Here is a 72,089-nt window from a genome sequence, read left to right on the forward strand (position 1 = left end):
CACTGGTTTCACCGAGACACTTTCAGGTCGAGTCGGCCACGTGTACCTACAATACCAGGAAATGGTTGTTCCTGGACTTGAACCCATGTCTCTATCCTCTGTTCTCTTTCATCTCCTTCTAACTAGCTGTATGTATTTAGCCACATTCATTGACTAAGTGCTCCCTGAAGACCACAAGTATCATTCCTCTGGGCCTGTTGTCGGCAGAAAAGTAAACATGTTGCTTTGCTCACCACCATGTTTGAAGGACATCAGCGTGATCACCTCCGATAGGACGGAGGGACAAATGAAAAGGAACACCAATTTCTAGACAGGAGCAGTTGGGAGCTAAGAGTGCATTGTGGAGTGACGTGTTTATTTGAGTGTCCCAACTTAACTCTTTAGGTGGTTATTAGATCTTCACATTCATGAACATCATAAAACCCACTGATTTCAAAGGCCCAGATGCTTATTATTACAGCAACTCAGTTGTTGAGGTGAGAGACAATGAGAAGTATGTTGCTGCACCACTAAATCTATGGCTGGGAACTGCTGAAACAAAACAAAAAGAATTCACTGTGGCCAGATAGGGCTATTTTCTGCTGACTGTCTCTGGGGACTCAAACAGAATCCATTTGTTTGATTGGTTCTTTTTCAGTTTCACTCGTGTAGGGTACTTGTCCACACACCTTCGGCTTGTAGTTTGTCTGTGTCCTTGGATCTCAAGTGAGTCTCCTGTAAGTAAGCACGTATGTGTCTTGAGTTTTCATCCCTTCTTTTAACCCTGTGTCTTTTGTTTGCAGCACTCAGTGCCTGACCTTTTATTCTGATGAATCAGAGCTGTGCACTTATTGCACTTAAAGAAGTTTTTTTATCATTAATCTACACTCACGTGAAGAACATTATGTTTACTAGGCTCCCCCCTTAACCAAGTCCCCCCGAAAAACCTCTTCACTCGCTGTCGATCAGCGTAGTTGGATGCTGTAGACCCCTTCACCATGTCCCCCTCCACAGACCCAGTTACATTCGCTGTCCATCAGTGAGTAGTAAGATGCTATATGTTGTCTACTAGTCTTCTCTGTGTTGTACAGTACTCCCCATGCACACCCGACCCCACGCATTATACATGCTAATCCTAATGCCCACATTCTTTCTCCCCACACTTATCCCTACCTTCAGACCCACCATGCCCAGTCCTTTTCCCTTTGGTAACTTTTAGTCAACTCTCGATTTCTGTGAGTCTGCTGCTGTTTTTTTCCTACAGTTTTTCTTTATTGTTATACTCCACACATGAGTGAAATCACTTGGTACTTGTCTTTCTCCGCCTGACCTATTTCTCTGAACATACTACTGTCTAGCTCAATCCACGTCATTGCAAATGGTAGTATTTGTTTTCTTCTTAAGGCTGCTAACTGCACTTTTTAAACTGGATTTCTTTCTTCCTTTTTGTTTGTAGTTTAGCTATGTTATTCACCATTCAACTCCTGGTTATGAACAATAGCTTGGTGTCAATTGAGATGTATCTGTATCTATCTATCTAATGGTCTGTCTATCTATGTATTTATGTATCTATGTATCTATCTATCTACCTATCTTCCTATCATCTATCTATGATGTCTATCATCTCTCAATCTATTTACCTATCTATCTATCTTTCATCTGTCGTCTGTCTCGCTATCTATCTATGAATCAATCATCATTTGTCTGCCCATCTATCCTTATGTGCAGAACTGTTATCAACACAGCGTAAGTCTCTTCACTACGTTATGCTTCCAGAAATATTGCAAGGTAACTAAGCCATAAGGAGAGCACTGTGTTCACCGATGCACTTTCAGGTAGAGTCAGCCACGTGTGCTTAAAAAACCAGTAAGTGGAGGTGGAAGGACTTGAATCCGTATCTCTGTCCCCAGTCCTCTTATACTTCCTGCTCGCTTGGTGACATTATTTAGCCACTTACAGTGAGTAAGTGATCCCTGAAGACCACAAGTATCCTTCGTCTGGGCCTGTTGTCGACAGAAACGTGTACTTGGTTCTTTGCACACCACCATGTTAGAGGAACATCGGGGTGATCACTGCTTATAGGTGGAGGGCCAAATATAAAGGAACACCTATTTATGGACAGGAGCAGATGGGAACAAAGAGTGTGTTGTGGAGTGAAGTGTTTATTTGAGGGTCCAAACTTCCCTCTTTAGGTGGTTATTACTACTTTACATTCGTGAACATCCTAAAAAGCTATGATTTTAAAAGCCAAGATGCATATTATTACAGCAATTCATTTGTTGAGGTGAGAGGAAATGAGAAGGAAGTTGCTGCACCACGAAATCTATGCCTGAGCACTGCTGAAACCAAACAAAAAGAATTCACGGTGGCTAGATAGGGCTATTTTCTACTGACTCTCTCTGGGGACGCAAACAGAATCCATTTGTTTGTTTGTTTCTCAGTTTCACTTGTGTAGGGTACCTGACCCCGCCCATTCACCTTGTAGTTTGTCTGTGCCTTTAGATCTCAAGTGAGTGTCCAGTAAGGGAACACGTAAGTGGTCTTGAGGTTTCATCAGGTCTTCTAACCCTGTGTCTTTTGATTGGAGCACTCAAAGCCTGTACTTTCATTCTGATATTTGAGAGCTGTGCTCTTACTGCACTTTGAAATTTTTTTGTTCTCATTAATATACAATCATATGCAGAACATTATGTTTTGCAGTCTACCCACTTCACCAAGTCCCCCCAAAATCCCAGTTTAAGTCAATGTCCGTCAGCATGTACTATGATGCTGTAGAATCACTACATGTCTTCTCTGTGTTGTACAGCCCTACGCATGACTCCCCACCCTACACATTACACATGCTAATCCCAATGCCCCCATTCTTTTCCCACCCTTATTACTCCCTTCCCACAAACCCTACCCAGTCCCTTTCTCTTTGGTAACTGTTAGTCCACTCTCGGGTTCTGTGTGTCTGCTGCTGTCTTTTCCTTCAGTTTTTCTTTGTTATCATACTCCACACATGAGTGAATTCATTTGGTACATGTATTTCTCCGCCTGGCCTATTGACTGAGCATAATACCCTCTAGCTCCATCCACGTTATTACAAATGATAGGATTTGTTTTCTTCTTATGGCTGCTTACTGCACTTTTTAAACTGGATTTCACTCTTCTTTTTCTTTGTAGATTCGCTATGTGCTATCACCATTGCTCTCCTGGTTATGAGCAATAGCTCTTGTTAATCGATATGTACCTATATCTATCTATCTGTCTGTCTATCTATTTATCAATCAATCAATCATCTTTTTGTCTGCCCATCTGTCCTTGTGTACAGAACAGTTAAACATATATCCTAAATCTCTTTCCTACACTACGCTTCCAAAAATCCTGCAAAGGATCTAGGCTGTAGAGAGAGCACTGGTTTCACCGAGACACTTTCAGGTCGAGTCGGCCACGTGTACCTACAATACCAGGAAATGGTTGTTCCTGGACTTGAACCCATGTCTCTATCCTCTGTCCTCTTTCATCTCCTTCTAACTTGCTGTCGGTATTTAGCCACATTCATTGACTAAGTGCTCCCTGAAGACCACAAGTATCATTCCTCTGGGCCTGTTGTCGGCAGAAAAGTAAACATGTTGCTTTGCTCACCACCATGTTTGAAGGACATCAGCGTGATCACCTCCGATAGGACGGAGGGACAAATGAAAAGGAACACCAATTTCTAGACAGGAGCAGTTGGGAGCTAAGAGTGCATTGTGGAGTGACGTGTTTATTTGAGTGTCCCAACTTCCCTCTTTAGGTGGTTATTAGATCTTCACATTCGTGAACATCATAAAACCCACTGATTTCAAAGGCCCAGATGCTTATTATTACAGCAACTCAGTTGTTGAGGTGAGAGACAATGAGAAGTATGTTGCTGCACCACTAAATCTATGGCTGGGAACTGCTGAAACAAAACAAAAAGAATTCACTGTGGCCAGATAGGGCTATTTTCTGCTGACTGTCTCTGGGGACTCAAACAGAATCCATTTGTTTGATTGGTTGTTTTTCAGTTTCACTCGTGTAGGGTACTTGTCCACACACCTTCGGCTTGTAGTTTGTCTGTGTCCTTGGATCTCAAGTGAGTCTCCTGTAAGTAAGCACGTATGTGTCTTGAGTTTTCATCCCTTCTTTTAACCCTGTGTCTTTTGTTTGCAGCACTCAGTGCCTGACCTTTTATTCTGATGAATCAGAGCTGTGCACTTATTGCACTTAAAGAAGTTTTTTTATCATTAATCTACACTCACGTGAAGAACATTATGTTTACTAGGCTCCCCCCTTAACCAAGTCCCCCCGAAAAACCTCTTCACTCGCTGTCGATCAGCGTAGTTGGATGCTGTAGACCCCTTCACCATGTCCCCCTCCACAGACCCAGTTACATTCGCTGTCCATCAGTGAGTAGTAAGATGCTATATGATGTCTACTAGTCTTCTCTGTGTTGTACAGTACTCCCCATGCACACCCGACCCCACGCATTATACATGCTAATCCTAATGCCCACATTCTTTCTCCCCACACTTATCCCTACCTTCAGACCCACCATGCCCAGTCCTTTTCCCTTTGGTAACTTTTAGTCAACTCTCGATTTCTGTGAGTCTGCTGCTGTTTTTTTCCTACAGTTTTTCTTTATTGTTATACTCCACACATGAGTGAAATCACTTGGTACTTGTCTTTCTCCGCCTGACCTATTTCTCTGAACATACTACTGTCTAGCTCAATCCACGTCATTGCAAATGGTAGTATTTGTTTTCTTCTTAAGGCTGCTAACTGCACTTTTTAAACTGGATTTCTTTCTTCCTTTTTGTTTGTAGTTTAGCTATGTTATTCACCATTCAACTCCTGGTTATGAACAATAGCTTGGTGTCAATTGAGATGTATCTGTATCTATCTATCTAATGGTCTGTCTATCTATGTATTTATGTATCTATGTATCTATCTATCTACCTATCTTCCTATCATCTATCTATGATGTCTATCATCTCTCAATCTATTTACCTATCTATCTATCTTTCATCTGTCGTCTGTCTCGCTATCTATCTATGAATCAATCATCATTTGTCTGCCCATCTATCCTTATGTGCAGAACTGTTATCAACACAGCGTAAGTCTCTTCACTACGTTATGCTTCCAGAAATATTGCAAGGTAACTAAGCCATAAGGAGAGCACTGTGTTCACCGATGCACTTTCAGGTAGAGTCAGCCACGTGTGCTTAAAAAACCAGTAAGTGGAGGTGGAAGGACTTGAATCCGTATCTCTGTCCCCAGTCCTCTTATACTTCCTGCTCGCTTGGTGACATTATTTAGCCACTTACAGTGAGTAAGTGATCCCTGAAGACCACAAGTATCCTTCGTCTGGGCCTGTTGTCGACAGAAACGTGTACTTGGTTCTTTGCACACCACCATGTTAGAGGAACATCGGGGTGATCACTGCTTATAGGTGGAGGGCCAAATATAAAGGAACACCTATTTATGGACAGGAGCAGATGGGAACAAAGAGTGTGTTGTGGAGTGAAGTGTTTATTTGAGGGTCCAAACTTCCCTCTTTAGGTGGTTATTACTACTTTACATTCATGAACATCCTAAAAAGCTATGATTTTAAAAGCCAAGATGCATATTATTACAGCAATTCATTTGTTGAGGTGAGAGGAAATGAGAAGGAAGTTGCTGCACCACGAAATCTATGCCTGAGCACTGCTGAAACCAAACAAAAAGAATTCACGGTGGCTAGATAGGGCTATTTTCTACTGACTCTCTCTGGGGACGCAAACAGAATCCATTTGTTTGTTTGTTTCTCAGTTTCACTTGTGTAGGGTACCTGACCCCGCCCATTCACCTTGTAGTTTGTCTGTGCCTTTAGATCTCAAGTGAGTGTCCAGTAAGGGAACACGTAAGTGGTCTTGAGGTTTCATCAGGTCTTCTAACCCTGTGTCTTTTGATTGGAGCACTCAAAGCCTGTACTTTCATTCTGATATTTGAGAGCTGTGCTCTTACTGCACTTTGAAATTTTTTTGTTCTCATTAATATACAATCATATGCAGAACATTATGTTTTGCAGTCTACCCACTTCACCAAGTCCCCCCAAAATCCCAGTTTAAGTCAATGTCCGTCAGCATGTACTATGATGCTGTAGAATCACTACATGTCTTCTCTGTGTTGTACAGCCCTACGCATGACTCCCCACCCTACACATTACACATGCTAATCCCAATGCCCCCATTCTTTTCCCACCCTTATTACTCCCTTCCCACAAACCCTACCCAGTCCCTTTCTCTTTGGTAACTGTTAGTCCACTCTCGGGTTCTGTGTGTCTGCTGCTGTCTTTTCCTTCAGTTTTTCTTTGTTATCATACTCCACACATGAGTGAATTCATTTGGTACATGTATTTCTCCGCCTGGCCTATTGACTGAGCATAATACCCTCTAGCTCCATCCACGTTATTACAAATGATAGGATTTGTTTTCTTCTTATGGCTGCTTACTGCACTTTTTAAACTGGATTTCACTCTTCTTTTTCTTTGTAGATTCGCTATGTGCTATCACCATTGCTCTCCTGGTTATGAGCAATAGCTCTTGTTAATCGATATGTACCTATATCTATCTATCTGTCTGTCTATCTATTTATCAATCAATCAATCATCTTTTTGTCTGCCCATCTGTCCTTGTGTACAGAACAGTTAACCATATATCCTAAATCTCTTTCCTACACTACGCTTCCAAAAATCCTGCAAAGGATCTAGGCTGTAGAGAGAGCACTGGTTTCACCGAGACACTTTCAGGTCGAGTCGGCCACGTGTACCTACAATACCAGGAAATGGTTGTTCCTGGACTTGAACCCATGTCTCTATCCTCTGTTCTCTTTCATCTCCTTCTAACTAGCTGTATGTATTTAGCCACATTCATTGACTAAGTGCTCCCTGAAGACCACAAGTATCATTCCTCTGGGCCTGTTGTCGGCAGAAAAGTAAACATGTTGCTTTGCTCACCACCATGTTTGAAGGACATCAGCGTGATCACCTCCGATAGGACGGAGGGACAAATGAAAAGGAACACCAATTTCTAGACAGGAGCAGTTGGGAGCTACGAGTGCATTGTGGAGTGACGTGTTTATTTGAGTGTCCCAACTTCCCTCTTTAGGTGGTTATTAGATCTTCACATTCGTGAACATCATAAAACCCACTGATTTCAAAGGCCCAGATGCTTATTATTACAGCAACTCAGTTGTTGAGGTGAGAGACAATGAGAAGTATGTTGCTGCACCACTAAATCTATGGCTGGGAACTGCTGAAACAAAACAAAAAGAATTCACTGTGGCCAGATAGGGCTATTTTCTGCTGACTGTCTCTGGGGACTCAAACAGAATCCATTTGTTTGATTGGTTGTTTTTCAGTTTCACTCGTGTAGGGTACTTGTCCACACACCTTCGGCTTGTAGTTTGTCTGTGTCCTTGGATCTCAAGTGAGTCTCCTGTAAGTAAGCACGTATGTGTCTTGAGTTTTCATCCCTTCTTTTAACCCTGTGTCTTTTGTTTGCAGCACTCAGTGCCTGACCTTTTATTCTGATGAATCAGAGCTGTGCACTTATTGCACTTAAAGAAGTTTTTTTATCATTAATCTACACTCACGTGAAGAACATTATGTTTACTAGGCTCCCCCCTTAACCAAGTCCCCCCGAAAAACCTCTTCACTCGCTGTCGATCAGCGTAGTTGGATGCTGTAGACCCCTTCACCATGTCCCCCTCCACAGACCCAGTTACATTCGCTGTCCATCAGTGAGTAGTAAGATGCTATATGATGTCTACTAGTCTTCTCTGTGTTGTACAGTACTCCCCATGCACACCCGACCCCACGCATTATACATGCTAATCCTAATGCCCACATTCTTTCTCCCCACACTTATCCCTACCTTCAGACCCACCATGCCCAGTCCTTTTCCCTTTGGTAACTTTTAGTCAACTCTCGATTTCTGTGAGTCTGCTGCTGTTTTTTTCCTACAGTTTTTCTTTATTGTTATACTCCACACATGAGTGAAATCACTTGGTACTTGTCTTTCTCCGCCTGACCTATTTCTCTGAACATACTACTGTCTAGCTCAATCCACGTCATTGCAAATGGTAGTATTTGTTTTCTTCTTAAGGCTGCTTACTGCACTTTTTAAACTGGATTTCTTTCTTCCTTTTTGTTTGTAGTTTAGCTATGTTATTCACCATTCAACTCCTGGTTATGAACAATAGCTTGGTGTCAATTGAGATGTATCTGTATCTATCTATCTAATGGTATGTCTATCTATGTATTTATGTATCTATGTATCTATCTATCTACCTATCTTCCTATCATCTATCTATGATGTCTATCATCTCTCAATCTATTTACCTATCTATCTATCTTTCATCTGTCGTCTGTCTCGCTATCTATCTATGAATCAATCATCATTTGTCTGCCCATCTATCCTTATGTGCAGAACTGTTATCAACACAGCGTAAGTCTCTTCACTACGTTATGCTTCCAGAAATATTGCAAGGTAACTAAGCCATAAGGAGAGCACTGTGTTCACCAATGCACTTTCAGGTAGAGTCAGCCACGTGTGCTTAAAAAACCAGTAAGTGGAGGTGAAAGGACTTGAATCCGTATCTCTGTCCCCAGTCCTCTTATACTTCCTGCTCGCTTGGTGACATTATTTAGCCACTTACAGTGAGTAAGTGATCCCTGAAGACCACAGGTATCCTTCGTCTGGGCCTGTTGTCGACAGAAACGTGTACTTGTTTCTTTGCACACCACCATGTTAGAGGAACATCGGGGTGATCACTGCTTATAGGTTGAGGGCCAAATATAAAGGAACACCTATTTATGGACAGGAGCAGATGGGAACAAAGAGTGTGTTGTGGAGTGAAGTGTTTATTTGAGGGTCCAAACTTCCCTCTTTAGGTGGTTATTACTACTTTACATTCGTGAACATCCTAAAAAGCTATGATTTTAAAAGCCAAGATGCATATTATTACAGCAATTCATTTGTTGAGGTGAGAGGAAATGAGAAGGAAGTTGCTGTACCACGAAATCTATGCCTGAGAACTGCTGAAACCAAACAAAAAGAATTCACGGTGGCTAGATAGGGCTATTTTCTACTGACTCTCTCTGGGGACGCAAACAGAATCCATTTGTTTGTTTGTTTCTCAGTTTCACTTGTGTAGGGTCCCTGACCCCGCCCATTCACCTTGTAGTTTGTCTGTGCCTTTAGATCTCAAGTGAGTGTCCTGTAAGGGAACACGTAAGTGGTCTTGAGGTTTCATCAGGTCTTCTAACCCTGTGTCTTTTGATTGGAGCACTCAAAGCCTGTACTTTCATTCTGATATTTGAGAGCTGTGCTCTTACTGCACTTTGAAATTTTTTTGTTCTCATTAATATACAATCATATGCAGAACATTATGTTTTGCAGTCTACCCATTTCACCAAGTCCCCCCAAAATCCCAGTTTAAGTCGATGTCCGTCAGCATGTACTATGATGCTGTAGAATCACTACATGTCTTCTCTGTGTTGTACAGCCCTACGCATGACTCCCCACCCTACACATTACACATGCTAATCCCAATGCCCCCATTCTTTTCCCACCCTTATTACTCCCTTCCCACAAACCCTACCCAGTCCCTTTCTCTTTGGTAACTGTTAGTCCACTCTCGGGTTCTGTGTGTCTGCTGCTGTCTTTTCCTTCAGTTTTTCTTTGTTATCATACTCCACACATGAGTGAATTCATTTGGTACATGTATTTCTCCGCCTGGCCTATTGACTGAGCATAATACCCTCTAGCTCCATCCACGTTATTACAAATGATAGGATTTGTTTTCTTCTTATGGCTGCTTACTGCACTTTTTAAACTGGATTTCACTCTTCTTTTTGTTTGTAGATTCGCTATGTGCTATCACCATTGCTCTCCTGGTTATGAGCAATAGCTCTTGTTAATCGATATGTACCTATATCTATCTATCTGTCTGTCTATCTATTTATCAATAAATCAATCAACTTTTTGTCTGCCCATCTGTCCTTGTGTACAGAACAGTTAACCATATATCCTAAATCTCTTTCCTACACTACGCTTCCAAAAATCCTGCAAAGGATCTAGGCTGTAGAGAGAGCACTGGTTTCACCGAGACACTTTCAGGTCGAGTCGGCCACGTGTACCTACAATACCAGGAAATGGTTGTTCCTGGACTTGAACCCATGTCTCTATCCTCTGTTCTCTTTCATCTCCTTCTTACTTGCTGTATGTATTTAGCCACATTCATTGACTAAGTGCTCCCTGAAGACCACAAGTATCATTCCTCTGGGCCTGTTGTCGGCAGAAAAGTAAACATGTTGCTTTGCTCACCACCATGTTTGAAGGACATCAGCGTGATCACCTCCGATAGGACGGAGGGACAAATGAAAAGGAACACCAATTTCTAGACAGGAGCAGTTGGGAGCTAAGAGTGCATTGTGGAGTGACGTGTTTATTTGAGTGTCCCAACTTCCCTCTTTAGGTGGTTATTAGATCTTCACATTCGTGAACATCATAAAACCCACTGATTTCAAAGGCCCAGATGGTTATTATTACAGCAACTCAGTTGTTGAGGTGAGAGACAATGAGAAGTATGTTGCTGCACCACTAAATCTATGGCTGGGAACTGCTGAAACAAAACAAAAAGAATTCACTGTGGCCAGATAGGGCTATTTTCTGCTGACTGTCTCTGGGGACTCAAACAGAATCCATTTGTTTGATTGGTTGTTTTTCAGTTTCACTCGTGTAGGGTACTTGTCCACACACCTTCGGCTTGTAGTTTGTCTGTGTCCTTGGATCTCAAGTGAGTCTCCTGTAAGTAAGCACGTATGTGTCTTGAGTTTTCATCCCTTCTTTTAACCCTGTGTCTTTTGTTTGCAGCACTCAGTGCCTGACCTTTTATTCTGAAGAATCAGAGCTGTGCACTTATTGCACTTAAAGAATTTTTTTTATCATTAATCTACACTCACGTGAAGAACATTATGTTTACTAGGCTCCCCCCTTAACCAAGTCCCCCCGAAAAACCTCTTCACTCGCTGTCGATCAGCGTAGTTGGATGCTGTAGACCCCTTCACCATGTGAAGACCCCTCCACAGACCCAGTTACATTCGCTGTCCATCAGTGAGTAGTAAGATGCTATATGATGTCTCCTAGTCTTCTCTGTGTTGTACAGTACTCCCCATGCACACCCGACCCCACGCATTATACATGCTAATCCTAATGCCCACATTCTTTCTCCCCACACTTATCCCTACCTTCAGACCCACCATGCCCAGTCCTTTTCCCTTTGGTAACTTTTAGTCAACTCTCGATTTCTGTGAGTCTGCTGCTGTTTTTTTCCTACAGTTTTTCTTTATTGTTATACTCCACACATGAGTGAAATCACTTGGTACTTGTCTTTCTCCGCCTGACCTATTTCTCTGAACATACTACTGTCTAGCTCAATCCACGTCATTGCAAATGGTAGTATTTGTTTTCTTCTTAAGGCTGCTTACTGCACTTTTTAAACTGGATTTCTTTCTTCCTTTTTGTTTGTAGTTTAGCTATGTTATTCACCATTCAACTCCTGGTTATGAACAATAGCTTGGTGTCAATTGAGATGTATCTGTATCTATCTATCTAATGGTCTGTCTATCTATGTATTTATGTATCTATGTATCTATCTATCTACCTATCTTCCTATCATCTATCTATGATGTCTATCATCTCTCAATCTATTTACCTATCTATCTATCTTTCATCTGTCGTCTGTCTTGCTATCTATCTATGAATCAATCATCATTTGTCTGCCCATCTATCCTTATGTGCAGAACTGTTATCAACACAGCGTAAGTCTCTTCACTACGTTATGCTTCCAGAAATATTGCAAGGTAACTAAGCCATAAGGAGAGCACTGTGTTCACTGATGCACTTTCAGGTAGAGTCAGCCACGTGTGCTTAAAAAACCAGTAAGTGGAGGTGAAAGGACTTGAATCCGTATCTCTGTCCCCAGTCCTCTTATACTTCCTGCTCGCTTGGTGACATTATTTAGCCACTTACAGTGAGTAAGTGATCCCTGAAGACCACAAGTATCCTTCGTCTGGGCCTGTTGTCGACAGAAACGTGTACTTGGTTCTTTGCACACCACCATGTTAGAGGAACATCGGGGTGATCACTGCTTATAGGTGGAGGGCCAAATATAAAGGAACACCTATTTATGGACAGGAGCAGATGGGAACAAAGAGTGTGTTGTGGAGTGAAGTGTTTATTTGAGGGTCCAAACTTCCCTCTTTAGGTGGTTATTACTACTTTACATTCGTGAACATCCTAAAAAGCTATGATTTTAAAAGCCAAGATGCATATTATGACAGCAATTCATTTGTTGAGGTGAGAGGAAATGAGAAGGAAGTTGCTGCACCACGAAATCTATGCCTGAGCACTGCTGAAACCAAACAAAAAGAATTCACGGTGGCTAGATAGGGCTATTTTCTACTGACTCTCTCTGGGGACGCAAACAGAATCCATTTGTTTGTTTGTTTCTCAGTTTCACTTGTGTAGGGTACCTGACCCCGCCCATTCACCTTGTAGTTTGTCTGTGCCTTTAGATCTCAAGTGAGTGTCCAGTAAGGGAACACGTAAGTGGTCTTGAGGTTTCATCAGGTCTTCTAACCCTGTGTCTTTTGATTGGAGCACTCAAAGCCTGTACTTTCATTCTGATATTTGAGAGCTGTGCTCTTACTGCACTTTGAAATTTTTTTGTTCTCATTAATATACAATCATATGCAGAACATTATGTTTTGCAGTCTACCCACTTCACCAAGTCCCCCCAAAATCCCAGTTTAAGTCGATGTCCGTCAGCATGTACTATGATGCTGTAGAATCACTACATGTCTTCTCTGTGTTGTACAGCCCTACGCATGACTCCCCACCCTACACATTACACATGCTAATCCCAATGCCCCCATTCTTTTCCCACCCTTATTACTCCCTTCCCACAAACCCTACCCAGTCCCTTTCTCTTTGGTAACTGTTAGTCCACTCTCGGGTTCTGTGTGTCTGCTGCTGTCTTTTCCTTCAGTTTTTCTTTGTTATCATACTCCACACATGAGTGAATTCATTTGGTACATGTATTTCTCCGCCTGGCCTATTGACTGAGCATAATACCCTCTAGCTCCATCCACGTTATTACAAATGATAGGATTTGTTTTCTTCTTATGGCTGCTTACTGCACTTTTTAAACTGGATTTCACTCTTCTTTTTGTTTGTAGATTCGCTATGTGCTATCACCATTGCTCTCCTGGTTATGAGCAATAGCTCTTGTTAATCGATATGTACCTATATCTATCTATCTGTCTGTCTATCTATTTATCAATCAATCAATCATCTTTTTGTCTGCCCATCTGTCCTTGTGTACAGAACAGTTAACCATATATCCTAAATCTCTTTCCTACACTACGCTTCCAAAAATCCTGCAAAGGATCTAGGCTGTAGAGAGAGCACTGGTTTCACCGAGACACTTTCAGGTCGAGTCGGCCACGTGTACCTACAATACCAGGAAATGGTTGTTCCTGGACTTGAACCCATGTCTCTATCCTCTGTTCTCTTTCATCTCCTTCTAACTTGCTGTCTGTATTTAGCCACATTCATTGATTAAGTGCTCCCTGAAGACCACAAGTATCATTCCTCTGGGCCTGTTGTCGGCAGAAAAGTAAACATGTTGCTTTGCTCACCACCATGTTTGAAGGACATCAGCGTGATCACCTCCGATAGGACGGAGGGACAAATGAAAAGGAACACCAATTTCTAGACAGGAGCAGTTGGGAGCTACGAGTGCATTGTGGAGTGACGTGTTTATTTGAGTGTAACAACTTCCCTCTTTAGGTGGTTATTAGATCTTCACATTCGTGAACATCATAAAACCCACTGATTTCAAAGGCCCAGATGCTTATTATTACAGCAACTCAGTTGTTGAGGTGAGAGACAATGAGAAGTATGTTGCTGCACCACTAAATCTATGGCTGGGAACTGCTGAAACAAAACAAAAAGAATTCACTGTGGCCAGATAGGGCTATTTTCTGCTGACTGTCTCTGGGGACTCAAACAGAATCCATTTGTTTGATTGGTTGTTTTTCAGTTTCACTCGTGTAGGGTACTTGTCCACACACCTTCGGCTTGTAGTTTGTCTGTGTCCTTGGATCTCAAGTGAGTCTCCTGTAAGTAAGCACGTATGTGTCTTGAGTTTTCATCCCTTCTTTTAACCCTGTGTCTTTTGTTTGCAGCACTCAGTGCCTGACCTTTTATTCTGAAGAATCAGAGCTGTGCACTTATTGCACTTAAAGAATTTTTTTTATCATTAATCTACACTCACGTGAAGAACATTATGTTTACTAGGCTCCCCCCATAACCAAGTCCCCCCGAAAAACCTATTCACTCGCTGTCGATCAGCGTAGTTGGATGCTGTAGACCCCTTCACCATGTCCCCCTCCACAGACCCAGTTACATTCGCTGTCCATCAGTGAGTAGTAAGATGCTATATGATGTCTCCTAGTCTTCTCTGTGTTGTACAGTACTCCCCATGCACACCCGACCCCACGCATTATACATGCTAATCCTAATGCCCACATTCTTTCTCCCCACACTTATCCCTACCTTCAGACCCACCATGCCCAGTCCTTTTCCCTTTGGTAACTTTTAGTCAACTCTCGATTTCTGTGAGTCTGCTGCTGTTTTTTTCCTACAGTTTTTCTTTATTGTTATACTCCACACATGAGTGAAATCACTTGGTACTTGTCTTTCTCCGCCTGACCTATTTCTCTGAACATACTACTGTCTAGCTCAATCCACGTCATTGCAAATGGTAGTATTTGTTTTCTTCTTAAGGCTGCTTACTGCACTTTTTAAACTGGATTTCTTTCTTCCTTTTTGTTTGTAGTTTAGCTATGTTATTCACCATTCAACTCCTGGTTATGAACAATAGCTTGGTGTCAATTGAGTTCTATCTGTATCTATCTATCTAATGGTCTGTCTATCTATGTATTTATGTATCTATGTATCTATCTATCTACCTATCTTCCTATCATCTATCTATGTTGTCTATCATCTCTCAATCTATTTACCTATCTATCTATCTTTCATCTGTCGTCTGTCTCGCTATCTATCTATGAATCAATCATCATTTGTCTGCCCATCTATCCTTATGTGCAGAACTGTTATCAACACAGCGTAAGTCTCTTCACTACGTTATGCTTCCAGAAATATTGCAAGGTAACTAAGCCATAAGGAGAGCACTGTGTTCACCGATGCACTTTCAGGTAGAGTCAGCCACGTGTGCTTAAAAAACCAGTAAGTGGAGGTGAAAGGACTTGAATCCGTATCTCTGTCCCCAGTCCTCTTATACTTCCTGCTCGCTTGGTGACATTATTTAGCCACTTACAGTGAGTAAGTGATCCCTGAAGACCACAAGTATCCTTCGTCTGGGCCTGTTGTCGACAGAAACGTGTACTTGGTTCTTTGCACACCACCATGTTAGAGGAACATCGGGGTGATCACTGCTTATAGGTGGAGGGCCAAATATAAAGGAACACCTATTTATGGACAGGAGCAGATGGGAACAAAGAGTGTGTTGTGGAGTGAAGTGTTTATTTGAGGGTCCAAACTTCCCTCTTTAGGTGGTTATTACTACTTTACATTCGTGAACATCCTAAAAAGCTATGATTTTAAAAGCCAAGATGCATATTATGACAGCAATTCATTTGTTGAGGTGAGAGGAAATGAGAAGGAAGTTGCTGCACCACGAAATCTATGCCTGAGCACTGCTGAAACCAAACAAAAAGAATTCACGGTGGCTAGATAGGGCTATTTTCTACTGACTCTCTCTGGGGACGCAAACAGAATCCATTTGTTTGTTTGTTTCTCAGTTTCACTTGTGTAGGGTACCTGACCCCGCCCATTCACCTTGTAGTTTGTCTGTGCCTTTAGATCTCAAGTGAGTGTCCAGTAAGGGAACACGTAAGTGGTCTTGAGGTTTCATCAGGTCTTCTAACCCTGTGTCTTTTGATTGGAGCACTCAAAGCCTGTACTTTCATTCTGATATTTGAGAGCTGTGCTCTTACTGCACTTTGAAATTTTTTTGTTCTCATTAATATACAATCATATGCAGAACATTATGTTTTGCAGTCTACCCACTTCACCAAGTCCCCCCAAAATCCCAGTTTAAGTCGATGTCCGTCAGCATGTACTATGATGCTGTAGAATCACTACATGTCTTCTCTGTGTTGTACAGCCCTACGCATGACTCCCCACCCTACACATTACACATGCTAATCCCAATGCCCCCATTCTTTTCCCACCCTTATTACTCCCTTCCCACAAACCCTACCCAGTCCCTTTCTCTTTGGTAACTGTTAGTCCACTCTCGGGTTCTGTGTGTCTGCTGCTGTCTTTTCCTTCAGTTTTTCTTTGTTATCATACTCCACACATGAGTGAATTCATTTGGTACATGTATTTCTCCGCCTGGCCTATTGACTGAGCATAATACCCTCTAGCTCCATCCACGTTATTACAAATGATAGGATTTGTTTTCTTCTTATGGCTGCTTACTGCACTTTTTAAACTGGATTTCACTCTTCTTTTTGTTTGTAGATTCGCTATGTGCTATCACCATTGCTCTCCTGGTTATGAGCAATAGCTCTTGTTAATCGATATGTACCTATATCTATCTATCTGTCTGTCTATCTATTTATCAATCAATCAATCATCTTTTTGTCTGCCCATCTGTCCTTGTGTACAGAACAGTTAACCATATATCCTAAATCTCTTTCCTACACTACGCTTCCAAAAATCCTGCAAAGGATCTAGGCTGTAGAGAGAGCACTGGTTTCACCGAGACACTTTCAGGTCGAGTCGGCCACGTGTACCTACAATACCAGGAAATGGTTGTTCCTGGACTTGAACCCATGTCTCTATCCTGTGTCCTCTTTCATCTCCTTCTAACTTGCTGTCTGTATTTAGCCACATTCATTGACTAAGTGCTCCCTGAAGACCACAAGTATCATTCCTCTGGGCCTGTTGTCGGCAGAAAAGTAAACATGTTGCTTTGCTCACCACCATGTTTGAAGGACATCAGCGTGATCACCTCCGATAGGACGGAGGGACAAATGAAAAGGAACACCAATTTCTAGACAGGAGAAGTTGGGAGCTAAGAGTGCATTGTGGAGTGACGTGTTTATTTGAGTGTCCCAACTTCCCTCTTTAGGTGGTTATTAGATCTTCACATTCGTGAACATCATAAAACCCACTGATTTCAAAGGCCCAGATGCTTATTATTACAGCAACTCAGTTGTTGAGGTGAGAGACAATGAGAAGTATGTTGCTGCACCACTAAATCTATGGCTGGGAACTGCTGAAACAAAAGAAAAAGAATTCACTGTGGCCAGATAGGGCTATTTTCTGCTGACTGTCTCTGGGGACTCAAACAGAATCCATTTGTTTGATTGGTTGTTTTTCAGTTTCACTCGTGTAGGGTACTTGTCCACACACCTTCGGCTTGTAGTTTGTCTGTGTCCTTGGATCTCAAGTGAGTCTCCTGTAAGTAAGCACGTATGTGTCTTGAGTTTTCATCCCTTCTTTTAACCCTGTGTCTTTTGTTTGCAGCACTCAGTGCCTGACCTTTTATTCTGATGAATCAGAGCTGTGCACTTATTGCACTTAAAGAATTTTTTTTATCATTAATCTACACTCACGTGAAGAACATTATGTTTACTAGGCTCCCCCCATAACCAAGACCCCCCGAAAAACCTCTTCACTCGCTGTCGATCAGCGTAGTTGGATGCTGTAGACCCCTTCACCATGTCCCCCTCCACAGACCCAGTTACATTCGCTGTCCATCAGTGAGTAGTAAGATGCTATATGATGTCTACTAGTCTTCTCTGTGTTGTACAATACTCCCCATGCACACCCGACCCCACGCATTATACATGCTAATCCTAATGCCCACATTCTTTCTCCCCACACTTATCCCTACCTTCAGACCCACCATGCCCAGTCCTTTTCCCTTTGGTAACTTTTAGTCAACTCTCGATTTCTGTGAGTCTGCTGCTGTTTTTTTCCTACAGTTTTTCTTTATTGTTATACTCCACACATGAGTGAAATCACTTGGTACTTGTCTTTCTCCGCCTGACCTATTTCTCTGAACATACTACTGTCTAGCTCAATCCACGTCATTGCAAATGGTAGTATTTGTTTTCTTCTTAAGGCTGCTTACTGCACTTTTTAAACTGGATTTCTTTCTTCCTTTTTGTTTGTAGTTTAGCTATGTTATTCACCATTCAACTCCTGGTTATGAACAATAGCTTGGTGTCAATTGAGATGTATCTGTATCTATCTATCTAATGGTCTGTCTATCTATGTATTTATGTATCTATGTATCTATCTATCTACCTATCTTCCTATCATCTATCTATGTTGTCTATCATCTCTCAATCTATTTACCTATCTATCTATCTTTCATCTGTCGTCTGTCTCGCTATCTATCTATGAATCAATCATCATTTGTCTGCCCATCTATCCTTATGTGCAGAACTGTTATCAACACAGCGTAAGTCTCTTCACTACGTTATGCTTCCAGAAATATTGCAAGGTAACTAAGCCATAAGGAGAGCACTGTGTTCACCGATGCACTTTCAGGTAGAGTCAGCCACGTGTGCTTAAAAAACCAGTAAGTGGAGGTGAAAGGACTTGAATCCGTATCTCTGTCCCCAGTCCTCTTATACTTCCTGCTCGCTTGGTGACATTATTTAGCCACTTAGAGTGAGTAAGTGATCCCTGAAGACCACAGGTATCCTTCGTCTGGGCCTGTTGTCGACAGAAACGTGTACTTGGTTCTTTGCACACCACCATGTTAGAGGAACATCGGGGTGATCACTGCTTATAGGTGGAGGGCCAAATATAAAGGAACACCTATTTATGGACAGGAGCAGATGGGAACAAAGAGTGTGTTGTGGAGTGAAGTGTTTATTTGAGGGTCCAAACTTCCCTCTTTAGGTGGTTATTACTACTTTACATTCGTGAACATCCTAAAAAGCTATGATTTTAAAAGCCAAGATGCATATTATTACAGCAATTCATTTGTTGAGGTGAGAGGAAATGAGAAGGAAGTTGCTGCACCACGAAATCTATGCCTGAGCACTGCTGAAACCAAACAAAAAGAATTCACGGTGGCTAGATAGGGCTATTTTCTACTGACTCTCTCTGGGGACGCAAACAGAATCCATTTGTTTGTTTGTTTCTCAGTTTCACTTGTGTAGGGTACCTGACCCCGCCCATTCACCTTGTAGTTTGTCTGAGCCTTTAGATCTCAAGTGAGTGTCCAGTAAGGGAACACGTAAGTGGTCTTGAGGTTTCATCAGGTCTTCTAACCCTGTGTCTTTTGATTGGAGCACTCAAAGCCTGTACTTTCATTCTGATATTTGAGAGCTGTGCTCTTACTGCACTTTGAAATTTTTTTGTTCTCATTAATATACAATCATATGCAGAACATTATGTTTTGCAGTCTACCCACTTCACCAAGTCCCCCCAAAATCCCAGTTTAAGTCGATGTCCGTCAGCATGTACTATGATGCTGTAGAATCACTACATGTCTTCTCTGTGTTGTACAGCCCTACGCATGACTCCCCACCCTACACATTACACATGCTAATCCCAATGCCCCCATTCTTTTCCCACCCTTATTACTCCCTTCCCACAAACACTACCCAGTCCCTTTCTCTTTGGAAACTGTTAGTCCACTCTCGGGTTCTGTGTGTCTGCTGCTGTCTTTTCCTTCAGTTTTTCTTTGTTATCATACTCCACACATGAGTGAATTCATTTGGTACATGTATTTCTCCGCCTGGCCTATTGACTGAGCATAATACCCTCTAGCTCCATCCACGTTATTACAAATGATAGGATTTGTTTTCTTCTTATGGCTGCTTACTGCACTTTTTAAACTGGATTTCACTCTTCTTTTTGTTTGTAGATTCGCTATGTGCTATCACCATTGCTCTCCTGGTTATGAGCAATAGCTCTTGTTAATCGATATGTACCTATATCTATCTATCTGTCTGTCTATCTATTTATCAATCAATCAATCATCTTTTTGTCTGCCCATCTGTCCTTGTGTACAGAACAGTTAACCATATATTTTAAATCTCTTTCCTACACTACGCTTCCAAAAATCCTGCAAAGGATCTAGGCTGTAGAGAGAGCACTGGTTTCACCGAGACACTTTCAGGTCGAGTCGGCCACGTGTACCTACAATACCAGGAAATGGTTGTTCCTGGACTTGAACCCATGTCTCTATCCTCTGTCCTCTTTCATCTCCTTCTAACTTGCTGTCTGTATTTAGCCACATTCATTGACTAAGTGCTCCCTGAAGACCACAAGTATCATTCCTCTGGGCCTGTTGTCGGCAGAAAAGTAAACATGTTGCTTTGCTCACCACCATGTTTGAAGGACATCAGCGTGATCACCTCTGATAGGACGGAGGGACAAATGAAAAGGAACACCAATTTCTAGACAGGAGCAGTTGGGAGCTAAGAGTGCATTGTGGAGTGACGTGTTTATTTGAGTGTCCCAACTTCCCTCTTTAGGTGGTTATTAGATCTTCACATTCGTGAACATCATAAAACCCACTGATTTCAAAGGCCCAGATGCTTATTATTACAGCAACTCAGTTGTTGAGGTGAGAGACAATGAGAAGTATGTTGCTGCACCACTAAATCTATGGCTGGGAACTGCTGAAACAAAAGAAAAAGAATTCACTGTGGCCAGATAGGGCTATTTTCTGCTGACTGTCTCTGGGGACTCAAACAGAATCCATTTGTTTGATTGGTTGTTTTTCAGTTTCACTCGTGTAGGGTACTTGTCCACACACCTTCGGCTTGTAGTTTGTCTGTGTCCTTGGATCTCAAGTGAGTCTCCTGTAAGTAAGCACGTATGTGTCTTGAGTTTTCATCCCTTCTTTTAACCCTGTGTCTTTTGTTTGCAGCACTCAGTGCCTGACCTTTTATTCTGATGAATCAGAGCTGTGCACTTATTGCACTTAAAGAATTTTTTTTATCATTAATCTACACTCACGTGAAGAACATTATGTTTACTAGGCTCCCCCCATAACCAAGACCCCCCGAAAAACCTCTTCACTCGCTGTCGATCAGCGTAGTTGGATGCTGTAGACCCCTTCACCATGTCCCCCTCCACAGACCCAGTTACATTCGCTGTCCATCAGTGAGTAGTAAGATGCTATATGATGTCTACTAGTCTTCTCTGTGTTGTACAGTACTCCCCATGCACACCCGACCCCACGCATTATACATGCTAATCCTAATGCCCACATTCTTTCTCCCCACACTTATCCCTACCTTCAGACCCACCATGCCCAGTCCTTTTCCCTTTGGTAACTTTTAGTCAACTCTCGATTTCTGTGAGTCTGCTGCTGTTTTTTTCCTACAGTTTTTCTTTATTGTTATACTCCACACATGAGTGAAATCACTTGGTACTTGTCTTTCTCCGCCTGACATATTTCTCTGAACATACTACTGTCTAGCTCAATCCACGTCATTGCAAATGGTAGTATTTGTTTTCTTCTTAATGCTGCTTACTGCACTTTTTAAACTGGATTTCTTTCTTCCTTTTTGTTTGTAGTTTAGCTATGTTATTCACCATTCAACTCCTGGTTATGAACAATAGCTTGGTGTCAATTGAGATGTATCTGTATCTATCTATCTAATGGTCTGTCTATCTATGTATTTATGTATCTATGTATCTATCTATCTACCTATCTTCCTATCATCTATCTATGATGTCTATCATCTCTCAATCTATTTACCTATCTATCTATCTTTCATCTGTCGTCTGTCTCGCTATCTATCTATGAATCAATCATCATTTGTCTGCCCATCTATCCTTATGTGCAGAACTGTTATCAACACAGCGTAAGTCTCTTCACTACGTTATGCTTCCAGAAATATTGCAAGGTAACTAAGCCATAAGGAGAGCACTGTGTTCACCGATGCACTTTCAGGTAGAGTCAGCCACGTGTGCTTAAAAAACCAGTAAGTGGAGGTGAAAGGACTTGAATCCGTATCTCTGTCCCCAGTCCTCTTATACTTCCTGCTCGCTTGGTGACATTATTTAGCCACTTACAGTGAGTAAGTGATCCCTGAAGACCACAAGTATCCTTCGTCTGGGCCTGTTGTCGACAGAAACGTGTACTTGGTTCTTTGCACACCACCATGTTAGAGGAACATCGGGGTGATCACTGCTTATAGGTGGAGGGCCAAATATAAAGGAACACCTATTTATGGACAGGAGCAGATGGGAACAAAGAGTGTGTTGTGGAGTGAAGTGTTTATTTGAGGGTCCAAACTTCCCTCTTTAGGTGGTTATTACTACTTTACATTCGTGAACATCCTAAAAAGCTATGATTTTAAAAGCCAAGATGCATATTATTACAGCAATTCATTTGTTGAGGTGAGAGGAAATGAGAAGGAAGTTGCTGCACCACGAAATCTATGCCTGAGCACTGCTGAAACCAAACAAAAAGAATTCACGGTGGCTAGATAGGGCTATTTTCTACTGACTCTCTCTGGGGACACAAACAGAATCCATTTGTTTGTTTGTTTCTCAGTTTCACTTGTGTAGGGTACCTGACCCCGCCCATTCACCTTGTAGTTTGTCTGTGCCTTTAGATCTCAAGTGAGTGTCCAGTAAGGGAACACGTAAGTGGTCTTGAGGTTTCATCAGGTCTTCTAACCCTGTGTCTTTTGATTGGAGCACTCAAAGCCTGTACTTTCATTCTGATATTTGAGAGCTGTGCTCTTACTGCACTTTGAAATTTTTTTGTTCTCATTAATATACAATCATATGCAGAACATTATGTTTTGCAGTCTACCCACTTCACCAAGTCCCCCCAAAATCCCAGTTTAAGTCGATGTCCATCAGCATGTACTATGATGCTGTAGAATCACTACATGTCTTCTCTGTGTTGTACAGCCCTACGCATGACTCCCCACCCTACACATTACACATGCTAATCCCAATGCCCCCATTCTTTTCCCACCCTTATTACTCCCTTCCCACAAACCCTACCCAGTCCCTTTCTCTTTGGTAACTGTTAGTCCACTCTCGGGTTCTGTGTGTCTGCTGCTGTCTTTTCCTTCAGTTTTTCTTTGTTATCATACTCCACACATGAGTGAATTCATTTGGTACATGTATTTCTCCGCCTGGCCTATTGACTGAGCATAATACCCTCTAGCTCCATCCACGTTATTACAAATGATAGGATTTGTTTTCTTCTTATGGCTGCTTACTGCACTTTTTAAACTGGATTTCACTCTTCTTTTTGTTTGTAGATTCGCTATGTGCTATCACCATTGCTCTCCTGGTTATGAGCAATAGCTCTTGTTAATCGATATGTACCTATATCTATCTATCTGTCTGTCTATCTATTTATCAATCAATCAATCATCTTGTTGTCTGCCCATCTGTCCTTGTGTACAGAACAGTTAACCATATATCCTAAATCTCTTTCCTACACTACGCTTCCAAAAATCCTGCAAAGGATCTAGGCTGTAGAGAGAGCACTGGTTTCACCGAGACACTTTCAGGTCGAGTCGGCCACGTGTACCTACAATACCAGGAAATGGTTGTTCCTGGACTTGAACCCATGTCTCTATCCTCTGTTCTCTTTCATCTCCTTCTAACTTGCTGTATGTATTTAGCCACATTCATTGACTAAGTGCTCCCTGAAGACCACAAGTATCATTCCTCTGGGCCTGTTGTCGGCAGAAAAGTAAACATGTTGCTTTGCTCACCACCATGTTTGAAGGACATCAGCGTGATCACCTCCGATAGGACGGAGGGACAAATGAAAAGGAACACCAATTTCTAGACAGGAGCAGTTGGGAGCTAAGAGTGCATTGTGGAGTGACGTGTTTATTTGAGTGTCCCAACTTCCCTCTTTAGGTGGTTATTAGATCTTCACATTCGTGAACATCATAAAACCCACTGATTTCAAAGGCCCAGATGGTTATTATTACAGCAACTCAGTTGTTGAGGTGAGAGACAATGAGAAGTATGTTGCTGCACCACTAAATCTATGGCTGGGAACTGCTGAAACAAAACAAAAAGAATTCACTGTGGCCAGAAAGGGCTATTTTCTGCTGACTGTCTCTGGGGACTCAAACAGAATCCATTTGTTTGATTGGTTGTTTTTCAGTTTCACTCGTGTAGGGTACTTGTCCACACACCTTCGGCTTGTAGTTTGTCTGTGTCCTTGGATCTCAAGTGAGTCTCCTGTAAGTAAGCACGTATGTGTCTTGAGTTTTCATCCCTTCTTTTAACCCTGTGTCTTTTGTTTGCAGCACTCAGTGCCTGACCTTTTATTCTGATGAATCAGAGCTGTGCACTTATTGCACTTAAAGAAGTTTTTTTATCATTAATCTACACTCACTTGAAGAACATTATGTTTACTAGGCTCCCCCCTTAACCAAGTCCCCCCGAAAAACCTCTTCACTCGCTGTCGATCAGCGTAGTTGGATGCTGTAGACCCCTTCACAATGTGAAGACCCCTCCACAGACCCAGTTACATTCGCTGTCCATCAGTGAGTAGTAAGATGCTATATGATGTCTACTAGTCTTCTCTGTGTTGTACAGTACTCCCCATGCACACCCGACCCCACGCATTATACATGCTAATCCTAATGCCCACATTCTTTCTCCCCACACTTATCCCTACCTTCAGACCCACCATGCCCAGTCCTTTTCCCTTTGGTAACTTTTAGTCAACTCTCGATTTCTGTGAGTCTGCTGCTGTTTTTTTCCTACAGTTTTTCTTTATTGTTATACTCCACACATGAGTGAAATCACTTGGTACTTGTCTTTCTCCGCCTGACCTATTTCTCTGAACATACTACTGTCTAGCTCAATCCACGTCATTGCAAATGGTAGTATTTGTTTTCTTCTTAAGGCTGCTTACTGCACTTTTTAAACTGGATTTCTTTCTTCCTTTTTGTTTGTAGTTTAGCTATGTTATTCACCATTCAACTCCTGGTTATGAACAATAGCTTGGTGTCAATTGAGATGTATCTGTATCTATCTATCTAATGGTCTGTCTATCTATGTATTTATGTATCTATGTATCTATCTATCTACCTATCTTCCTATCATCTATCTATGTTGTCTATCATCTCTCAATCTATTTACCTATCTATCTATCTTTCATCTGTCGTCTGTCTCGCTATCTATCTATGAATCAATCATCATTTGTCTGCCCATCTATCCTTATGTGCAGAACTGTTATCAACACAGCGTAAGTCTCTTCACTACGTTATGCTTCCAGAAATATTGCAAGGTAACTAAGCCATAAGGAGAGCACTGTGTTCACCGATGCACTTTCAGGTAGAGTCAGCCACGTGTGCTTAAAAAACCAGTAAGTGGAGGTGAAAGGACTTGAATCCGTATCTCTGTCCCCAGTCCTCTTATACTTCCTGCTCGCTTGGTGACATTATTTAGCCACTTAGAGTGAGTAAGTGATCCCTGAAGACCACAGGTGTCCTTCGTCTGGGCCTGTTGTCGACAGAAACGTGTACTTGGTTCTTTGCACACCACCATGTTAGAGGAACATCGGGGTGATCACTGCTTATAGGTGGAGGGCCAAATATAAAGGAACACCTATTTATGGACAGGAGCAGATGGGAACAAAGAGTGTGTTGTGGAGTGAAGTGTTTATTTGAGGGTCCAAACTTCCCTCTTTAGGTGGTTATTACTACTTTACATTCGTGAACATCCTAAAAAGCTATGATTTTAAAAGCCAAGATGCATATTATTACAGCAATTCATTTGTTGAGGTGAGAGGAAATGAGAAGGAAGTTGCTGCACCACGAAATCTATGCCTGAGCACTGCTGAAACCAAACAAAAAGAATTCACGGTGGCTAGATAGGGCTATTTTCTACTGACTCTCTCTGGGGACGCAAACAGAATCCATTTGTTTGTTTGTTTCTCAGTTTCACTTGTGTAGGGTACCTGACCCCGCCCATTCACCTTGTAGTTTGTCTGAGCCTTTAGATCTCAAGTGAGTGTCCAGTAAGGGAACACGTAAGTGGTCTTGAGGTTTCATCAGGTCTTCTAACCCTGTGTCTTTTGATTGGAGCACTCAAAGCCTGTACTTTCATTCTGATATTTGAGAGCTGTGCTCTTACTGCACTTTGAAATTTTTTTGTTCTCATTAATATACAATCATATGCAGAACATTATGTTTTGCAGTCTACCCACTTCACCAAGTCCCCCCAAAATCCCAGTTTAAGTCGATGTCCGTCAGCATGTACTATGATGCTGTAGAATCACTACATGTCTTCTCTGTGTTGTACAGCCCTACGCATGACTCCCCACCCTACACATTACACATGCTAATCCCAATGCCCCCATTCTTTTCCCACCCTTATTACTCCCTTCCCACAAACACTACCCAGTCCCTTTCTCTTTGGTAACTGTTAGTCCACTCTCGGGTTCTGTGTGTCTGCTGCTGTCTTTTCCTTCAGTTTTTCTTTGTTATCATACTCCACACATGAGTGAATTCATTTGGTACATGTATTTCTCCGCCTGGCCTATTGACTGAGCATAATACCCTCTAGCTCCATCCACGTTATTACAAATGATAGGATTTGTTTTCTTCTTATGGCTGCTTACTGCACTTTTTAAACTGGATTTCACTCTTCTTTTTGTTTGTAGATTCGCTATGTGCTATCACCATTGCTCTCCTGGTTATGAGCAATAGCTCTTGTTAATCGATATGTACCTATATCTATCTATCTGTCTGTCTATCTATTTATCAATCAATCAATCATCTTTTTGTCTGCCCATCTGTCCTTGTGTACAGAACAGTTAACCATATATCCTAAATCTCTTTCCTACACTACGCTTCCAAAAATCCTGCAAAGGATCTAGGCTGTAGAGAGAGCACTGGTTTCACCGAGACACTTTCAGGTCGAGTCGGCCACGTGTACCTACAATACCAGGAAATGGTTGTTCCTGGACTTGAACCCATGTCTCTATCCTGTGTCCTCTTTCATCTCCTTCTAACTTGCTGTCTGTATTTAGCCACATTCATTGACTAAGTGCTCCCTGAAGACCACAAGTATCATTCCTCTGGGCCTGTTGTCGGCAGAAAAGTAAACATGTTGCTTTGCTCACCACCATGTTTGAAGGACATCAGCGTGATCACCTCCGATAGGACGGAGGGACAAATGAAAAGGAACACCAATTTCTAGACAGGAGCAGTTGGGAGCTAAGAGTGCATTGTGGAGTGACGTGTTTATTTGAGTGTCCCAACTTCCCTCTTTAGGTGGTTATTAGATCTTCACATTCATGAACATCATAAAACCCACTGATTTCAAAGGCCCAGATGCTTATTATTACAGCAACTCAGTTGTTGAGGTGAGAGACAATGAGAAGTATGTTGCTGCACCACTAAATCTATGGCTGGGAACTGCTGAAACAAAAGAAAAAGAATTCACTGTGGCCAGATAGGGCTATTTTCTGCTGACTGTCTCTGGGGACTCAAACAGAATCCATTTGTTTGATTGGTTGTTTTTCAGTTTCACTCGTGTAGGGTACTTGTCCACACACCTTCGGCTTGTAGTTTGTCTGTGTCCTTGGATCTCAAGTGAGTCTCCTGTAAGTAAGCACGTATGTGTCTTGAGTTTTCATCCCTTCTTTTAACCCTGTGTCTTTTGTTTGCAGCACTCAGTGCCTGACCTTTTATTCTGATGAATCAGAGCTGTGCACTTATTGCACTTAAAGAATTTTTTTTATCATTAATCTACACTCACGTGAAGAACATTATGTTTACTAGGCTCCCCCCATAACCAAGACCCCCCGAAAAACCTCTTCACTCGCTGTCGATCAGCGTAGTTGGATGCTGTAGACCCCTTCACCATGTCCCCCTCCACAGACCCAGTTACATTCGCTGTCCATCAGTGAGTAGTAAGATGCTATATGATGTCTACTAGTCTTCTCTGTGTTGTACAGTACTCCCCATGCACACCCGACCCCACGCATTATACATGCTAATCCTAATGCCCACATTCTTTCTCCCCACACTTATCCCTACCTTCAGACCCACCATGCCCAGTCCTTTTCCCTTTGGTAACTTTTAGTCAACTCTCGATTTCTGTGAGTCTGCTGCTGTTTTTTTCCTACAGTTTTTCTTTATTGTTATACTCCACACATGAGTGAAATCACTTGGTACTTGTCTTTCTCCGCCTGACCTATTTCTCTGAACATACTACGGTCTAGCTCAATCCACGTCATTGCAAATGGTAGTATTTGTTTTCTTCTTAAGGCTGCTTACTGCACTTTTTAAACTGGATTTCTTTCTTCCTTTTTGTTTGTAGTTTAGCTATGTTATTCACCATTCAACTCCTGGTTATGAACAATAGCTTGGTGTCAATTGAGATGTATCTGTATCTATCTATCTAATGGTCTGTCTATCTATGTATTTATGTATCTATGTATCTATCTATCTACCTATCTTCCTATCATCTATCTATGATGTCTATCATCTCTCAATCTATTTACCTATCTATCTATCTTTCATCTGTCGTCTGTCTCGCTATCTATCTATGAATCAATCATCATTTGTCTGCCCATCTATCCTTATGTGCAGAACTGTTATCAACACAGCGTAAGTCTCTTCACTACGTTATGCTTCCAGAAATATTGCAAGGTAACTAAGCCATAAGGAGAGCACTGTGTTCACCGATGCACTTTCAGGTAGAGTCAGCCACGTGTGCTTAAAAAACCAGTAAGTGGAGGTGAAAGGACTTGAATCCGTATCTCTGTCCCCAGTCCTCTTATACTTCCTGCTCGCTTGGTGACATTATTTAGCCACTTACAGTGAGTAAGTGATCCCTGAAGACCACAAGTATCCTTCGTCTGGGCCTGTTGTCGACAGAAACGTGTACTTGGTTCTTTGCACACCACCATGTTAGAGGAACATCGGGGTGATCACTGCTTATAGGTGGAGGGCCAAATATAAAGGAACACCTATTTATGGACAGGAGCAGATGGGAACAAAGAGTGTGTTGTGGAGTGAAGTGTTTATTTGAGGGTCCAAACTTCCCTCTTTAGGTGGTTATTACTACTTTACATTCGTGAACATCCTAAAAAGCTATGATTTTAAAAGCCAAGATGCATATTATTACAGCAATTCATTTGTTGAGGTGAGAGGAAATGAGAAGGAAGTTGCTGCACCACGAAATCTATGCCTGAGCACTGCTGAAACCAAACAAAAAGAATTCACGGTGGCTCGATAGGGCTATTTTCTACTGACTCTCTCTGGGGACACAAACAGAATCCATTTGTTTGTTTGTTTCTCAGTTTCACTTGTGTAGGGTACCTGACCCCGCCCATTCACCTTGTAGTTTGTCTGTGCCTTTAGATCTCAAGTGAGTGTCCAGTAAGGGAACACGTAAGTGGTCTTGAGGTTTCATCAGGTCTTCTAACCCTGTGTCTTTTGATTGGAGCACTCAAAGCCTGTACTTTCATTCTGATATTTGAGAGCTGTGCTCTTACTGCACTTTGAAATTTTTTTGTTCTCATTAATATACAATCATATGCAGAACATTATGTTTTGCAGTCTACCCACTTCACCAAGTCCCCCCAAAATCCCAGTTTAAGTCGATGTCCATCAGCATGTACTATGATGCTGTAGAATCACTACATGTCTTCTCTGTGTTGTACAGCCCTACGCATGACTCCCCACCCTACACATTACACATGCTAATCCCAATGCCCCCATTCTTTTCCCACCCTTATTACTCCCTTCCCACAAACCCTACCCAGTCCCTTTCTCTTTGGTAACTGTTAGTCCACTCTCGGGTTCTGTGTGTCTGCTGCTGTCTTTTCCTTCAGTTTTTCTTTGTTATCATACTCCACACATGAGTGAATTCATTTGGTACATGTATTTCTCCGCCTGGCCTATTGACTGAGCATAATACCCTCTAGCTCCATCCACGTTATTACAAATGATAGGATTTGTTTTCTTCTTATGGCTGCTTACTGCACTTTTTAAACTGGATTTCACTCTTCTTTTTGTTTGTAGATTCGCTATGTGCTATCACCATTGCTCTCCTGGTTATGAGCAATAGCTCTTGTTAATCGATATGTACCTATATCTATCTATCTGTCTGTCTATCTATTTATCAATCAATCAATCATCTTGTTGTCTGCCCATCTGTCCTTGTGTACAGAACAGTTAACCATATATCCTAAATCTCTTTCCTACACTACGCTTCCAAAAATCCTGCAAAGGATCTAGGCTGTAGAGAGAGCACTGGTTTCACCGAGACACTTTCAGGTCGAGTCGGCCACGTGTACCTACAATACCAGGAAATGGTTGTTCCTGGACTTGAACCCATGTCTCTATCCTCTGTTCTCTTTCATCTCCTTCTAACTTGCTGTATGTATTTAGCCACATTCATTGACTAAGTGCTCCCTGAAGACCACAAGTATCATTCCTCTGGGCCTGTTGTCGGCAGAAAAGTAAACATGTTGCTTTGCTCACCACCATGTTTGAAGGACATCAGCGTGATCACCTCCGATAGGACGGAGGGACAAATGAAAAGGAACACCAATTTCTAGACAGGAGCAGTTGGGAGCTAAGAGTGCATTGTGGAGTGACGTGTTTATTTGAGTGTCCCAACTTCCCTCTTTAGGTGGTTATTAGATCTTCACATTCGTGAACATCATAAAACCCACTGATTTCAAAGGCCCAGATGGTTATTATTACAGCAACTCAGTTGTTGAGGTGAGAGACAATGAGAAGTATGTTGCTGCACCACTAAATCTATGGCTGGGAACTGCTGAAACAAAACAAAAAGAATTCACTGTGGCCAGAAAGGGCTATTTTCTGCTGACTGTCTCTGGGGACTCAAACAGAATCCATTTGTTTGATTGGTTGTTTTTCAGTTTCACTCGTGTAGGGTACTTGTCCACACACCTTCGGCTTGTAGTTTGTCTGTGTCCTTGGATCTCAAGTGAGTCTCCTGTAAGTAAGCACGTATGTGTCTTGAGTTTTCATCCCTTCTTTTAACCCTGTGTCTTTTGTTTGCAGCACTCAGTGCCTGACCTTTTATTCTGATGAATCAGAGCTGTGCACTTATTGCACTTAAAGAAGTTTTTTTATCATTAATCTACACTCACTTGAAGAACATTATGTTTACTAGGCTCCCCCCTTAACCAAGTCCCCCCGAAAAACCTCTTCACTCGCTGTCGATCAGCGTAGTTGGATGCTGTAGACCCCTTCACAATGTGAAGACCCCTCCACAGACCCAGTTACATTCGCTGTCCATCAGTGAGTAGTAAGATGCTATATGATGTCTACTAGTCTTCTCTGTGTTGTACAGTACTCCCCATGCACACCCGACCCCACGCATTATACATGCTAATCCTAATGCCCACATTCTTTCTCCCCACACTTATCCCTACCTTCAGACCCACCATGCCCAGTCCTTTTCCCTTTGGTAACTTTTAGTCAACTCTCGATTTCTGTGAGTCTGCTGCTGTTTTTTTCCTACAGTTTTTCTTTATTGTTATACTCCACACATGAGTGAAATCACTTGGTACTTGTCTTTCTCCGCCTGACCTATTTCTCTGAACATACTACTGTCTAGCTCAATCCACGTCATTGCAAATGGTAGTATTTGTTTTCTTCTTAAGGCTGCTTACTGCACTTTTTAAACTGGATTTCTTTCTTCCTTTTTGTTTGTAGTTTAGCTATGTTATTCACCATTCAACTCCTGGTTATGAACAATAGCTTGGTGTCAATTGAGATGTATCTGTATCTATCTATCTAATGGTCTGTCTATCTATGTATTTATGTATCTATGTATCTATCTATCTACCTATCTTCCTATCATCTATCTATGTTGTCTATCATCTCTCAATCTATTTACCTATCTATCTATCTTTCATCTGTCGTCTGTCTCGCTATCTATCTATGAATCAATCATCATTTGTCTGCCCATCTATCCTTATGTGCAGAACTGTTATCAACACAGCGTAAGTCTCTTCACTACGTTATGCTTCCAGAAATATTGCAAGGTAACTAAGCCATAAGGAGAGCACTGTGTTCACCGATGCACTTTCAGGTAGAGTCAGCCACGTGTGCTTAAAAAACCAGTAAGTGGAGGTGAAAGGACTTGAATCCGTATCTCTGTCCCCAGTCCTCTTATACTTCCTGCTCGCTTGGTGACATTATTTAGCCACTTAGAGTGAGTAAGTGATCCCTGAAGACCACAGGTGTCCTTCGTCTGGGCCTGTTGTCGACAGAAACGTGTACTTGGTTCTTTGCACACCACCATGTTAGAGGAACATCGGGGTGATCACTGCTTATAGGTGGAGGGCCAAATATAAAGGAACACCTATTTATGGACAGGAGCAGATGGGAACAAAGAGTGTGTTGTGGAGTGAAGTGTTTATTTGAGGGTCCAAACTTCCCTCTTTAGGTGGTTATTACTACTTTACATTCGTGAACATCCTAAAAAGCTATGATTTTAAAAGCCAAGATGCATATTATTACAGCAATTCATTTGTTGAGGTGAGAGGAAATGAGAAGGAAGTTGCTGCACCACGAAATCTATGCCTGAGCACTGCTGAAACCAAACAAAAAGAATTCACGGTGGCTAGATAGGGCTATTTTCTACTGACTCTCTCTGGGGACGCAAACAGAATCCATTTGTTTGTTTGTTTCTCAGTTTCACTTGTGTAGGGTACCTGACCCCGCCCATTCACCTTGTAGTTTGTCTGAGCCTTTAGATCTCAAGTGAGTGTCCAGTAAGGGAACACGTAAGTGGTCTTGAGGTTTCATCAGGTCTTCTAACCCTGTGTCTTTTGATTGGAGCACTCAAAGCCTGTACTTTCATTCTGATATTTGAGAGCTGTGCTCTTACTGCACTTTGAAATTTTTTTGTTCTCATTAATATACAATCATATGCAGAACATTATGTTTTGCAGTCTACCCACTTCACCAAGTCCCCCCAAAATCCCAGTTTAAGTCGATGTCCGTCAGCATGTACTATGATGCTGTAGAATCACTACATGTCTTCTCTGTGTTGTACAGCCCTACGCATGACTCCCCACCCTACACATTACACATGCTAATCCCAATGCCCCCATTCTTTTCCCACCCTTATTACTCCCTTCCCACAAACACTACCCAGTCCCTTTCTCTTTGGTAACTGTTAGTCCACTCTCGGGTTCTGTGTGTCTGCTGCTGTCTTTTCCTTCAGTTTTTCTTTGTTATCATACTCCACACATGAGTGAATTCATTTGGTACATGTATTTCTCCGCCTGGCCTATTGACTGAGCATAATACCCTCTAGCTCCATCCACGTTATTACAAATGATAGGATTTGTTTTCTTCTTATGGCTGCTTACTGCACTTTTTAAACTGGATTTCACTCTTCTTTTTGTTTGTAGATTCGCTATGTGCTATCACCATTGCTCTCCTGGTTATGAGCAATAGCTCTTGTTAATCGATATGTACCTATATCTATCTATCTGTCTGTCTATCTATTTATCAATCAATCAATCATCTTTTTGTCTGCCCATCTGTCCTTGTGTACAGAACAGTTAACCATATATCCTAAATCTCTTTCCTACACTACGCTTCCAAAAATCCTGCAAAGGATCTAGGCTGTAGAGAGAGCACTGGTTTCACCGAGACACTTTCAGGTCGAGTCGGCCACGTGTACCTACAATACCAGGAAATGGTTGTTCCTGGACTTGAACCCATGTCTCTATCCTGTGTCCTCTTTCATCTCCTTCTAACTTGCTGTCTGTATTTAGCCACATTCATTGACTAAGTGCTCCCTGAAGACCACAAGTATCATTCCTCTGGGCCTGTTGTCGGCAGAAAAGTAAACATGTTGCTTTGCTCACCACCATGTTTGAAGGACATCAGCGTGATCACCTCCGATAGGACGGAGGGACAAATGAAAAGGAACACCAATTTCTAGACAGGAGCAGTTGGGAGCTAAGAGTGCATTGTGGAGTGACGTGTTTATTTGAGTGTCCCAACTTCCCTCTTTAGGTGGTTATTAGATCTTCACATTCGTGAACATCATAAAACCCACTGATTTCAAAGGCCCAGATGCTTATTATTACAGCAACTCAGTTGTTGAGGTGAGAGACAATGAGAAGTATGTTGCTGCACCACTAAATCTATGGCTGGGAACTGCTGAAACAAAAGAAAAAGAATTCACTGTGGCCAGATAGGGCTATTTTCTGCTGACTGTCTCTGGGGACTCAAACAGAATCCATTTGTTTGATTGGTTGTTTTTCAGTTTCACTCGTGTAGGGTACTTGTCCACACACCTTCGGCTTGTAGTTTGTCTGTGTCCTTGGATCTCAAGTGAGTCTCCTGTAAGTAAGCACGTATGTGTCTTGAGTTTTCATCCCTTCTTTTAACCCTGTGTCTTTTGTTTGCAGCACTCAGTGCCTGACCTTTTATTCTGATGAATCAGAGCTGTGCACTTATTGCACTTAAAGAATTTTTTTTATCATTAATCTACACTCACGTGAAGAACATTATGTTTACTAGGCTCCCCCCATAACCAAGACCCCCCGAAAAACCTCTTCACTCGCTGTCGATCAGCGTAGTTGGATGCTGTAGACCCCTTCACCATGTCCCCCTCCACAGACCCAGTTACATTCGCTGTCCATCAGTGAGTAGTAAGATGCTATATGATGTCTACTAGTCTTCTCTGTGTTGTACAGTACTCCCCATGCACACCCGACCCCACGCATTATACATGCTAATCCTAATGCCCACATTCTTTCTCCCCACACTTATCCCTACCTTCAGACCCACCATGCCCAGTCCTTTTCCCTTTGGTAACTTTTAGTCAACTCTCGATTTCTGTGAGTCTGCTGCTGTTTTTTTCCTACAGTTTTTCTTTATTGTTATACTCCACACATGAGTGAAATCACTTGGTACTTGTCTTTCTCCGCCTGACCTATTTCTCTGAACATACTACGGTCTAGCTCAATCCACGTCATTGCAAATGGTAGTATTTGTTTTCTTCTTAAGGCTGCTTACTGCACTTTTTAAACTGGATTTCTTTCTTCCTTTTTGTTTGTAGTTTAGCTATGTTATTCACCATTCAACTCCTGGTTATGAAAAATAGCTTGGTGTCAATTGAGATGTATCTGTATCTATCTATCTAATGGTCTGTCTATCTATGTATTTATGTATCTATGTATCTATCTATCTACCTATCTTCCTATCATCTATCTATGTTGTCTATCATCTCTCAATCTATTTACCTATCTATCTATCTTTCATCTGTCGTCTGTCTCGCTATCTATCTATGAATCAATCATCATTTGTCTGCCCATCTATCCTTATGTGCAGAACTGTTATCAACACAGCGTAAGTCTCTTCACTACGTTATGCTTCCAGAAATATTGCAAGGTAACTAAGCCATAAGGAGAGCACTGTGTTCACCGATGCACTTTCAGGTAGAGTCAGCCACGTGTGCTTAAAAAACCAGTAAGTGGAGGTGAAAGGACTTGAATCCGTATCTCTGTCCCCAGTCCTCTTATACTTCCTGCTCGCTTGGTGACATTATTTAGCCACTTAGAGTGAGTAAGTGATCCCTGAAGACCACAGGTATCCTTCGTCTGGGCCTGTTGTCGACAGAAACGTGTACTTGGTTCTTTGCACACCACCATGTTAGAGGAACATCGGGGTGATCACTGCTTATAGGTGGAGGGCCAAATATAAAGGAACACCTATTTATGGACAGGAGCAGATGGGAACAAAGAGTGTGTTGTGGAGTGAAGTGTTTATTTGAGGGTCCAAACTTCCCTCTTTAGGTGGTTATTACTACTTTACATTCGTGAACATCCTAAAAAGCTATGATTTTAAAAGCCAAGATGCATATTATTACAGCAATTCATTTGTTGAGGTGAGAGGAAATGAGAAGGAAGTTGCTGCACCACGAAATCTATGCCTGAGCACTGCTGAAACCAAACAAAAAGAATTCACGGTGGCTAGATAGGGCTATTTTCTACTGACTCTCTCTGGGGACGCAAACAGAATCCATTTGTTTGTTTGTTTCTCAGTTTCACTTGTGTAGGGTACCTGACCCCGCCCATTCACCTTGTAGTTTGTCTGAGCCTTTAGATCTCAAGTGAGTGTCCAGTAAGGGAACACGTAAGTGGTCTTGAGGTTTCATCAGGTCTTCTAACCCTGTGTCTTTTGATTGGAGCACTCAAAGCCTGTACTTTCATTCTGATATTTGAGAGCTGTGCTCTTACTGCACTTTGAAATTTTTTTGTTCTCATTAATATACAATCATATGCAGAACATTATGTTTTGCAGTCTACCCACTTCACCAAGTCCCCCCAAAATCCCAGTTTAAGTCGATGTCCGTCAGCATGTACTATGATGCTGTAGAATCACTACATGTCTTCTCTGTGTTGTACAGCCCTACGCATGACTCCCCACCCTACACATTACACATGCTAATCCCAATGCCCCCATTCTTTTCCCACCCTTATTACTCCCTTCCCACAAACCCTACCCAGTCCCTTTCTCTTTGGTAACTGTTAGTCCACTCTCGGGTTCTGTGTGTCTGCTGCTGTCTTATCCTTCAGTTTTTCTTTGTTATCATACTCCACACATGAGTGAATTCATTTGGTACATGTATTTCTCCGCCTGGCCTATTGACTGAGCATAATACCCTCTAGCTCCATCCACGTTATTACAAATGATAGGATTTGTTTTCTTCTTATGGCTGCTTACTGCACTTTTTAAACTGGATTTCACTCTTCTTTTTGTTTGTAGATTCGCTATGTGCTATCACCATTGCTCTCCTGGTTATGAGCAATAGCTCTTGTTAATCGATATGTACCTATATCTATCTATCTGTCTGTCTATCTATTTATCAATCAATCAATCATCTTTTTGTCTGCCCATCTGTCCTTGTGTACAGAACAGTTAACCATATATCCTAAATCTCTTTCCTACACTACGCTTCCAAAAATCCTGCAAAGGATCTAGGCTGTAGAGAGAGCACTGGTTTCACCGAGACACTTTCAGGTCGAGTCGGCCACGTGTACCTACAATACCAGGAAATGGTTGTTCCTGGACTTGAACCCATGTCTCTATCCTCTGTTCTCTTTCATCTCCTTCTAACTTGCTGTCTGTATTTAGCCACATTCATTGACTAAGTGCTCCCTGAAGACCACAAGTATCATTCCTCTGGGCCTGTTGTCGGCAGAAAAGTAAACATGTTGCTTTGCTCACCACCATGTTTGAAGGACATCAGCGTGATCACCTCCGATAGGACGGAGGGACAAATGAAAAGGAACACCAATTTCTAGACAGGAGCAGTTGGGAGCTAAGAGTGCATTGTGGAGTGACGTGTTTATTTGAGTGTCCCAACTTCCCTCTTTAGGTGGTTATTAGATCTTCACATTCGTGAACATCATAAAACCCACTGATTTCAAAGGCCCAGATGCTTATTATTACAGCAACTCAGTTGTTGAGGTGAGAGACAATGAGAAGTATGTTGCTGCACCACTAAATCTATGGCTGGGAACTGCTGAAACAAAACAAAAAGAATTCACTGTGGCCAGATAGGGCTATTTTCTGCTGACTGTCTCTGGGGACTCAAACAGAATCCATTTGTTTGATTGGTTGTTTTTCAGTTTCACTCGTGTGGGGTACTTGTCCACACACCTTCGGCTTGTAGTTTGTCTGTGTCCTTGGATCTCAAGTGAGTCTCCTGTAAGTAAGCACGTATGTGTCTTGAGTTTTCATCCCTTCTTTTAACCCTGTGTCTTTTGTTTGCAGCACTCAGTGCCTGACCTTTAATTCTGATGAATCAGAGCTGTGCACTTATTGCACTTAAAGAATTTTTTTTATCATTAATCTACACTCACGTGAAGAACATTATGTTTACTAGGCTCCCCCCTTAACCAATTCCCCCCGAAAAACCTCTTCACTCGCTGTCGATCAGCGTAGTTGGATGCTGTAGACCCCTTCACCATGTCCCCCTCCACAGACCCAGTTACATTCGCTGTCCATCAGTGAGTAGTAAGATGCTATATGTTGTCTACTAGTCTTCTCTGTGTTGTACAGTACTCCCCATGCACACCCGACCCCACGCATTATACATGCTAATCCTAATGCCCACATTCTTTCTCCCCACACTTATCCCTACCTTCAGACCCACCATGCCCAGTCCTTTTCCCTTTGGTAACTTTTAGTCAACTCTCGATTTCTGTGAGTCTGCTGCTGTTTTTTTCCTACAGTTTTTCTTTATTGTTATACTCCACACATGAGTGAAATCACTTGGTACTTGTCTTTCTCCGCCTGACCTATTTCTCTGAACATACTACTGTCTAGCTCAATCCACGTCATTGCAAATGGTAGTATTTGTTTTCTTCTTAAGGCTGCTTACTGCACTTTTTAAACTGGATTTCTTTCTTCCTTTTTGTTTGTAGTTTAGCTATGTTATTCACCATTCAACTCCTGGTTATGAACAATAGCTTGGTGTCAATTGAGATGTATCTGTATCTATCTATCTAATGGTCTGTCTATCTATGTATTTATGTATCTATGTATCTATCTATCTACCTATCTTCCTATCATCTATCTATGATGTCTATCATCTCTCAATCTATTTACCTATCTATCTATCTTTCATCTGTCGTCTGTCTCGCTATCTATCTATGAATCAATCATCATTTGTCTGCCCATCTATCCTTATGTGCAGAACTGTTATCAACACAGCGTAAGTCTCTTCACTACGTTATGCTTCCAGAAATATTGAAGGTAACTAAGCCATAAGGAGAGCACTGTGTTCACCGATGCACTTTCAGGTAGAGTCAGCCACGTGTGCTTAAAAAACCAGTAAGTGGAGGTGAAAGGACTTGAATCCGTATCTCTGTCCCCAGTCCTCTTATACTTCCTGCTCGCTTGGTGACATTACTTAGCCACTTACAGTGAGTAAGTGATCCCTGAAGACCACAGGTATCCTTCGTCTGGGCCTGTTGTCGACAGAAACGTGTACTTGGTTCTTTGCACACCACCATGTTAGAGGAACATCGGGGTGATCACTGCTTATAGGTGGAGGGCCAAATATAAAGGAACACCTATTTATGGACAGGAGCAGATGGGAACAAAGAGTGTGTTGTGGAGTGAAGTGTTTATTTGAGGGTCCAAACTTCCCTCTTTAGGTGGTTATTACTACTTTACATTCGTGAACATCCTAAAAAGCTATGATTTTAAAAGCCAAGATGCATATTATTACAGCAATTCATTTGTTGAGGTGAGAGGAAATGAGAAGGAAGTTGCTGCACCACGAAATCTATGCCTGAGCACTGCTGAAACCAAACAAAAAGAATTCACGGTGGCTAGATAGGGCTATTTTCTACTGACTCTCTCTGGGGACGCAAACAGAATCCATTTGTTTGTTTGTTTCTCAGTTTCACTTGTGTAGGGTACCTGACCCCGCCCATTCACCTTGTAGTTTGTCTGTGCCTTTAGATCTCAAGTGAGTGTCCAGTAAGGGAACACGTAAGTGGTCTTGAGGTTTCATCAGGTCTTCTAACCCTGTGTCTTTTGATTGGAGCACTCAAAGCCTGTACTTTCATTCTGATATTTGAGAGCTGTGCTCTTACTGCACTTTGAAATTTTTTTGTTCTCATTAATATACAATCATATGCAGAACATTATGTTTTGCAGTCTACCCACTTCACCAAGTCCCCCCAAAATCCCAGTTTAAGTCGATGTCCGTCAGCATGTACTATGATGCTGTAGAATCACTACATGTCTTCTCTGTGTTGTACAGCCCTACGCATGACTCCCCACCCTACACATTACACATGCTAATCCCAATGCCCCCATTCTTTTCCCACCCTTATTACTCCCTTCCCACAAACACTACCCAGTCCCTTTCTCTTTGGTAACTGTTAGTCCACTCTCGGGTTCTGTGTGTCTGCTGCTGTCTTTTCCTTCAGTTTTTCTTTGTTATCATACTCCACACATGAGTGAATTCATTTGGTACATGTATTTCTCCGCCTGGCCTATTGACTGAGCATAATACCCTCTAGCTCCATCCACGTTATTACAAATGATAGGATTTGTTTTCTTCTTATGGCTGCTTACTGCACTTTTTAAACTGGATTTCACTCTTCTTTTTGTTTGTAGATTCGCTATGTGCTATCACCATTGCTCTCCTGGTTATGAGCAATAGCTCTTGTTAATCGATATGTACCTATATCTATCTATCTGTCTGTCTATCTATTTATCAATCAATCAATCATCTTTTTGTCTGCCCATCTGTCCTTGTGTACAGAACAGTTAACCATATATCCTAAATCTCTTTCCTACACTACGCTTCCAAAAATCCTGCAAAGGATCTAGGCTGTAGAGAGAGCACTGGTTTCACCGAGACACTTTCAGGTCGAGTCGGCCACGTGTACCTACAATACCAGGAAATGGTTGTTCCTGGACTTGAACCCATGTCTCTATCCTCTGTTCTCTTTCATCTCCTTCTAACTTGCTGTCTGTATTTAGCCACATTCATTGACTAAGTGCTCCCTGAAGACCACAAGTATCATTCCTCTGGGCCTGTTGTCGGCAGAAAAGTAAACATGTTGCTTTTCTCACCACCATGTTTGAAGGACATCAGCGTGCTCACCTCCGTTAGGACGGAGGGACAAATGAAAAGGAACACCAATTTCTAGACAGGAGCAGTTGGGAGCTAAGAGTGCATTGTGGAGTGACGTGTTTATTTGAGTGTCCCAACTTCCCTCTTTAGGTGGTTATTAGATCTTCACATTCGTGAACATCATAAAACCCACTGATTTCAAAGGCCCAGATGCTTATTATTACAGCAACTCAGTTGTTGAGGTGAGAGACAATGAGAAGTATGTTGCTGCACCACTAAATCTATGGCTGGGAACTGCTGAAACAAAACAAAAAGAATTCACTGTGGCCAGATAGGGCTATTTTCTGCTGACTGTCTCTGGGGACTCAAACAGAATCCATTTGTTTGATTGGTTGTTTTTCAGTTTCACTCGTGTGGGGTACTTGTCCACACACCTTCGGCTTGTAGTTTGTCTGTGTCCTTGGATCTCAAGTGAGTCTCCTGTAAGTAAGCACGTATGTGTCTTGAGTTTTCATCCCTTCTTTTAACCCTGTGTCTTTTGTTTGCAGCACTCAGTGCCTGACCTTTAATTCTGATGAATCAGAGCTGTGCACTTATTGCACTTAAAGAATTTTTTTTATCATTAATCTACACTCACGTGAAGAACATTATGTTTACTAGGCTCCCCCCTTAACCAATTCCCCCCGAAAAACCTCTTCACTCGCTGTCGATCAGCGTAGTTGGATGCTGTAGACCCCTTCACCATGTCCCCCTCCACAGACCCAGTTACATTCGCTGTCCATCAGTGAGTAGTAAGATGCTATATGTTGTCTACTAGTCTTCTCTGTGTTGTACAGTACTCCCCATGCACACCCGACCCCACGCATTATACATGCTAATCCTAATGCCCACATTCTTTCTCCCCACACTTATCCCTACCTTCAGACCCACCATGCCCAGTCCTTTTCCCTTTGGTAACTTTTAGTCAACTCTCGATTTCTGTGAGTCTGCTGCTGTTTTTTTCCTACAGTTTTTCTTTATTGTTATACTCCACACATGAGTGAAATCACTTGGTACTTGTCTTTCTCCGCCTGACCTATTTCTCTGAACATACTACTGTCTAGCTCAATCCACGTCATTGCAAATGGTAGTATTTGTTTTCTTCTTAAGGCTGCTTACTGCACTTTTTAAACTGGATTTCTTTCTTCCTTTTTGTTTGTAGCTTAGCTATGTTATTCACCATTCAACTCCTGGTTATGAACAATAGCTTGGTGTCAATTGAGATGTATCTGTATCTATCTATCTAATGGTCTGTCTATCTATGTATTTATGTATCTATGTATCTATCTATCTACCTATCTTCCTATCATCTATCTATGTTGTCTATCATCTCTCAATCTATTTACCTATCTATCTATCTTTCATCTGTCGTCTGTCTCGCTATCTATCTATGAATCAATCATCATTTGTCTGCCCATCTATCCTTATGTGCAGAACTGTTATCAACACAGCGTAAGTCTCTTCACTACGTTATGCTTCCAGAAATATTGCAAGGTAACTAAGCCATAAGGAGAGCACTGTGTTCACCGATGCACTTTCAGGTAGAGTCAGCCACGTGTGCTTAAAAAACCAGTAAGTGGAGGTGAAAGGACTTGAATCCGTATCTCTGTCCCCAGTCCTCTTATACTTCCTGCTCGCTTGGTGACATTATTTAGCCACTTAGAGTGAGTAAGTGATCCCTGAAGACCACAGGTGTCCTTCGTCTGGGCCTGTTGTCGACAGAAACGTGTACTTGGTTCTTTGCACACCACCATGTTAGAGGAACATCGGGGTGATCACTGCTTATAGGTGGAGGGCCAAATATAAAGGAACACCTATTTATGGACAGGAGCAGATGGGAACAAAGAGTGTGTTGTGGAGTGAAGTGTTTATTTGAGGGTCCAAACTTCCCTCTTTAGGTGGTTATTACTACTTTACATTCGTGAACATCCTAAAAAGCTATGATTTTAAAAGCCAAGATGCATATTATTACAGCAATTCATTTGTTGAGGTGAGAGGAAATGAGAAGGAAGTTGCTGCACCACGAAATCTATGCCTGAGCACTGCTGAAACCAAACAAAAAGAATTCACGGTGGCTAGATAGGGCTATTTTCTACTGACTCTCTCTGGGGACGCAAACAGAATCCATTTGTTTGTTTGTTTCTCAGTTTCACTTGTGTAGGGTACCTGACCCCGCCCATTCACCTTGTAGTTTGTCTGAGCCTTTAGATCTCAAGTGAGTGTCCAGTAAGGGAACACGTAAGTGGTCTTGAGGTTTCATCAGGTCTTCTAACCCTGTGTCTTTTGATTGGAGCACTCAAAGCCTGTACTTTCATTCTGATATTTGAGAGCTGTGCTCTTACTGCACTTTGAAATTTTTTTGTTCTCATTAATATACAATCATATGCAGAACATTATGTTTTGCAGTCTACCCACTTCACCAAGTCCCCCCAAAATCCCAGTTTAAGTCGATGTCCGTCAGCATGTACTATGATGCTGTAGAATCACTACATGTCTTCTCTGTGTTGTACAGCCCTACGCATGACTCCCCACCCTACACATTACACATGCTAATCCCAATGCCCCCATTCTTTTCCCACCCTTATTACTCCCTTCCCACAAACACTACCCAGTCCCTTTCTCTTTGGTAACTGTTAGTCCACTCTCGGGTTCTGTGTGTCTGCTGCTGTCTTTTCCTTCAGTTTTTCTTTGTTATCATACTCCACACATGAGTGAATTCATTTGGTACATGTATTTCTCCGCCTGGCCTATTGACTGAGCATAATACCCTCTAGCTCCATCCACGTTATTACAAATGATAGGATTTGTTTTCTTCTTATGGCTGCTTACTGCACTTTTTAAACTGGATTTCACTCTTCTTTTTGTTTGTAGATTCGCTATGTGCTATCACCATTGCTCTCCTGGTTATGAGCAATAGCTCTTGTTAATCGATATGTACCTATATCTATCTATCTGTCTGTCTATCTATTTATCAATCAATCAATCATCTTTTTGTCTGCCCATCTGTCCTTGTGTACAGAACAGTTAACCATATATCCTAAATCTCTTTCCTACACTACGCTTCCAAAAATCCTGCAAAGGATCTAGGCTGTAGAGAGAGCACTGGTTTCACCGAGACACTTTCAGGTCGAGTCGGCCACGTGTACCTACAATACCAGGAAATGGTTGTTCCTGGACTTGAACCCATGTCTCTATCCTGTGTCCTCTTTCATCTCCTTCTAACTTGCTGTCTGTATTTAGCCACATTCATTGACTAAGTGCTCCCTGAAGACCACAAGTATCATTCCTCTGGGCCTGTTGTCGGCAGAAAAGTAAACATGTTGCTTTGCTCACCACCATGTTTGAAGGACATCAGCGTGATCACCTCCGATAGGACGGAGGGACAAATGAAAAGGAACACCAATTTCTAGACAGGAGCAGTTGGGAGCTAAGAGTGCATTGTGGAGTGACGTGTTTATTTGAGTGTCCCAACTTCCCTCTTTAGGTGGTTATTAGATCTTCACATTCGTGAACATCATAAAACCCACTGATTTCAAAGGCCCAGATGCTTATTATTACAGCAACTCAGTTGTTGAGGTGAGAGACAATGAGAAGTATGTTGCTGCACCACTAAATCTATGGCTGGGAACTGCTGAAACAAAAGAAAAAGAATTCACTGTGGCCAGAGAGGGCTATTTTCTGCTGACTGTCTCTGGGGACTCAAACAGAATCCATTTGTTTGATTGGTTGTTTTTCAGTTTCACTCGTGTAGGGTACTTGTCCACACACCTTCGGCTTGTAGTTTGTCTGTGTCCTTGGATCTCAAGTGAGTCTCCTGTAAGTAAGCACGTATGTGTCTTGAGTTTTCATCCCTTCTTTTAACCCTGTGTCTTTTGTTTGCAGCACTCAGTGCCTGACCTTTTATTCTGATGAATCAGAGCTGTGCACTTATTGCACTTAAAGAATTTTTTTTATCATTAATCTACACTCACGTGAAGAACATTATGTTTACTAGGCTCCCCCCATAACCAAGACCCCCCGAAAAACCTCTTCACTCGCTGTCGATCAGCGTAGTTGGATGCTGTAGACCCCTTCACCATGTCCCCCTCCACAGACCCAGTTACATTCGCTGTCCATCAGTGAGTAGTAAGATGCTATATGATGTCTACTAGTCTTCTCTGTGTTGTACAGTACTCCCCATGCACACCCGACCCCACGCATTATACATGCTAATCCTAATGCCCACATTCTTTCTCCCCACACTTATCCCTACCTTCAGACCCACCATGCCCAGTCCTTTTCCCTTTGGTAACTTTTAGTCAACTCTCGATTTCTGTGAGTCTGCTGCTGTTTTTTTCCTACAGTTTTTCTTTATTGTTATACTCCACACATGAGTGAAATCACTTGGTACTTGTCTTTCTCCGCCTGACCTATTTCTCTGAACATACTACGGTCTAGCTCAATCCACGTCATTGCAAATGGTAGTATTTGTTTTCTTCTTAAGGCTGCTTACTGCACTTTTTAAACTGGATTTCTTTCTTCCTTTTTGTTTGTAGTTTAGCTATGTTATTCACCATTCAACTCCTGGTTATGAACAATAGCTTGGTGTCAATTGAGATGTATCTGTATCTATCTATCTAATGGTCTGTCTATCTATGTATTTATGTATCTATGTATCTATCTATCTACCTATCTTCCTATCATCTATCTATGTTGTCTATCATCTCTCAATCTATTTACCTATCTATCTATCTTTCATCTGTCGTCTGTCTCGCTATCTATCTATGAATCAATCATCATTTGTCTGCCCATCTATCCTTATGTGCAGAACTGTTATCAACACAGCGTAAGTCTCTTCACTACGTTATGCTTCCAGAAATATTGCAAGGTAACTAAGCCATAAGGAGAGCACTGTGTTCACCGATGCACTTTCAGGTAGAGTCAGCCACGTGTGCTTAAAAAACCAGTAAGTGGAGGTGAAAGGACTTGAATCCGTATCTCTGTCCCCAGTCCTCTTATACTTCCTGCTCGCTTGGTGACATTATTTAGCCACTTAGAGTGAGTAAGTGATCCCTGAAGACCACAGGTATCCTTCGTCTGGGCCTGTTGTCGACAGAAACGTGTACTTGGTTCTTTGCACACCACCATGTTAGAGGAACATCGGGGTGATCACTGCTTATAGGTGGAGGGCCAAATATAAAGGAACACCTATTTATGGACAGGAGCAGATGGGAACAAAGAGTGTGTTGTGGAGTGAAGTGTTTATTTGAGGGTCCAAACTTCCCTCTTTAGGTGGTTATTACTACTTTACATTCGTGAACATCCTAAAAAGCTATGATTTTAAAAGCCAAGATGCATATTATTACAGCAATTCATTTGTTGAGGTGAGAGGAAATGAGAAGGAAGTTGCTGCACCACGAAATCTATGCCTGAGCACTGCTGAAACCAAACAAAAAGAATTCACGGTGGCTAGATAGGGCTATTTTCTACTGACTCTCTCTGGGGACGCAAACAGAATCCATTTGTTTGTTTGTTTCTCAGTTTCACTTGTGTGTAGGGTACCTGACCCCGCCCATTCACCTTGTAGTTTGTCTGTGCCTTTAGATCTCAAGTGAGTGTCCAGTAAGGGAACACGTAAGTGGTCTTGAGGTTTCATCAGGTCTTCTAACCCTGTGTCTTTTGATTGGAGCACTCAAAGCCTGTACTTTCATTCTGATATTTGAGAGCTGTGCTCTTACTGCACTTTGAAATTTTTTTGTTCTCATTAATATACAATCATATGCAGAACATTATGTTTTGCAGTCTACCCACTTCACCAAGTCCCCCCAAATTCCCAGTTTAAGTCGATGTCCGTCAGCATGTACTATGATGCTGTAGAATCACTACATGTCTTCTCTGTGTTGTACAGCCCTACGCATGACTCCCCACCCTACACATTACACATGCTAATCCCAATGCCCCCATTCTTTTCCCACCCTTATTACTCCCTTCCCACAAACCCTACCCAGTCCCTTTCTCTTTGGTAACTGTTAGTCCACTCTCGGGTTCTGTGTGTCTGCTGCTGTCTTTTCCTTCAGTTTTTCTTTGTTATCATACTCCACACATGAGTGAATTCATTTGGTACATGTATTTCTCCGCCTGGCCTATTGACTGAGCATAATACCCTCTAGCTCCATCCACGTTATTACAAATGATAGGATTTGTTTTCTTCTTATGGCTGCTTACTGCACTTTTTAAACTGGATTTCACTCTTCTTTTTGTTTGTAGATTCGCTATGTGCTATCACCATTGCTCTCCTGGTTATGAGCAATAGCTCTTGTTAATCGATATGTACCTATATCTATCTATCTGTCTGTCTATCTATTTATCAATCAATCAATCAATCATCTTTTTGTCTGCCCATCTGTCCTTGTGTACAGAACAGTTAACCATATATCCTAAAGCTCTTTCCTACACTACGCTTCCAAAAATCCTGCAAAGGATCTAGGCTGTAGAGAGAGCACTGGTTTCACCGAGACACTTTCAGGTCGAGTCGGCCACGTGTACCTACAATACCAGGAAATGGTTGTTCCTGGACTTGAACCCATGTCTCTATCCTCTGTTCTCTTTCATCTCCTTCTAACTTGCTGTCTGTATTTAGCCACATTCATTGACTAAGTGCTCCCTGAAGACCACAAGTATCATTCCTCTGGGCCTGTTGTCGGCAGAAAAGTAAACATGTTGCTTTGCTCACCACCATGTTTGAAGGACATCAGCGTGATCACCTCCGATAGGACGGAGGGACAAATGAAAAGGAACACCAATTTCTAGACAGGAGCAGTTGGGAGCTAAGAGTGCATTGTGGAGTGACGTGTTTATTTGAGTGTCCCAACTTCCCTCTTTAGGTGGTTATTAGATCTTCACATTCGTGAACATCATAAAACCCACTGATTTCAAAGGCCCAGATGCTTATTATTACAGCAACTCAGTTGTTGAGGTGAGAGACAATGAGAAGTATGTTGCTGCACCACTAAATCTATGGCTGGGAACTGCTGAAACAAAACAAAAAGAATTCACTGTGGCCAGATAGGGCTATTTTCTGCTGACTGTCTCTGGGGACTCAAACAGAATCCATTTGTTTGATTGGTTGTTTTTCAGTTTCACTCGTGTAGGGTACTTGTCCACACACCTTCGGCTTGTAGTTTGTCTGTGTCCTTGGATCTCAAGTGAGTCTCCTGTAAGTAAGCACGTATGTGTCTTGAGTTTTCATCCCTTCTTTTAACCCTGTGTCTTTTGTTTGCAGCACTCAGTGCCTGACCTTTTATTCTGATGAATCAGAGCTGTGCACTTATTGAACTTAAAGAAGTTTTTTTATCATCAATCTACACTCACTTGAAGAACATTATGTTTACTAGGCTCCCCCCTTAACCAAGTCCCCCCGAAAAACCTCTTCACTCGCTGTCGATCAGCATAGTTGGAGGCTGTAGACCCCTTCACCATGTCCCCCTCCACAGACCCAGTTACATTCGCTGTCCATCAGTGAGTAGTAAGATGCTATATGATGTCTACTAGTCTTCTCTGTGTTGTACAGTACTCCCCATGCACACCCGACCCCACGCATTATACATGCTAATCCTAATGCCCACATTCTTTCTCCCCACACTTATCCCTACCTTCAGACCCACCATGCCCAGTCCTTTTCCCTTTGGTAACTTTTAGTCAACTCTCGATTTCTGTGAGTCTGCTGCTGTTTTTTTCCTACAGTTTTTCTTTATTGTTATACTCCACACATGAGTGAAATCACTTGGTACTTGTCTTTCTCCGCCTGACCTATTTCTCTGAACATACTACTGTCTAGCTCAATCCACGTCATTGCAAATGGTAGTATTTGTTTTCTTCTTAAGGCTGCTTACTGCACTTTTTAAACTGGATTTCTTTCTTCCTTTTTGTTTGTAGTTTAGCTATGTTATTCACCATTCAACTCCTGGTTATGAACAATAGCTTGGTGTCAATTGAGATGTATCTGTATCTATCTATCTAATGGTCTGTCTATCTATGTATTTATGTATCTATGTATCTATCTATCTACCTATCTTCCTATCATCTATCTATGATGTCTATCATCTCTCAATCTATTTACCTATCTATCTTTCATCTGTCGTCTGTCTCGCTATCTATCTATGAATCAATCATCATTTGTCTGCCCATCTATCCTTATGTGCAGAACTGTTATCAACACAGCGTAAGTCTCTTCACTACGTTATGCTTCCAGAAATATTGCAAGGTAACTAAGCCATAAGGAGAGCACTGTGTTCACCGATGCACTTTCAGGTAGAGTCAGCCACGTGTGCTTAAAAAACCAGTAAGTGGAGGTGAAAGGACTTGAATCCGTATCTCTGTCCCCAGTCCTCTTATACTTCCTGCTCGCTTGGTGACATTATTTAGCCACTTACAGTGAGTAAGTGATCCCTGAAGACCACAGGTATCCTTCGTCTGGGCCTGTTGTCGACAGAAACGTGTACTTGGTTCTTTGCACACCACCATGTTAGAGGAACATCGGGGTGATCACTGCTTATAGGTGGAGGGCCAAATATAAAGGAACACCTATTTATGGACAGGAGCAGATGGGAACAAAGAGTGTGTTGTGGAGTGAAGTGTTTATTTGAGGGTCCAAACTTCCCTCTTTAGGTGGTTATTACTACTTTACATTCGTGAACATCCTAAAAAGCTATGATTTTAAAAGCCAAGATGCATATTATTACAGCAATTCATTTGTTGAGGTGAGAGGAAATGAGAAGGAAGTTGCTGCACCACGAAATCTATGCCTGAGCACTGCTGAAACCAAACAAAAAGAATTCACGGTGGCTAGATAGGGCTATTTTCTACTGACTCTCTCTGGGGACGCAAACAGAATCCATTTGTTTGTTTGTTTCTCAGTTTCACTTGTGTAGGGTACCTGACCCCGCCCATTCACCTTGTAGTTTGTCTGTGCCTTTAGATCTCAAGTGAGTGTCCAGTAAGGGAACACGTAAGTGGTCTTGAGGTTTCATCAGGTCTTCTAACCCTGTGTCTTTTGATTGGAGCACTCAAAGCCTGTACTTTCATTCTGATATTTGAGAGCTGTGCTCTTACTGCACTTTGAAATTTTTTTGTTCTCATTAATATACAATCATATGCAGAACATTATGTTTTGCAGTCTACCCACTTCACCAAGTCCCCCCAAATTCCCAGTTTAAGTCGATGTCCGTCAGCATGTACTATGATGCTGTAGAATCACTACATGTCTTCTCTGTGTTGTACAGCCCTACGCATGACTCCCCACCCTACACATTACACATGCTAATCCCAATGCCCCCATTCTTTTCCCACCCTTATTACTCCCTTCCCACAAACCCTACCCAGTCCCTTTCTCTTTGGTAACTGTTAGTCCACTCTCGGGTTCTGTGTGTCTGCTGCTGTCTTTTCCTTCAGTTTTTCTTTGTTATCATACTCCACACATGAGTGAATTCATTTGGTACATGTATTTCTCCGCCTGGCCTATTGACTGAGCATAATACCCTCTAGCTCCATCCACGTTATTACAAATGATAGGATTTGTTTTCTTCTTATGGCTGCTTACTGCACTTTTTAAACTGGATTTCACTCTTCTTTTTGTTTGTAGATTCGCTATGTGCTATCACCATTGCTCTCCTGGTTATGAGCAATAGCTCTTGTTAATCGATATGTACCTATATCTATCTATCTGTCTGTCTATCTATTTATCAATCAATCAATCAATCATCTTTTTGTCTGCCCATCTGTCCTTGTGTACAGAACAGTTAACCATATATCCTAAAGCTCTTTCCTACACTACGCTTCCAAAAATCCTGCAAAGGATCTAGGCTGTAGAGAGAGCACTGGTTTCACCGAGACACTTTCAGGTCGAGTCGGCCACGTGTACCTACAATACCAGGAAATGGTTGTTCCTGGACTTGAACCCATGTCTCTATCCTCTGTTCTCTTTCATCTCCTTCTAACTTGCTGTCTGTATTTAGCCACATTCATTGACTAAGTGCTCCCTGAAGACCACAAGTATCATTCCTCTGGGCCTGTTGTCGGCAGAAAAGTAAACATGTTGCTTTGCTCACCACCATGTTTGAAGGACATCAGCGTGATCACCTCCGATAGGACGGAGGGACAAATGAAAAGGAACACCAATTTCTAGACAGGAGCAGTTGGGAGCTAAGAGTGCATTGTGGAGTGACGTGTTTATTTGAGTGTCCCAACTTCCCTCTTTAGGTGGTTATTAGATCTTCACATTCGTGAACATCATAAAACCCACTGATTTCAAAAGCCCAGATGCTTATTATTACAGCAACTCAGTTGTTGAGGTGAGAGACAATGAGAAGTATGTTGCTGCACCACTAAATCTATGGCTGGGAACTGCTGAAACAAAACAAAAAGAATTCACTGTGGCCAGATAGGGCTATTTTCTGCTGACTGTCTCTGGGGACTCAAACAGAATCCATTTGTTTGATTGGTTGTTTTTCAGTTTCACTCGTGTAGGGTACTTGTCCACACACCTTCGGCTTGTAGTTTGTCTGTGTCCTTGGATCTCAAGTGAGTCTCCTGTAAGTAAGCACGTATGTGTCTTGAGTTTTCATCCCTTCTTTTAACCCTGTGTCTTTTGTTTGCAGCACTCAGTGCCTGACCTTTTATTCTGATGAATCAGAGCTGTGCACTTATTGAACTTAAAGAAGTTTTTTTATCATCAATCTACACTCACTTGAAGAACATTATGTTTACTAGGCTCCCCCCTTAACCAAGTCCCCCCGAAAAACCTCTTCACTCGCTGTCGATCAGCATAGTTGGAGGCTGTAGACCCCTTCACCATGTCCCCCTCCACAGACCCAGTTACATTCGCTGTCCATCAGTGAGTAGTAAGATGCTATATGATGTCTACTAGTCTTCTCTGTGTTGTACAGTACTCCCCATGCACACCCGACCCCACGCATTATACATGCTAATCCTAATGCCCACATTCTTTCTCCCCACACTTATCCCTACCTTCAGACCCACCATGCCCAGTCCTTTTCCCTTTGGTAACTTTTAGTCAACTCTCGATTTCTGTGAGTCTGCTGCTGTTTTTTTCCTACAGTTTTTCTTTATTGTTATACTCCACACATGAGTGAAATCACTTGGTACTTGTCTTTCTCCGCCTGACCTATTTCTCTGAACATACTACTGTCTAGCTCAATCCACGTCATTGCAAATGGTAGTATTTGTTTTCTTCTTAAGGCTGCTTACTGCACTTTTTAAACTGGATTTCTTTCTTCCTTTTTGTTTGTAGTTTAGCTATGTTATTCACCATTCAACTCCTGGTTATGAACAATAGCTTGGTGTCAATTGAGATGTATCTGTATCTATCTATCTAATGGTCTGTCTATCTATGTATTTATGTATCTATGTATCTATCTATCTACCTATCTTCCTATCATCTATCTATGATGTCTATCATCTCTCAATCTATTTACCTATCTATCTTTCATCTGTCGTCTGTCTCGCTATCTATCTATGAATCAATCATCATTTGTCTGCCCATCTATCCTTATGTGCAGAACTGTTATCAACACAGCGTAAGTCTCTTCACTACGTTATGCTTCCAGAAATATTGCAAGGTAACTAAGCCATAAGGAGAGCACTGTGTTCACCGATGCACTTTCAGGTAGAGTCAGCCACGTGTGCTTAAAAAACCAGTAAGTGGAGGTGAAAGGACTTGAATCCGTATCTCTGTCCCCAGTCCTCTTATACTTCCTGCTCGCTTGGTGACATTATTTAGCCACTTACAGTGAGTAAGTGATCCCTGAAGACCACAGGTATCCTTCGTCTGGGCCTGTTGTCGACAGAAACGTGTACTTGGTTCTTTGCACACCACCATGTTAGAGGAACATCGGGGTGATCACTGCTTATAGGTGGAGGGCCAAATATAAAGGAACACCTATTTATGGACAGGAGCAGATGGGAACAAAGAGTGTGTTGTGGAGTGAAGTGTTTATTTGAGGGTCCAAACTTCCCTCTTTAGGTGGTTATTACTACTTTACATTCGTGAACATCCTAAAAAGCTATGATTTTAAAAGCCAAGATGCATATTATTACAGCAATTCATTTGTTGAGGTGAGAGGAAATGAGAAGGAAGTTGCTGCACCACGAAATCTATGCCTGAGCACTGCTGAAACCAAACAAAAAGAATTCACGGTGGCTAGATAGGGCTATTTTCTACTGACTCTCTCTGGGGACGCAAACAGAATCCATTTGTTTGTTTGTTTCTCAGTTTCACTTGTGTAGGGTACCTGACCCCGCCCATTCACCTTGTAGTTTGTCTGTGCCTTTAGATCTCAAGTGAGTGTCCAGTAAGGGAACACGTAAGTGGTCTTGAGGTTTCATCAGGTCTTCTAACCCTGTGTCTTTTGATTGGAGCACTCAAAGCCTGTACTTTCATTCTGATATTTGAGAGCTGTGCTCTTACTGCACTTTGAAATTTTTTTGTTCTCATTAATATACAATCATATGCAGAACATTATGTTTTGCAGTCTACCCACTTCACCAAGTCCCCCCAAATTCCCAGTTTAAGTCGATGTCCGTCAGCATGTACTATGATGCTGTAGAATCACTACATGTCTTCTCTGTGTTGTACAGCCCTACGCATGACTCCCCACCCTACACATTACACATGCTAATCCCAATGCCCCCATTCTTTTCCCACCCTTATTACTCCCTTCCCACAAACCCTACCCAGTCCCTTTCTCTTTGGTAACTGTTAGTCCACTCTCGGGTTCTGTGTGTCTGCTGCTGTCTTTTCCTTCAGTTTTTCTTTGTTATCATACTCCACACATGAGTGAATTCATTTGGTACATGTATTTCTCCGCCTGGCCTATTGACTGAGCATAATACCCTCTAGCTCCATCCACGTTATTACAAATGATAGGATTTGTTTTCTTCTTATGGCTGCTTACTGCACTTTTTAAACTGGATTTCACTCTTCTTTTTGTTTGTAGATTCGCTATGTGCTATCACCATTGCTCTCCTGGTTATGAGCAATAGCTCTTGTTAATCGATATGTACCTATATCTATCTATCTGTCTGTCTATCTATTTATCAATCAATCAATCAATCATCTTTTTGTCTGCCCATCTGTCCTTGTGTACAGAACAGTTAACCATATATCCTAAAGCTCTTTCCTACACTACGCTTCCAAAAATCCTGCAAAGGATCTAGGCTGTAGAGAGAGCACTGGTTTCACCGAGACACTTTCAGGTCGAGTCGGCCACGTGTACCTACAATACCAGGAAATGGTTGTTCCTGGACTTGAACCCATGTCTCTATCCTCTGTTCTCTTTCATCTCCTTCTAACTTGCTGTCTGTATTTAGCCACATTCATTGACTAAGTGCTCCCTGAAGACCACAAGTATCATTCCTCTGGGCCTGTTGTCGGCAGAAAAGTAAACATGTTGCTTTGCTCACCACCATGTTTGAAGGACATCAGCGTGATCACCTCCGATAGGACGGAGGGACAAATGAAAAGGAACACCAATTTCTAGACAGGAGCAGTTGGGAGCTAAGAGTGCATTGTGGAGTGACGTGTTTATTTGAGTGTCCCAACTTCCCTCTTTAGGTGGTTATTAGATCTTCACATTCGTGAACATCATAAAACCCACTGATTTCAAAGGCCCAGATGCTTATTATTACAGCAACTCAGTTGTTGAGGTGAGAGACAATGAGAAGTATGTTGCTGCACCACTAAATCTATGGCTGGGAACTGCTGAAACAAAACAAAAAGAATTCACTGTGGCCAGATAGGGCTATTTTCTGCTGACTGTCTCTGGGGACTCAAACAGAATCCATTTGTTTGATTGGTTGTTTTTCAGTTTCACTCGTGTAGGGTACTTGTCCACACACCTTCGGCTTGTAGTTTGTCTGTGTCCTTGGATCTCAAGTGAGTCTCCTGTAAGTAAGCACGTATGTGTCTTGAGTTTTCATCCCTTCTTTTAACCCTGTGTCTTTTGTTTGCAGCACTCAGTGCCTGACCTTTTATTCTGATGAATCAGAGCTGTGCACTTATTGAACTTAAAGAAGTTTTTTTATCATCAATCTACACTCACTTGAAGAACATTATGTTTACTAGGCTCCCCCCTTAACCAAGACCCCTGAAAAACCTCTTCACTCGCTGTCGATCAGCATAGTTGGAGGCTGTAGACCCCTTCACCATGTCCCCCTCCACAGACCCAGTTACATTCGCTGTCCATCAGTGAGTAGTAAGATGCTATATGATGTCTACTAGTCTTCTCTGTGTTGTACAGTACTCCCCATGCACACCCGACCCCACGCATTATACATGCTAATCCTAATGCCCACATTCTTTCTCCCCACACTTATTCCTATCTTCAGACCCACCATGCCCAGTCCTTTCCCTTTGGTAACTTTTAGTCAACTCTCGATTTCTGTGAGTCTGCTGCTGTTTTTTTCCTACAGTTTTTCTTTATTGTTATACTCCACACGAGTGAAATCACTTGGTACTTGTCTTTCTCCGCCTGACCTATTTCTCTGAACATACTACTGTCTAGCTCAATCCACGTCATTGCAAATGGTAGTATTTGTTTTCTTCTTAAGGCTGCTTACTGCACTTTTTAAACTGGATTTCTTTCTTCCTTTTTGTTTGTAGTTTAGCTATGTTATTCACCATTCAACTCCTGGTTATGAACAATAGCTTGGTGTCAATTGAGATGTATCTGTATCTATCTATCTAATGGTCTGTCTATCTATGTATTTATGTATCTATGTATCTATCTATCTACCTATCTTCCTATCATCTATCTATGATGTCTATCATCTCTCAATCTATTTACCTATCTATCTTTCATCTGTCGTCTGTCTCGCTATCTATCTATGAATCAATCATCATTTGTCTGCCCATCTATCCTTATGTGCAGAACTGTTATCAACACAGCGTAAGTCTCTTCACTACGTTATGCTTCCAGAAATATTGAAGGTAACTAAGCCATAAGGAGAGCACTGTGTTCACCGATGCACTTTCAGGTAGAGTCAGCCACGTGTGCTTAAAAAAACAGTAAGTGGAGGTGAAAGGACTTGAATCCGTATCTCTGTCCCCAGTTCTCTTATACTTCCTGCTCGCTTGGTGACATTATTTAGCCACTTACAGTGAGTAAGTGATCCCTGAAGACCACAGGTATCCTTCGTCTGGGCCTGTTGTCGACAGAAACGTGTACTTGGTTCTTTGCACACCACCATGTTAGAGGAACATCGGGGTGATCACTGCTTATAGGTGGAGGGCCAAATATAAAGGAACACCTATTTATGGACAGGAGCAGATGGGAACAAAGAGTGTGTTGTGGAGTGAAGTGTTTATTTGAGGGTCCAAACTTCCCTCTTTAGGTGGTTATTACTACTTTACATTCGTGAACATCCTAAAAAGCTATGATTTTAAAAGCCAAGATGCATATTATTACAGCAATTCATTTGTTGAGGTGAGAGGAAATGAGAAGGAAGTTGCTGCACCACGAAATCTATGCCTGAGCACTGCTGAAACCAAACAAAAAGAATTCACGGTGGCTAGATAGGGCTATTTTCTACTGACTCTCTCTGGGGACGCAAACAGAATCCATTTGTTTGTTTGTTTCTCAGTTTCACTTGTGTAGGGTACCTGACCCCGCCCATTCACCTTGTAGTTTGTCTGTGCCTTTAGATCTCAAGTGAGTGTCCAGTAAGGGAACACGTAAGTGGTCTTGAGGTTTCATCAGGTCTTCTAACCCTGTGTCTTTTGATTGGAGCACTCAAAGCCTGTACTTTCATTCTGATATTTGAGAGCTGTGCTCTTACTGCACTTTGAAATTTTTTTGTTCTCATTAATATACAATCATATGCAGAACATTATGTTTTGCAGTCTACCCACTTCACCAAGTCCCCCCAAAATCCCAGTTTAAGTCGATGTCCGTCAGCATGTACTATGATGCTGTAGAATCACTACATGTCTTCTCTGTGTTGTACAGCCCTACGCATGACTCCCCACCCTACACATTACACATGCTAATCCCAATGCCCCCATTCTTTTCCCACCCTTATTACTCCCTTCCCACAAACCCTACCCAGTCCCTTTCTCTTTGGTAACTGTTAGTCCACTCTCGGGTTCTGTGTGTCTGCTGCTGTCTTTTCCTTCAGTTTTTCTTTGTTATCATACTCCACACATGAGTGAATTCATTTGGTACATGTATTTCTCCGCCTGGCCTATTGACTGAGCATAATACCCTCTAGCTCCATCCACGTTATTACAAATGATAGGATTTGTTTTCTTCTTATGGCTGATTACTGCACTTTTTAAACTGGATTTCACTCTTCTTTTTCTTTGTAGATTCGCTATGTGCTATCACCATTGCTCTCCTGGTTATGAGCAATAGCTCTTGTTAATCGATATGTACCTATATCTATCTATCTGTCTGTCTATCTATTTATCAATCAATCAATCAATCATCTTTTTGTATGCCCATCTGTCCTTGTGTACAGAACAGTTAACCATATATCCTAAATCTCTTTCCTACACTACGCTTCCAAAAATCCTGCAAAGGATCTAGGCTGTAGAGAGAGCACTGGTTTCACCGAGACACTTTCAGGTCGAGTCGGCCACGTGTACCTACAATACCAGGAAATGGTTGTTCCTGGACTTGAACCCATGTCTCTATCCTCTGTTCTCTTTCATCTCCTTCTAACTTGCTGTCTGTATTTAGCCACATTCATTGACTAAGTGCTCCCTGAAGACCACAAGTATCATTCCTCTGGGCCTGTTGTCGGCAGAAAAGTAAACATGTTGCTTTGCTCACCACCATGTTTGAAGGACATCAGCGTGATCACCTCCGATAGGATGGAGGGACAAATGAAAAGGAACACCAATTTCTAGACAGGAGCAGTTGGGAGCTAAGAGTGCATTGTGGAGTGACGTGTTTATTTGAGTGTCCCAACTTCCCTCTTTAGGTGGTTATTAGATCTTCACATTCGTGAACATCATAAAACCCACTGATTTCAAAGGCCCAGATGCTTATTATTACAGCAACTCAGTTGTTGAGGTGAGAGACAATGAGAAGTATGTTGCTGCACCACTAAATCTATGGCTGGGAACTGCTGAAACAAAACAAAAAGAATTCACTGTGGCCAGATAGGGCTATTTTCTGCTGACTGTCTCTGGGGACTCAAACAGAATCCATTTGTTTGATTGGTTGTTTTTCAGTTTCACTCGTGTAGGGTACTTGTCCACACACCTTCGGCTTGTAGTTTGTCTGTGTCCTTGGATCTCAAGTGAGTCTCCTGTAAGTAAGCACGTATGTGTCTTGAGTTTTCATCCCTTCTTTTAACCCTGTGTCTTTTGTTTGCAGCACTCAGTGCCTGACCTTTTATTCTGATGAATCAGAGCTGTGCACTTATTGAACTTAAAGAAGTTTTTTTATCATCAATCTACACTCACTTGAAGAACATTATGTTTACTAGGCTCCCCCCTTAACCAAGACCCCCGAAAAACCTCTTCACTCGCTGTCGATCAGCATAGTTGGAGGCTGTAGACCCCTTCACCATGTCCCCCTCCACAGACCCAGTTACATTCGCTGTCCATCAGTGAGTAGTAAGATGCTATATGATGTCTACTAGTCTTCTCTGTGTTGTACAGTACTCCCCATGCACACCCGACCCCACGCATTATACATGCTAATCCTAATGCCCACATTCTTTCTCCCCACACTTATCCCTACCTTCAGACCCACCATGCCCAGTCCTTTTCCCTTTGGTAACTTTTAGTCAACTCTCGATTTCTGTGAGTCTGCTGCTGTTTTTTTCCTACAGTTTTTCTTTATTGTTATACTCCACACATGAGTGAAATCACTTGGTACTTGTCTTTCTCCGCCTGACCTATTTCTCTGAACATACTACTGTCTAGCTCAATCCACGTCATTGCAAATGGTAGTATTTGTTTTCTTCTTAAGGCTGCTTACTGCACTTTTTAAACTGGATTTCTTTCTTCCTTTTTGTTTGTAGTTTAGCTATGTTATTCACCATTCAACTCCTGGTTATGAACAATAGCTTGGTGTCAATTGAGATGTATCTGTATCTATCTATCTAATGGTCTGTCTATCTATGTATTTATGTATCTATGTATCTATCTATCTACCTATCTTCCTATCATCTATCTATGATGTTTATCATCTCTCAATCTATTTACCTATCTATCTTTCATCTGTCGTCTGTCTCGCTATCTATCTATGAATCAATCATCATTTGTCTGCCCATCTATCCTTATGTGCAGAACTGTTATCAACACAGCGTAAGTCTCTTCACTACGTTATGCTTCCAGAAATATTGAAGGTAACTAAGCCATAAGGAGAGCACTGTGTTCACCGATGCACTTTCAGGTAGAGTCAGCCACGTGTGCTTAAAAAAACAGTAAGTGGAGGTGAAAGGACTTGAATCCGTATCTCTGTCCCCAGTTCTCTTATACTTCCTGCTCGCTTGGTGACATTATTTAGCCACTTACAGTGAGTAAGTGATCCCTGAAGACCACAGGTATCCTTCGTCTGGGCCTGTTGTCGACAGAAACGTGTACTTGGTTCTTTGCACACCACCATGTTAGAGGAACATCGGGGTGATCACTGCTTATAGGTGGAGGGCCAAATATAAAGGAACACCTATTTATGGACAGGAGCAGATGGGAACAAAGAGTGTGTTGTGGAGTGAAGTGTTTATTTGAGGGTCCAAACTTCCCTCTTTAGGTGGTTATTACTACTTTACATTCGTGAACATCCTAAAAAGCTATGATTTTAAAAGCCAAGATGCATATTATTACAGCAATTCATTTGTTGAGGTGAGAGGAAATGAGAAGGAAGTTGCTGCACCACGAAATCTATGCCTGAGCACTGCTGAAACCAAACAAAAAGAATTCACGGTGGCTAGATAGGGCTATTTTCTACTGACTCTCTCTGGGGACGCAAACAGAATCCATTTGTTTGTTTGTTTCTCAGTTTCACTTGTGTAGGGTACCTGACCCCGCCCATTCACCTTGTAGTTTGTCTGTGCCTTTAGATCTCAAGTGAGTGTCCAGTAAGGGAACACGTAAGTGGTCTTGAGGTTTCATCAGGTCTTCTAACCCTGTGTCTTTTGATTGGAGCACTCAAAGCCTGTACTTTCATTCTGATATTTGAGAGCTGTGCTCTTACTGCACTTTGAAATTTTTTTGTTCTCATTAATATACAATCATATGCAGAACATTATGTTTTGCAGTCTACCCACTTCACCAAGTCCCCCCAAAATCCCAGTTTAAGTCGATGTCCGTCAGCATGTACTATGATGCTGTAGAATCACTACATGTCTTCTCTGTGTTGTACAGCCCTACGCATGACTCCCCACCCTACACATTACACATGCTAATCCCAATGCCCCCATTCTTTTCCCACCCTTATTACTCCCTTCCCACAAACCCTACCCAGTCCCTTTCTCTTTGGTAACTGTTAGTCCACTCTCGGGTTCTGTGTGTCTGCTGCTGTCTTTTCCTTCAGTTTTTCTTTGTTATCATACTCCACACATGAGTGAATTCATTTGGTACATGTATTTCTCCGCCTGGCCTATTGACTGAGCATAATACCCTCTAGCTCCATCCACGTTATTACAAATGATAGGATTTGTTTTCTTCTTATGGCTGATTACTGCACTTTTTAAACTGGATTTCACTCTTCTTTTTCTTTGTAGATTCGCTATGTGCTATCACCATTGCTCTCCTGGTTATGAGCAATAGCTCTTGTTAATCGATATGTACCTATATCTATCTATCTGTCTGTCTATCTATTTATCAATCAATCAATCAATCATCTTTTTGTCTGCCCATCTGTCCTTGTGTACAGAACAGTTAACCATATATCCTAAAGCTCTTTCCTACACTACGCTTCCAAAAATCCTGCAAAGGATCTAGGCTGTAGAGAGAGCACTGGTTTCACCGAGACACTTTCAGGTCGAGTCGGCCACGTGTACCTACAATACCAGGAAATGGTTGTTCCTGGACTTGAACCCATGTCTCTATCCTCTGTTCTCTTTCATCTCCTTCTAACTTGCTGTCTGTATTTAGCCACATTCATTGACTAAGTGCTCCCTGAAGACCACAAGTATCATTCCTCTGGGCCTGTTGTCGGCAGAAAAGTAAACATGTTGCTTTGCTCACCACCATGTTTGAAGGACATCAGCGTGATCACCTCCGATAGGACGGAGGGACAAATGAAAAGGAACACCAATTTCTAGACAGGAGCAGTTGGGAGCTAAGAGTGCATTGTGGAGTGACGTGTTTATTTGAGTGTCCCAACTTCCCTCTTTAGGTGGTTATTAGATCTTCACATTCGTGAACATCATAAAACCCACTGATTTCAAAGGCCCAGATGCTTATTATTACAGCAACTCAGTTGTTGAGGTGAGAGACAATGAGAAGTATGTTGCTGCACCACTAAATCTATGGCTGGGAACTGCTGAAACAAAACAAAAAGAATTCACTGTGGCCAGATAGGGCTATTTTCTGCTGACTGTCTCTGGGGACTCAAACAGAATCCATTTGTTTGATTGGTTGTTTTTCAGTTTCACTCGTGTAGGGTACTTGTCCACACACCTTCGGCTTGTAGTTTGTCTGTGTCCTTGGATCTCAAGTGAGTCTCCTGTAAGTAAGCACGTATGTGTCTTGAGTTTTCATCCCTTCTTTTAACCCTGTGTCTTTTGTTTGCAGCACTCAGTGCCTGACCTTTTATTCTGATGAATCAGAGCTGTGCACTTATTGAACTTAAAGAAGTTTTTTTATCATCAATCTACACTCACTTGAAGAACATTATGTTTACTAGGCTCCCCCCTTAACCAAGTCCCCCCGAAAAACCTCTTCACTCGCTGTCGATCAGCATAGTTGGAGGCTGTAGACCCCTTCACCATGTCCCCCTCCACAGACCCAGTTACATTCGCTGTCCATCAGTGAGTAGTAAGATGCTATATGATGTCTACTAGTCTTCTCTGTGTTGTACAGTACTCCCCATGCACACCCGACCCCACGCATTATACATGCTAATCCTAATGCCCACATTCTTTCTCCCCACACTTATCCCTACCTTCAGACCCACCATGCCCAGTCCTTTTCCCTTTGGTAACTTTTAGTCAACTCTCGATTTCTGTGAGTCTGCTGCTGTTTTTTTCCTACAGTTTTTCTTTATTGTTATACTCCACACATGAGTGAAATCACTTGGTACTTGTCTTTCTCCGCCTGACCTATTTCTCTGAACATACTACTGTCTAGCTCAATCCACGTCATTGCAAATGGTAGTATTTGTTTTCTTCTTAAGGCTGCTTACTGCACTTTTTAAACTGGATTTCTTTCTTCCTTTTTGTTTGTAGTTTAGCTATGTTATTCACCATTCAACTCCTGGTTATGAACAATAGCTTGGTGTCAATTGAGATGTATCTGTATCTATCTATCTAATGGTCTGTCTATCTATGTATTTATGTATCTATGTATCTATCTATCTACCTATCTTCCTATCATCTATCTATGATGTCTATCATCTCTCAATCTATTTACCTATCTATCTATCTTTCATCTGTCGTCTGTCTCGCTATCTATCTATGAATCAATCATCATTTGTCTGCCCATCTATCCTTATGTGCAGAACTGTTATCAACACAGCGTAAGTCTCTTCACTACGTTATGCTTCCAGAAATATTGAAGGTAACTAAGCCATAAGGAGAGCACTGTGTTCACCGATGCACTTTCAGGTAGAGTCAGCCACGTGTGCTTAAAAAAACAGTAAGTGGAGGTGAAAGGACTTGAATCCGTATCTCTGTCCCCAGTTCTCTTATACTTCCTGCTCGCTTGGTGACATTATTTAGCCACTTACAGTGAGTAAGTGATCCCTGAAGACCACAGGTATCCTTCGTCTGGGCCTGTTGTCGACAGAAACGTGTACTTGGTTCTTTGCACACCACCATGTTAGAGGAACATCGGGGTGATCACTGCTTATAGGTGGAGGGCCAAATATAAAGGAACACCTATTTATGGACATGAGCAGATGGGAACAAAGAGTGTGTTGTGGAGTGAAGTGTTTATTTGAGGGTCCAAACTTCCCTCTTTAGGTGGTTATTACTACTTTACATTCGTGAACATCCTAAAAAGCTATGATTTTAAAAGCCAAGATGCATATTATTACAGCAATTCATTTGTTGAGGTGAGAGGAAATGAGAAGGAAGTTGCTGCACCACGAAATCTATGCCTGAGCACTGCTGAAACCAAACAAAAAGAATTCACGGTGGCTAGATAGGGCTATTTTCTACTGACTCTCTCTGGGGACGCAAACAGAATCCATTTGTTTGTTTGTTTCTCAGTTTCACTTGTGTAGGGTACCTGACCCCGCCCATTCACCTTGTAGTTTGTCTGTGCCTTTAGATCTCAAGTGAGTGTCCAGTAAGGGAACACGTAAGTGGTCTTGAGGTTTCATCAGGTCTTCTAACCCTGTGTCTTTTGATTGGAGCACTCAAAGCCTGTACTTTCATTCTGATATTTGAGAGCTGTGCTCTTACTGCACTTTGAAATTTTTTTGTTCTCATTAATATACAATCATATGCAGAACATTATGTTTTGCAGTCTACCCACTTCACCAAGTCCCCCCAAAATCCCAGTTTAAGTCGATGTCCGTCAGCATGTACTATGATGCTGTAGAATCACTACATGTCTTCTCTGTGTTGTACAGCCCTACGCATGACTCCCCACCCTACACATTACACATGCTAATCCCAATGCCCCCATTCTTTTCCCACCCTTATTACTCCCTTCCCACAAACCCTACCCAGTCCCTTTCTCTTTGGTAACTGTTAGTCCACTCTCGGGTTCTGTGTGTCTGCTGCTGTCTTTTCCTTCAGTTTTTCTTTGTTATCATACTCCACACATGAGTGAATTCATTTGGTACATGTATTTCTCCGCCTGGCCTATTGACTGAGCATAATACCCTCTAGCTCCATCCACGTTATTACAAATGATAGGATTTGTTTTCTTCTTATGGCTGCTTACTGCACTTTTTAAACTGGATTTCACTCTTCTTTTTCTTTGTAGATTCGCTATGTGCTATCACCATTGCTCTCCTGGTTATGAGCAATAGCTCTTGTTAATCGATATGTACCTATATCTATCTATCTGTCTGTCTATCTATTTATCAATCAATCAATCAATCATCTTTTTGTCTGCCCATCTGTCCTTGTGTACAGAACAGTTAACCATATATCCTAAATCTCTTTCCTACACTACGCTTCCAAAAATCCTGCAAAGGATCTAGGCTGTAGAGAGAGCACTGGTTTCACCGAGACACTTTCAGGTCGAGTCGGCCACGTGTACCTACAATACCAGGAAATGGTTGTTCCTGGACTTGAACCCATGTCTCTATCCTGTGTCCTCTTTCATCTCCTTCTAACTTGCTGTCTGTATTTAGCCACATTCATTGACTAAGTGCTCCCTGAAGACCACAAGTATCATTCCTCTGGGCCTGTTGTCGGCAGAAAAGTAAACATGTTGCTTTGCTCACCACCATGTTTGAAGGACATCAGCGTGATCACCTCCGATAGGACGGAGGGACAAATGAAAAGGAACACCAATTTCTAGACAGGAGCAGTTGGGAGCTAAGAGTGCATTGTGGAGTGACGTGTTTATTTGAGTGTCCCAACTTCCCTCTTTAGGTGGTTATTAGATCTTCACATTCGTGAACATCATAAAACCCACTGATTTCAAAGGCCCAGATGCTTATTATTACAGCAACTCAGTTGTTGAGGTGAGAGACAATGAGAAGTATGTTGCTGCACCACTAAATCTATGGCTGGGAACTGCTGAAACAAAACAAAAAGAATTCACTGTGGCCAGATAGGGCTATTTTCTGCTGACTGTCTCTGGGGACTCAAACAGAATCCATTTGTTTGATTGGTTGTTTTTCAGTTTCACTTGTGTAGGGTACTTGTCCACACACCTTCGGCTTGTAGTTTGTCTGTGTCCTTGGATCTCAAGTGAGTCTCCTGTAAGTAAGCACGTATGTGTCTTGAGTTTTCATCCCTTCTTTTAACCCTGTGTCTTTTGTTTGCAGCACTCAGTGCCTGACCTTTTATTCTGATGAATCAGAGCTGTGCACTTATTGAACTTAAAGAAGTTTTTTTATCATCAATCTACACTCACTTGAAGAACATTATGTTTACTAGGCTCCCCCCTTAACCAAGTCCCCCCGAAAAACCTCTTCACTCGCTGTCGATCAGCATAGTTGGAGGCTGTAGACCCCTTCACCATGTCCCCCTCCACAGACCCAGTTACATTCGCTGTCCATCAGTGAGTAGTAAGATGCTATATGATGTCTACTAGTCTTCTCTGTGTTGTACAGTACTCCCCATGCACACCCGACCCCACGCATTATACATGCTAATCCTAATGCCCACATTCTTTCTCCCCACACTTATCCCTACCTTCAGACCCACCATGCCCAGTCCTTTTCCCTTTGGTAACTTTTAGTCAACTCTCGATTTCTGTGAGTCTGCTGCTGTTTTTTTCCTACAGTTTTTCTTTATTGTTATACTCCACACATGAGTGAAATCACTTGGTACTTGTCTTTCTCCGCCTGACCTATTTCTCTGAACATACTACTGTCTAGCTCAATCCACGTCATTGCAAATGGTAGTATTTGTTTTCTTCTTAAGGCTGCTTACTGCACTTTTTAAACTGGATTTCTTTCTTCCTTTTTGTTTGTAGTTTAGCTATGTTATTCACCATTCAACTCCTGGTTATGAACAATAGCTTGGTGTCAATTGAGATGTATCTGTATCTATCTATCTAATGGTCTGTCTATCTATGTATTTATGTATCTATGTATCTATCTATCTACCTATCTTCCTATCATCTATCTATGTTGTCTATCATCTCTCAATCTATTTACCTATCTATCTATCTTTCATCTGTCGTCTGTCTCGCTATCTATCTATGAATCAATCATCATTTGTCTGCCCATCTATCCTTATGTGCAGAACTGTTATCAACACAGCGTAAGTCTCTTCACTACGTTATGCTTCCAGAAATATTGCAAGGTAACTAAGCCATAAGGAGAGCACTGTGTTCACCGATGCACTTTCAGGTAGAGTCAGCCACGTGTGCTTAAAAAACCAGTAAGTGGAGGTGAAAGGACTTGAATCCGTATCTCTGTCCCCAGTCCTCTTATACTTCCTGCTCGCTTGGTGACATTATTTAGCCACTTACAGTGAGTAAGTGATCCCTGAAGACCACAGGTATCCTTCGTCTGGGCCTGTTGTCGACAGAAACGTGTACTTGGTTCTTTGCACACCACCATGTTAGAGGAACATCGGGGTGATCACTGCTTATAGGTGGAGGGCCAAATATAAAGGAACACCTATTTATGGACAGGAGCAGATGGGAACAAAGAGTGTGTTGTGGAGTGAAGTGTTTATTTGAGTGTCCAAACTTCCCTCTTTAGGTGGTTATTACTACTTTACATTCGTGAACATCCTAAAAAGCTATGATTTTAAAAGCCAAGATGCATATTATTACAGCAATTCATTTGTTGAGGTGAGAGGAAATGAGAAGGAAGTTGCTGCACCACGAAATCTATGCCTGAGCACTGCTGAAACCAAACAAAAAGAATTCACGGTGGCTAGATAGGGCTATTTTCTACTGACTCTCTCTGGGGACGCAAACAGAATCCATTTGTTTGTTTGTTTCTCAGTTTCACTTGTGTAGGGTACCTGACCCCGCCCATTCACCTTGTAGTTTGTCTGTGCCTTTAGATCTCAAGTGAGTGTCCAGTAAGGGAACACGTAAGTGGTCTTGAGGTTTCATCAGGTCTTCTAACCCTGTGTCTTTTGATTGGAGCACTCAAAGCCTGTACTTTCATTCTGATATTTGAGAGCTGTGCTCTTACTGCACTTTGAAATTTTTTTGTTCTCATTAATATACAATCATATGCAGAACATTATGTTTTGCAGTCTACCCACTTCACCAAGTCCCCCCAAAATCCCAGTTAAAGTCGATGTCCGTCAGCATGTACTATGATGCTGTAGAATCACTACATGTCTTCTCTGTGTTGTACAGCCCTACGCATGACTCCCCACCCTACACATTACACATGCTAATCCCAATGCCCCCATTCTTTTCCCACCCTTATTACTCCCTTCCCACAAACCCTACCCAGTCCCTTTCTCTTTGGTAACTGTTAGTCCACTCTCGGGTTCTGTGTGTCTGCTGCTGTCTTTTCCTTCAGTTTTTCTTTGTTATCATACTCCACACATGAGTGAATTCATTTGGTACATGTATTTCTCCGCCTGGCCTATTGACTGAGCATAATACCCTCTAGCTCCATCCACGTTATTACAAATGATAGGATTTGTTTTCTTCTTATGGCTGCTTACTGCACTTTTTAAACTGGATTTCACTCTTCTTTTTGTTTGTAGATTCGCTATGTGCTATCACCATTGCTCTCCTGGTTATGAGCAATAGCTCTTGTTAATCGATATGTACCTATATCTATCTATCTGTCTGTCTATCTATTTATCAATCAATCAATCAATCATCTTTTTGTCTGCCCATCTGTCCTTGTGTACAGAACAGTTAACCATATATCCTAAAGCTCTTTCCTACACTACGCTTCCAAAAATCCTGCAAAGGATCTAGGCTGTAGAGAGAGCACTGGTTTCACCGAGACACTTTCAGGTCGAGTCGGCCACGTGTACCTACAATACCAGGAAATGGTTGTTCCTGGACTTGAACCCATGTCTCTATCCTCTGTTCTCTTTCATCTCCTTCTAACTTGCTGTCTGTATTTAGCCACATTCATTGACTAAGTGCTCCCTGAAGACCACAAGTATCATTCCTCTGGGCCTGTTGTCGGCAGAAAAGTAAACATGTTGCTTTGCTCACCACCATGTTTGAAGGACATCAGCGTGATCACCTCCGATAGGACGGAGGGACAAATGAAAAGGAACACCAATTTCTAGACAGGAGCAGTTGGGAGCTAAGAGTGCATTGTGGAGTGACGTGTTTATTTGAGTGTCCCAACTTCCCTCTTTAGGTGGTTATTAGATCTTCACATTCGTGAACATCATAAAACCCACTGATTTCAAAGGCCCAGATGCTTATTATTACAGCAACTCAGTTGTTGAGGTGAGAGACAATGAGAAGTATGTTGCTGCACCACTAAATCTATGGCTGGGAACTGCTGAAACAAAACAAAAAGAATTCACTGTGGCCAGATAGGGCTATTTTCTGCTGACTGTCTCTGGGGACTCAAACAGAATCCATTTGTTTGATTGGTTGTTTTTCAGTTTCACTCGTGTAGGGTACTTGTCCACACACCTTCGGCTTGTAGTTTGTCTGTGTCCTTGGATCTCAAGTGAGTCTCCTGTAAGTAAGCACGTATGTGTCTTGAGTTTTCATCCCTTCTTTTAACCCTGTGTCTTTTGTTTGCAGCACTCAGTGCCTGACCTTTTATTCTGATGAATCAGAGCTGTGCACTTATTGAACTTAAAGAAGTTTTTTTATCATCAATCTACACTCACTTGAAGAACATTATGTTTACTAGGCTCCCCCCTTAACCAAGTCCCCCCGAGAAACCTCTTCACTCGCTGTCGATCAGCATAGTTGGAGGCTGTAGACCCCTTCACCATGTCCCCCTCCACAGACCCAGTTACATTCGCTGTCCATCAGTGAGTAGTAAGATGCTATATGATGTCTACTAGTCTTCTCTGTGTTGTACAGTACTCCCCATGCACACCCGACCCCACGCATTATACATGCTAATCCTAATGCCCACATTCTTTCTCCCCACACTTATCCCTACCTTCAGACCCACCATGCCCAGTCCTTTTCCCTTTGGTAACTTTTAGTCAACTCTCGATTTCTGTGAGTCTGCTGCTGTTTTTTTCCTACAGTTTTTCTTTATTGTTATACTCCACACATGAGTGAAATCACTTGGTACTTGTCTTTCTCCGCCTGACCTATTTCTCTGAACATACTACTGTCTAGCTCAATCCACGTCATTGCAAATGGTAGTATTTGTTTTCTTCTTAAGGCTGCTTACTGCACTTTTTAAACTGGATTTCTTTCTTCCTTTTTGTTTGTAGTTTAGCTATGTTATTCACCATTCAACTCCTGGTTATGAACAATAGCTTGGTGTCAATTGAGATGTATCTGTATCTATCTATCTAATGGTCTGTCTATCTATGTATTTATGTATCTATGTATCTATCTATCTACCTATCTTCCTATCATCTATCTATGATGTTTATCATCTCTCAATCTATTTACCTATCTATCTTTCATCTGTCGTCTGTCTCGCTATCTATCTATGAATCAATCATCATTTGTCTGCCCATCTATCCTTATGTGCAGAACTGTTATCAACACAGCGTAAGTCTCTTCACTACGTTATGCTTCCAGAAATATTGAAGGTAACTAAGCCATAAGGAGAGCACTGTGTTCACCGATGCACTTTCAGGTAGAGTCAGCCACGTGTGCTTAAAAAAACAGTAAGTGGAGGTGAAAGGACTTGAATCCGTATCTCTGTCCCCAGTTCTCTTATACTTCCTGCTCGCTTGGTGACATTATTTAGCCACTTACAGTGAGTAAGTGATCCCTGAAGACCACAGGTATCCTTCGTCTGGGCCTGTTGTCGACAGAAACGTGTACTTGGTTCTTTGCACACCACCATGTTAGAGGAACATCGGGGTGATCACTGCTTATAGGTGGAGGGCCAAATATAAAGGAACACCTATTTATGGACAGGAGCAGATGGGAACAAAGAGTGTGTTGTGGAATGAAGTGTTTATTTGAGGGTCCAAACTTCCCTCTTTAGGTGGTTATTACTACTTTACATTCGTGAACATCCTAAAAAGCTATGATTTTAAAAGCCAAGATGCATATTATTACAGCAATTCATTTGTTGAGGTGAGAGGAAATGAGAAGGAAGTTGCTGCACCACGAAATCTATGCCTGAGCACTGCTGAAACCAAACAAAAAGAATTCACGGTGGCTAGATAGGGCTATTTTCTACTGACTCTCTCTGGGGACGCAAACAGAATCCATTTGTTTGTTTGTTTCTCAGTTTCACTTGTGTAGGGTACCTGACCCCGCCCATTCACCTTGTAGTTTGTCTGTGCCTTTAGATCTCAAGTGAGTGTCCAGTAAGGGAACACGTAAGTGGTCTTGAGGTTTCATCAGGTCTTCTAACCCTGTGTCTTTTGATTGGAGCACTCAAAGCCTGTACTTTCATTCTGATATTTGAGAGCTGTGCTCTTACTGCACTTTGAAATTTTTTTGTTCTCATTAATATACAATCATATGCAGAACATTATGTTTTGCAGTCTACCCACTTCACCAAGTCCCCCCAAAATCCCAGTTTAAGTCGATGTCCGTCAGCATGTACTATGATGCTGTAGAATCACTACATGTCTTCTCTGTGTTGTACAGCCCTACGCATGACTCCCCACCCTACACATTACACATGCTAATCCCAATGCCCCCATTCTTTTCCCACTCTTATTACTCCCTTCCCACAAACCCTACCCAGTCCCTTTCTCTTTGGTAACTGTTAGTCCACTCTCGGGTTCTGTGTGTCTGCTGCTGTCTTTTCCTTCAGTTTTTCTTTGTTATCATACTCCACACATGAGTGAATTCATTTGGTACATGTATATCTCCGCCTGGCCTATTGACTGAGCATAATACCCTCTAGCTCCATCCACGTTATTACAAATGATAGGATTTGTTTTCTTCTTATGGCTGCTTACTGCACTTTTTAAACTGGATTTCACTCTTCTTTTTGTTTGTAGATTCGCTATGTGCTATCACCATTGCTCTCCTGGTTATGAGCAATAGCTCTTGTTAATCGATATGTACCTATATCTATCTATCTGTCTGTCTATCTATTTATCAATCAATCAATCATCTTTTTGTCTGCCCATCTGTCCTTGTGTACAGAACAGTTAACCTTATATCCTAAATCTCTTTCCTACACTACGCTTCCAAAAATCCTGCAAAGGATCTAGGCTGTAGAGAGAGCACTGGTTTCACCGAGACACTTTCAGGTCGAGTCGGCCACGTGTACCTACAATACCAGGAAATGGTTGTTCCTGGACTTGAACCCATGTCTCTATCCTGTGTCCTCTTTCATCTCCTTCTAACTTGCTGTCTGTATTTAGCCACATTCATTGACTAAGTGCTCCCTGAAGACCACAAGTATCATTCCTCTGGGCCTGTTGTCGGCAGAAAAGTAAACATGTTGCTTTGCTCACCACCATGTTTGAAGGACATCAGCGTGATCACCTCCGATAGGACGGAGGGACAAATGAAAAGGAACACCAATTTCTAGACAGGAGCAGTTGGGAGCTAAGAGTGCATTGTGGAGTGACGTGTTTATTTGAGTGTCCCAACTTCCCTCTTTAGGTGGTTATTAGATCTTCACATTCGTGAACATCATAAAACCCACTGATTTCAAAGGCCCAGATGCTTATTATTACAGCAACTCAGTTGTTGAGGTGAGAGACAATGAGAAGTATGTTGCTGCACCACTAAATCTATGGCTGGGAACTGCTGAAACAAAACAAAAAGAATTCACTGTGGCCAGATAGGGCTATTTTCTGCTGACTGTCTCTGGGGACTCAAACAGAATCCATTTGTTTGATTGGTTGTTTTTCAGTTTCACTCGTGTAGGGTACTTGTCCACACAACTTCGGCTTGTAGTTTGTCTGTGTCCTTGGATCTCAAGTGAGTCTCCTGTAAGTAAGCACGTATGTGTCTTGAGTTTTCATCCCTTCTTTTAACCCTGTGTCTTTTGTTTGCAGCACTCAGTGCCTGACCTTTAATTCTGAAGAATCAGAGCTGTGCACTTATTGCACTTAAAGAATTTTTTTTATCATTAATCTACACTCACGTGAAGAACATTATGTTTACTAGGCTCCCCCCTTAACCAAGTCCCCCCGAAAAACCTCTTCACTCGCTGTCGATCAGCGTAGTTGGATGCTGTAGACCCCTTCACCATGTCCCCCTCCACAGACCCAGTTACATTCGCTGTCCATCAGTGAGTAGTAAGATGCTATATGATGTCTACTAGTCTTCTCTGTGTTGTACAGTACTCCCCATGCACACCCGACCCCACGCATTATACATGCTAATCCTAATGCCCACATTCTTTCTCCCCACACTTATCCCTACCTTCAGACCCACCATGCCCAGTCCTTTTCCCTTTGGTAACTTTTAGTCAACTCTCGATTTCTGTGAGTCTGCTGCTGTTTTTTTCCTACAGT

Source organism: Manis pentadactyla, chromosome X, assembly GCF_030020395.1.
Source record: "Manis pentadactyla isolate mManPen7 chromosome X, mManPen7.hap1, whole genome shotgun sequence".
In the NCBI taxonomy this organism is placed as follows: Eukaryota; Metazoa; Chordata; class Mammalia; order Pholidota; family Manidae; genus Manis; species Manis pentadactyla.